At 36.1% G+C, this 72089-nt stretch overlaps 2 protein-coding genes, 1 non-coding gene and 1 pseudogene across 4 annotated transcripts; 1 reads left to right on the top strand and 3 right to left on the bottom strand.

Annotated features, from left to right (window-relative positions):
- Positions 1-33969: 33969 nt before the first annotated feature.
- On the bottom strand, positions 33970-34072 carry LOC145071847 (U6 spliceosomal RNA). Its single transcript, XR_013690812.1, has one exon. It is a non-coding gene; the product is annotated as a U6 spliceosomal RNA (small nuclear RNA).
- A 12796-nt stretch (positions 34073-46868) lies between these two features.
- LOC145065655 (protein EARLY FLOWERING 4-like) lies at positions 46869-47572 on the top strand. Its single transcript, XM_079012687.1, has one exon. It carries the CDS (start codon positions 46902-46904, stop codon positions 47304-47306), a length of 405 nt encoding a protein of 134 aa, XP_078868813.1. The 5' UTR covers positions 46869-46901; the 3' UTR covers positions 47307-47572.
- A 169-nt stretch (positions 47573-47741) lies between these two features.
- Positions 47742-49666, bottom strand: LOC145065654 (peptidyl-prolyl cis-trans isomerase CYP19-4-like). The gene is made up of 8 exons (XM_079012686.1): positions 49474-49666; positions 49304-49369; positions 48989-49067; positions 48780-48827; positions 48646-48669; positions 48271-48453; positions 48129-48204; positions 47742-48024 (listed from the first exon to the last, which is right to left on the bottom strand). The coding sequence occupies exons 1-8, from the start codon at positions 49549-49551 to the stop codon at positions 47886-47888; spliced, it is 693 nt and encodes a 230-aa protein (XP_078868812.1). The 5' UTR covers positions 49552-49666; the 3' UTR covers positions 47742-47885.
- A 15104-nt stretch (positions 49667-64770) lies between these two features.
- On the bottom strand, positions 64771-67853 carry LOC145068879 (cationic amino acid transporter 1 pseudogene; annotated as a pseudogene). The gene is made up of 2 exons (XR_013689169.1): positions 67640-67853; positions 64771-66867 (listed from the first exon to the last, which is right to left on the bottom strand). The product of XR_013689169.1 is annotated as a cationic amino acid transporter 1 pseudogene (transcript).
- Positions 67854-72089: the final 4236 nt, after the last annotated feature.

Genomic DNA, 72089 nt, shown 5'->3' with positions numbered 1-72089 from the left:
TTTACGAACGAGCATTGGCAGATATAGACTTAGTGCCAGTCCTATAACCCTGGAAGAAAAGGACTTCAGAATGAACGAAGGTAGGATAGATGACTCTTAGGGTAGACTCTTGAGAGTAAGGAAGATAATGGGGATGGGTAATTGGGTTGATTGTTTGATTGTTTAAACATAATAATTATATTATTGTGGGTTTAAAACCCTATGTACTCACCAGGTTTCCCAACCTGACCCACTCAGATTATTTATATCACAGGTGTTGATATGAAGTCACATTACACAGAGAGATTAAGGAGATATAAATCACTAGTGATAATGAATGTAACTTCTGTTTATGTTTATGTTTCTGTATTGACGATGACATCCCAAATGTTTTAAAATGAATAAAAACACTTTTCTTCGGAAATGCTTTGATAACGTATTTATCATGTTTTACTGGGAACAAATTCCGCAACATTTTTATTAAAAGAGGTACTCTGATTTTTATAAAGCATAAAAGAATCGGTCTTTTCTGGCTGTGAAAGTGGGGATGTCACACATTGGCAATATTATAGTGAAGCAAATGAAGCGCAAATATTGAAGAATCGTTTATGATTAAAAGCTTCGATTGACACAGTTCGTTGATTGACATTCTAAGCTTGTGCTTTACGAGGAAATCATGAAAATCCTAATTCCAAAAATTATGGTAATTTTCTCCAACTACTAAAACTTCTAGCATCTTATAATGATGAAGTTGCAATTGTTATATTAGAGAAATCTCCTTATAATTCAAAGTATACTTATGGAGAAATTCAAAAAGAAATTCTTAGTATTATTGCAAATAAAGTTCGAAAACATATTTGTAGTGAAGTGGGAGATTCATACTTTTGTGTCATGGTTGATGAGTCATGGGATGAGTCTAAAAAGGAGCAAATGGTCATAGTTTTGAGATTTGTTGATGCAAAAGGGATCATACGGGAAAGATTCTTGGATTTGGTTCATGTCAAGGATACCTTATCATTAACCTTGAAAACAAATATGTGGAGACAACTTTTACACTATCAGTTTGATGTTAGTAAAATCTGTGGCCAAGGGTATGATGGTGCTACTAATATGAGAGGGGAATGGAACAGATTACAGGCACTTGTTCTTAAGGATTGTCCTTATGCGTATTATGTTCACTGCTTTTCTCATAGATTACAACTAGCACTGGTGGCTACTTCAAGAGAAAATATTCTTTTGTACCAACTTTTTTCAAACTTAATTTTTACAATTAATGTGGTTTGTGCTTCTAGTAAGTGTCATGATGAGTTACAAAAGGAAAAGGCAACTGAGATTGAGCATTTATTAGAACTTGGTGAAATTGAATCAGGAAAATGATTGAATCAAGTTGGGACATTAACAAGAGCTGGTGATACACGTTGGGGTTCTCATCTTCGTTTCGTTTGTAGTTTGCTTAACATGTTTGATTGTACTTGTGTTGTGCTCCAAGGAATAATTGATGACGTATCTGCTACTTATTCTCAATGTGGAGATGCTGATGCAACTTATTGTTACCTGAAATCTTATGACTTTGTGTTTATTCTTCACTTGATGAAGGAACTAATGGGAAAAACTGATATACTTTCTCAAGTTCTACAAAAGAAATCCCAAGATATTCTTAAGGCCATGGAGTTACTTTCAGCAACACACGAAGGTCTAAATGATTTCAGAAACAACGGATGGGATTGTTAACTTGCACAGGTACAGTTTTTTTGTGAGAAACATCAAATAGATATGCCAGATATGAATTCTCCATATACTTCTACTCGATACCCGCCTCGAAAAACAGATAATCATGTTAATTTTGAGCATTTTTATAGAGTAGATTTGTTTACATCCACATTGGACAAACAGTTACATAAGTTAAATAGTAGATTCAATGATCAGGTGATGGAGTTGTTACGTCTTAGTTCTACTTTAGTTTTAAAAGACACCCTAAGGTGATTAACATTGATCAAATCTGTCTTCTTGTTGAGAAGTGTTATCCTGAAGACTTTATGGACCAAGAGAGAATTCAATTACGATATCAATTGGAGATTTTTAATATTGATATGACAAAGAATCCCAGGCTAAGTGGTGTATCAACTATTGTTAACCTATGCAAGGGACTTGTGGAAACTCAGAAACGTTAGACATATTATTTGCTTGATAGAGTGGTTTGGTTAATCTTGACACTTCCAGTTTCTACCGCTACAACAGAGAGGGGATTTTCTGTAATGAAAATATTCAAGAACCGTCTTTGCAATAAGATGTCAGATGACTTTCTCGCAAACAATTTGGTGGTTTACATAGAAAGGGAAATTGCTGAAAACATTGATTTAAATTCGGTAATTGGTGATTTTAAAGACCTTAAAGGTCGTCGGGCTGAGTTGGAATTCTTTTTTTTAGGTATTGTTTGTGTTTAATTGATAAAAAGTTGGTTTTTTTGTGTAAGAACGGTAACTTTAGGTATTTTGGTGTTTAAATGTGGAAAAAAATTATTTTTTTATGTGTAATAACGTTAATTTTAGATTTTTTTACTTTCGCCCCCCCCCCCCCCCCCCCCCCAAAAAAAAAAAATTATATGTTCAAGCTCCATCACTACACTAAGTTCATAGCTGCCAATATTCTATAGGATTGTCATTAATTAGTTTGGTAGTTGTCACCTATGTTTTGGCTAAGTGACTAAAGCGTTGGCGACACTAGTACCATTCCTAAAGTCATGGCATCCTATCTTTTCCTACATACTATGACATACTATCTTTCATCGTACTATGGCATCTTTCACTACCCTTCGTTATCCAATGTATAATGTTTTTAGAATACATATGTGGTATAAATCATATAAACTTATTTTTTTTATAACATTTCAAATAACACATAACATCCTTGCACATAAGTACATATAGTTATTAATTAATTAGATACTTCGTATCTATGTGCAAGATGAAAGTAACTATGCACTCATTTGATAAAGTGGATAACTAATGATTTCAACAACGCTTTGCTTCATACTTTGAAAAGATAGAGGTTCTTCCTAACAAAAGTTAGGAAATTGCACTGGTAGAGCTTCTACTCCTAGCTACTACTACTTCAGGGATCACACGTCCGTGTTTTCACCTTCTAGAAGCGTGCATCGTGCACCCGGCATGCACTGCGTTGTGTGTAAATCGCAGATTTCGTCAGTTTCATAACTTCTTCATATGGACTCCATTTTTGACGTTTTTTCCACGCATAGCTCTCAACGAGTACTACAACTTTCCTTTAGGATCCATCGGCTAATTCTGATTTTATTTTTAGCCATTATTTTTTATGTTTTAATGAATTTTCAAAAATCATAACTCTCTCATCCGGACTTCAATTTTGGTGTTCCTTTTAGCAAAAATTTTATCTTAAGGAGTACTACGACTTTCATTTTGGTGACTTTACCCAAAAACCAACCATTCTCCTTATACCTTTTGACGTTAATAATTTTTAATTATGTGGTAGATTTTTATATATGTTATAAAATTCATATCTCCTTCATATGAACTCGGAATTCTACGAAATTTATATTTTTAAGATCATGTTGATGTATACTTTTAATATTATATATATATATATATATATATATATATATATATATATATATATATATATATATTTGTGTGTGTGTCTTTTGGCGTACTTATTTTTACGATTTATGGATGATTAGGTTGTTTTTTTTCCTATTTTCTTAATACGAAACTTGTATTATATCTTAATTATCTAGCCCGGTTTTACATGCGTTACAGTTTGCTTGGATTTTAACATCAGGAAAAACATCAAAATATCAATAATACTAAGAAAAATGAGGTAGAACGGGAATAGGGTTCTGCAACCAACTATTATACATCTTTCTAAAGATCAAAAAAGCGATCCAAATCAAGAATGAATAGAGGGTTACTAATTGTTGATAGGTTGCAAAAATTGATCAATGATGGTGGCACAATGGGTTATGATATGATTGGTTCCAGACACTTGACAGGTTGATGGAAAGAATGGGTGATACGGTAAGTTATAGATGAATGTCATGTTTATAAACTCATGGGGGATAAGAAAAAGCAAGAAAAGGAAATGGATTAAAGATTTATGCTTCCAACATGGCGTTATTTTCCTTCGTGTCCAAGAAACAATTATGACAAGGTTAAATATTTTTAAAATCAAATCAATGTGGGGAAATTTTAAATTTTATTATGCATGTAGTTTAGTTAACGGTCGTTCTGCAGGTATTGTGTCAGTATGGGATCTGACAGTTTTTATTAAAGAACATGTTGTAAGTTACAATGATTTTCTGATTGTTGAAGGGAGATAGGCTAGTATAGATGTTAAACGTTTTATGGTGAATATATATGCTCCCTGAGATCAGGTGGAAAAAATAGATAGTGGAATGAGATCTCAGAATTTATGTTATCTCATCACATTGCTTATCCATTGTTTGTGGATTTTAACGAAGTTAGAGATGAGGGGGATAGATTTAGTTTGGGTTTTGTTCCATATGGGCTGCCATATTTAATCAATTTCTTGAAGATTTGGGGTTGGTTAAAATAGAATTGGGTTCTCGTATATTTACTTGGATGAATAAGTTTGGAACCATGATGTCTAAACTTGATAGATTTTTCTTATCTATTGAGTATATGGACTTGTTTTCTCAATTGGAAGTTGTGGTTTTTGGAACGAAGATGGTATGATCATAATCCTGTTTTGTTACATTTGACGAAGTTAGATTATGGTCCTATACCTTTCTATGTTTTTAATTCTTGGTGTTTGGTGGAAGGTTTTTCTGAAGTGGTAAATATAGCTAGGGATGTTGGTGTCACGGTTGATCGAGTATCAAATTATATCTTGTTCAAAAACAAACTGAAAGAATTAAAGATTGTTTTGAAATTACGAAATAAAGAATTGCGGACTAATGATTTTAGTTTGAAAGTAAGTATGATCAAATCCAATGTCACGCCCTGTTCAAGATCATTCTGTGATTCAGGGTCGTGAGCTGGAAGTCGATTTTGTAAAGCCTTTGGGCCATAAGGAGGTGATGTTTACACCTTTTAGAAAGGTGAAAAGGGAAAGGTCATAAGTCGGGTTCTTGCATGAAATATGGATTTTTGTTTGAGAAGTTTTTAGTCCAAGATATTTAGATAATATTGTAGATCCCTTCAATACATTTTCGTGGATATAAAGATCGTCAAAAACAGATTTGGAAAGAAGAAGTTATGACCATTTGAAGTTAGGGCGATTTTGGGCTGAGCCGCGTACGCTAGGCGTACACAACGTGTATGTTGGGCGTAATAGGGCATCCCTAGTATGCTGGGCATAAATTTAGTACGTTGGACATATGCGATCAGTTCCCAAACCCTATTTTAGTGGGTTGAGCCCTATTTAAGCTCCTTAACTCCCCCAAACCCGTTCCATTCTCAGCCTCCACATCTCCAACCCCTCTCTTGTAACCCTAACCCTAGATTGAGCCTTGTGAGCAAAAACAGGTGTTCTTAAGTGCTTTGGAGTGTTCTTGGTGAACCTTGTAGAAGAAGGAACTCATTAAAGAAGTGTTGGGTGCATTGGAACTTATAGATCCAGACTTTGTTCACCTTGATCTTTCTTCTAGTGGTATAAAGTGTGAATCTTGATGATGAAATTGTTAGATCTAGCAAGTTTTGGGTGTTATGAGCTTTTGGTCACTTTAAGTGCATTAAGTTTAGATCTTGAAAGTTTGTGACCTTGTTATGGATAAAGTTGGAAACTTTATCCATCTAAACATCATTTTGATTTAGATATGAAGGTTGGAGACTTGTACTTAATGGATTAAGTTGAAAAAGATGCACTTTTGGGTCCTTTTGAGACTTAAAGACTAGATCTTGTTTATTAGGAGCATTCTAATGGATAAAGTTGGAAATTTTGTCCATTATGAAGCTATTATGAACCATAAAAATGTGATATTGGCCCTTTTATCCTTTTCATACAAGAGTTGTGATGTCCTATTGGGTTAAGAACTTAGGGTTTTAGACATTAAGCACTTTATATCCATGCAAAGTCATAAAGTTGGAAGCTTTATGACTTGGGACATCATTTTGGGATTGGATATGATTTTTGGGCATAAGGACTAAATGGATTAACCTCTTGATGTAGTTTTGGGACTGGGATGCGTATGTTGGGCGTACCTAGTGGTACATTGCACAAACACGGTCAGCGCCCTGCTTTTGGTCAATATCAGAGTATGTTGGGTGTACTCCGCTGGGAAGAAATATTGACTTTTGGACCTTGATTGTTGACTTTGACTTTGACTAGGGTTGACCAAGCTTGACCTAAGGACATTTTAGGTAATTTGATTATAGTTTTGAGATTTGGGTTCCTGTTAATTGTATAGGAGACCGGTAGAGATAGCTTTTAGAGCAGTGATCGGTGCAGCTATTCTGTCAGACCGTATGGTGAGTTTTCTAACTATATCCATGGGTCGAAGGAACCAATTCTAGCCCATTACTTGTTATTTGGAATGCTAATTGTCTCTGTGATGCTTGCATGAAAGACCAGGATCTGGCCCTAGCAATCATATGATAGACCAGGATTTGGCCCCTGTCAATTGTATGAAAGACCAGGATCTAGCCCCTGGCAGTTGTATGAACGACCAGGATCTGGCCCCTGGCACTGGTATGTAAGACCGAGATTTGGCCCTAGTCATTGCAAAGAAAAGACCACAGGGGGTAGCCCATGACACTTGTATGTTTTGGTATGTGGTATTTTGGGGAACTCACCAAGCTTTGTGCTTACTGTTTCATATTTATAGTTTCAGGTAGTTTCGGTTCGAAAGGGAAGGGACTGGCGTGACTGCACAACACCCCCCCCCCCAGAGTATTCCGCATTGGCAATTAATAATATTACTCTGATGTTTAGATGATATATTCACTTTGGTCATTTTGGAACAACTCGTCTGTATGATTTATTGTTTTAGAAATGAAAAAAACTTGGTTTTTTTGGGACGTTACATTCACAGTGGAACTAGACGTGAAAATTGGTAGGGTTATAGTCATTCTAGAATAAGCAACTGAGCATAAAGATTTGTTAAAAAATGGATGATATTGAACGTCCCCGAGCTTTAGATATTACACAAAAATCGAGAAATGGGATGAAATTCAAAGTTTTTTTATGGGTTAATGAAACAATCCTCGAGAAAACAAGTTGTATAAGGTGTAATGGTGGATGGATTTTGGCATATAGGACCATGTATAGTCAAGGAAGTCTTTTTTAATTTCTTTAAATACAAGTTTGGTCTGATTGATGTTATGGTACCTATGGAGTATAACCCTTGGGTTGCTACTTTCTGAATGGAGGATAGTGGTATGCTCCAAGATGTCGTTTCTGGAGATGACGTTGAGATAAATCGCTAGGTCCAGGTAGTTTTTCATTTCAATTCATCAATTAATTTTGGGTTTCTATGAGAGGTGACATCAATGAGTATGTTCATGAGTTTTTTTTAATACGAGGATTATGCCTAATGGTTGTGATTCATCATTTATCACATTGATTCTTAAGGTATATACCCACTTTTGGTAAAAGATTTCAGACCCATTTCTCTTATTTGGGTGCAATACAAATATTCTAGCAACTCATCTAGCTAGAGTGGTGGATTCTCTTGTATCAATAGAGCATACAACATTTATTACGGTGGGGGGGAGGGGGGAGGGGAGGATATTTGATGGGACACATACTCATCCAAAGGTTGTCTTGTAATTTTCCCAAGTCACTATTTCCTAAAGATCACAAAAGCAATTTAACACATATAGATGTGCCCAAGTAATCATATACAAAAAATTTCCTAGACTCTACTACGATATCCTTCATGCATATCCGTAACCATAATTTTACTCTCCAACCATTAGTATAAATTCTTTCTTGTGTAGTGTCCTGCTTTACAAGGCACACTATACCAGAGTTTATTCTTAACCAACCCATTATGTTGAAATCAAAAATTTTTAATGCTACACATCGATGTAACATAACTAGAAATTTTATAACTTTTGAAATGATTACAACATTTATTCATACAATATGCCCCTTATATCATGATTTACATCCTATTACCATCTATATAGGACGACTACTTGATCTTCGGACTAGCAACTTCCTATTCTTGATTCCCTACCACGGTATCTACTTCTTCAAGCATCATTTGGTAGTTTCTACCCTTGGGCTTTGTTGGTAGGATCCTTGGCCTTTTAGTGTTCAGGCAGTCCACCTTCACGTGCCCTTCTTCTTTGCAAGTAAAGAAAGCTTTTCCTATTATTGATAGTTTGTAGAGATATGCCTTGGCTTCTTGCATTTGTAGTAGACGACACAGTCTCCAAAATGCTTCTTCTTGCACTGGTCGCACCACTTTCCTTCTTGGTTGCTCCATTAATCGTTGCTTGACTTGTTGTTGTTGTTGTTGTTACTTCTCTCAACCTTTCTCTTTTCACCGACCTCAATTTTGTCAGTAGCTCTTTTCTTCATCATTCCTTCGACAGACATTGTATCCCAGACGAACGCATTGACGGTAGATGCCTACTTTACGGGTACAATGTACTCCCACGGTAGCCCTTTGGCATACCGATCAATCTTGGTCAGTTCATCTTGGACGAGTCATAGGGTGAACTTCATTGTATCAGAGAAGGAGTTGGTGTACTCATCCACTGACATGCTTCCTTTTCTTAAAGCCGGGAATTGATTCTCCGATTCCAGCATCTTCTCAGCCAAAGAGAACTTCGTCTTGAAATGGGTCAAGAATTCAACCCAAGTCAGCTGTAACGGCTTATTGGGCTCAAAAATTTCCCCAACGTGTTCCACCAACGAAGTGTTGTGCCCTTGAGCTGCTTCACGACGTAGGCGGTTTGTAGCTTGCCCGTGTATCCATATGTTATGAAAGTTGTCTCCATCTTAGATATCCAATCCATGACTCCTACGGGATCTTCCTTCCTGTTAAATCATGATGGCTTGCAAGTCATGAAATCCTTATACTTGCAATAGCCCCTAGGCTCATCATTTATCTGTACCTCTGGTTGCTCTGGCCCCTAATAACTTTCCAAGTCATCATTATTTCCTTCTTGGACTATATGTGTGGGAACTAGTCTGTTGTTGACTTATTCAACAGCTACTGGCCTGTTGATCACTGGCACTCCTCCCCTAGCATTAGTTAGTTCTTGAGCTAAGAGCTCCATAAACTCACATCACTGTTTATCAATCATTTCTTGCATCATAGTCCGATCTTCATTTATCGGAATTTGAACAACTCCCGTTCCGACGTTCTGAGGTGTTTGACCTCCTTCGTTTGTGACAAATATATCGCTCCTTGTGATGGTCATGACGTTATATATTCCCGAGAAGGCTGTAACGCCCCGTTTATTTAAATAAATTAATAAATGTGAGTCCCAGACTAATGTGTGAAGAATTTTGATAGTTGGGGGTTGTTTAGTAAATTACAGAGTTTATTTGAGAAGAATTTTAGAAGTAAGGGCATGCTTGGTAATTATTAGGATTTAAATTGTAAAGATTTTGAAATAATGGGGGCTAATGGGTAAGTTTCGGATTTATTTGGAAATGAATTTGGTGGGGAGGGACTAATCTTGGATAAAGGAACGGAAGTTTGAATGGACATGGGATATACCCGTATCCCTTTTCCCTCACATCGCATCTTCAACCCTATCCTAAGAAACCATTTCCAGCCGCCATGCGTGAGTTGCCAGCCGCCGCTTCCCCTCCTCGTTCGTTTTTCGATCAGATGAAGCCACCTCGCCCCTGGAACGCAATCGCGACACTGCTGCTGGTCGGAGACGTCGTTCACAGCTCGGAGAGCCACCAAGATCGGTGGTAGTCGCCGTTTTCGCTACTGAGAGGGTCATGCGATACCTGAGGGTCCTCGGTAAGTATCGCCACCTGCTATTTCTTCCTTCCTCTCACCTGATCGACGATGTAACTGCCATCGGTGGCTGTTGGCCATTGATCTCGCCGTTTCCGGCGGCGTCAGCCACTTGGTTGGTGGCCGGATATTTATTGGTTCGAGTATATATGTTGCTGATCGTGTTTTTGGGGTTGGTTGAGCAATATTTTGGACGGAAAGCAACTGCCACCACCGTGAGGTGGTGGCTGCCATCTCTTTTGCCGCCACCAGCCACCGTGGGAGGGTGGTTGTGTGCGTGACTTAGTGTGTGTGCAGGCCTAGTTTGCGATTTAATATTGTATTGATATTCTTGGACAGGAAAAATGAAGAAAACTCATCACCACAACCTTCTACCGCCATTCCGCCACCGTTAGCCACCATCTCCGGTGGCTGTGGGATTTCGAGTGTGTTTAGATTGATGATTGAAGTACTTTTGGTGTTGTGTTGGCCCAAGATCATAACCACCACCACCGTAGGGTGGTGGCTGCCGCCAAGCACCGCCGCCGGCCACCATGGTGTGACTGTGTGTGTGTGTGTGTGTTTATGTTTGGATTAAACGTTGTAATTATACTTAGATTTGGTTAATAATAAAAATAATGATAACCACCACCGTAAGGTGGTGGCCACCGCCGTAAGCCGCCATAAACCACCACTACCCGAGGTAGTAGTGGGTGGTGCCCCGCTACCAAACCTTAATGGGCTTAGAGATTGGTTTTGGGCCTATTAGGCCATGTTTGGGTGGAAAACCCTAATTATGAGTATTGGGCCTTAGACTTATTGGACCCATTATTGGGCCATTGAGATTGGATTGTATATTAAGCCCAAATTCTCCATACCAATTATCTAGTAGAGTAAAGGACTTCATGGATTAAGTCCTTAATGGGCTAATTGAGAAAATACTAATATTTGAGAAATTATCAGGACACACACACGGGAATTATTTAATAAGTGAAATATTAAATAATAATCATTGGCAGAAATTAATCTAAGCAATAACGGAGTTAATGGATTAAGTCCTTAGTGGGTTAAGTCCTTAATGGGTTAAGTGAGAAACACTTAACCCTAATTATTATTTTATGAGAAACCCTAATTTTACTTGGGCTTTATGTTGGGCCATCCAAGAATAATCAAATAGACTAGAGTAATTAGTTGGGCTTTAGGGTAAGGACCATATGAAGGATTGGGCCCAATTTGGAAAGTTGGGCCATATGTTGGGCTTTGATCCCTAGTTGACTTTGGGCCTATGGATTGGGCCTTGGGCTTGGGTAAGCCAAGCTAGGGGTAATGTAGTAATTACCCAAAGTATGTATTTATAGTTATGTGTTAGAACCCAATTATTAATTGGGTGTTATTTTGGTGTTGACAGTTCGGGAATCTGTCATCCAGCAGCTAAGGTTGAGTCTGCGGGACTTCAGCAGTATGAGATTGTGTCTACGGGACGTCAGCGGTGTGAGGTGAGTTTCCTTCCAGTAGGAACGGGTCTACGGCAACAATGCCGGCCCATTTAGTTAGCAGTAGTTTCGGACTTCAGTCCGATGCAGTAGTTCAGTATGCTTGGTGTCTTTGTGATACAGACATGGTATGAGTTATGTGTTCCGGACTATGGTCCGATGCAGTATGCAGTATATGTGTTTATATTATATGCTATGATTATGTTATGCTATGTTAACTTAGTTCCAGACCTCGGTCTGATGCAGTAGTTAGAGTGCTTGATGTCTTTGTGATTCAAGCATGTTTTGTGTTATGTGTTTCGGACTCTGTTCAGATGCAGTATGTAGTATATGTATTCATGCTAGTTGACATGTTTATGCTATGTTATGTTCAGTTAGTTCTGGACTTCGGTCCGATGCAGGGGACAAGGTCCCAATCAATTCCGGACTTTGGTCTGATGCAGAGGGCAAGGCCCTGGTTAGTTCCGGACTCCAGTCCGATGCAGTTTCCGGACTTCGGTCCGATGAAGAGGGCAAGGCCCTGGTTAGTTCCGGACTCCGGTCCGATGCAGTTTCCGGACTTCGGTCCGATGCAGAGGGCAAGACCCTGGTTAGTTTCGGACTCCGGTCCGATGTAGTTTCCGGACTTCGGTCCGATGCAGAGGGCAAGGCCCTGGTTAGTTTCCGGACTTCGGTCTGATGTAGTGGGCAAGGCCCAGTAGATGCTTTATATGTTATTGTATGGTATGTGGTAGTTTGGGGGAGCTCACTAAGCTTCGTGCTTACGGTTTTCAGTTTTGGTTTCAGGTACTCAGTTTTCAAAAGAGGAGCTCGGGAAGATTGTAGTGCACACACCATTTGTTCAGCCTGGGATGTTTACTCTGATATATTTGACAGCTGTTAAGATATTTTGAGATACATTCTTTATGATTCTTATATGACGATTGATGAATATTGTTTTATTACTAATTTAAAACAAAATTTTCAGACTGTATTTTTGGGATGTTTCAAGTTGGTATCAGAGCCTTGGTTTGAGGGATTCGGGCGCACTCCCGAGTGTGTCTGAACTCAAACTAAGGAAGTGGTATAAAGTTTTCAAGAGAAAAACCTTGGTTACAAATGAATTTTGAGAAAAGAAAACAATTTTAGAAAAAGTATAAAGAAAAGAGTTTTAGAAAAAGCGAAAAGAGTTTTGAAAAGAGAAAAGGGTGTGGTGCATGCAATCAGCCGAGCTCAAGTAAGTACTCCCAAATTACCCATACAAGTTTATGTTATGAGTATCAGTTTCAGTTTCAGTAGAACAGAATGCTAGAATAGGACTAAGGATTTAGGAGGATGCCTTATGTGCCTGTTATATGTTTCTCAGCTTTATGAGAATTGCATGCTAGTATTCAGTAGACAGTAGTAGGATAGCCTATTTAGGTTATGCCTGGTAGTATGAGCTTCACATTGTATGTTAGTACAGATTAGTCAGTATGATAGCCAGAGTAGTAGATGTTTGATTATGTGTACTCGATGCTCGAATGCTGCTTGCTTTGTGCTTTTAGGAGTCTTAGTTATCTTTCACTAAGTAGTAAACGAATATGTTATGTTGCATATTGCAAGGACTAAATAATTTCAAAAGGTTAAGTCTAGCTCTATTTCGCAGCTCTTGTCTGAGTCCAACTGTTGTAGAGTAGGATCTCTCATTAGAAGAATTATCTGGTTTGAGTAATATGTAATAGTATTCGCGAGCTAGTTAGGGGAAGAAAGAAGGGACTTCTTATGCAGCTGATGGCGGAGAGTGGGTTAGAGATTTCCCTAGGTCAAGCCTAGGATGAGAGTAGCAGAGATCAGTAGTAGTAGAAGTGACTTGGTGGAGTCGAGGCAGTACTTGAGGAAAGTACGGATAGATGTGGAAGGTAGTATGGGCCAATACTACTAAAAGCAGAGGATCCGTACTCGAGTCAAGGAAGGCTGAGATAAGACCAGGGAACTTGTAGTGTGTGAGATCCCTCGATTTTGGATGAGTATTGTGATGTTAGTGATGGTATATTACCGAGTATAGTGACGTTACGTGGTAGAACAGATGGTAGTTCTGGTGTCGACAAGGGATCACGCTCGGACTCTAGAGTCGGGCAGATTGATGATCAGATAAGGGAGTTCATTCCATCTGAGAATTACGCGCAGTATCATTGACCAAACTCCTGTGATCCTCAGTGTGATCAAGGAGGGCATTATAGAGATTTGTGACGAGAGGCCGAGTGCATTATGCACTGAGATAATAGTCATGATAGAGACCCATACATTGATGTTTCGGGAAATTCAGAGTTTTTGAGGCTTCAGATTGTCATGGGGGTTAGGGACCCCATTGTTAGCAGCAGATGGTTGGCGGATGTCACCAACGCTTTTCGTACCAGACGTTGTCTTGAAAGGAGACAAGATCTGACTTACTTCCTATCTCCAGCAGGGTAGAGCACGAGATTGATAGGAAGAAGTTGGTGGTGAGTTGAGTGATGATGCGGTTAATGCTATGTCATGAGATGACTTTTAGACCAGATTACGGGCAGAGTGTGCCCAGGTGATAGAGGCGCAACAGTTGGCGCAAGAGTTGTTAGATCTCCACCAGACGACTGAGATTGTGGCAGAGATCACTGCCAAGTCTCGGGAAAGAGCTTATATAGTACCACAATATGAAGCAAATGAGGAATTTAAGAAGGTAAGTTATCAGAACATACTGTAGAATGATAGTAGGGAGATCGTGAGTATCTAGGGGTGCAAGACCCTGAATGATATGACTTCTAGAGCTTGAGTTCAGGATATGGACTTGGAGCACATTGGTAAGAGGGAACCAAATCAGTTGCTTATCGTGAGGGGTCTCGGGAGGAGACCGTAGATTTTAGATAAGCTTTCGAGAGACCAGCAGGACCAGATTCGGTGCAACACTTGCGGGAAACTGCACAAGGGAGCCTTTTGTTCCAGAGATTTGAGTAAGTGTAACCCTGAGTTATCCTCAGTTTGTGTCTGAATTGTATTTTTAAGAGATGTCATATGCCAATTGCATACCGAGAAGCATTAGCGATTAGTGATAGAGCAATCCCCCAGATTGTGGGATTGGGAAGTACAACGTTATCTTGGTTTATTCCAAGACTGTGGAGCAGCACGAGAAGCACCTAAGGGAGGTGCTAGAGACTTTTAGGTGGGAGAGAATTTTCATAAGGTTCTTCAATTGTGAGTTTTGGTTGCGCGGGGTGCAATTCCTTGGGCACCCTGTCAACCAAATGGGTGTACTAGTCGTTCCAGGCCAAGATAGAGGCCGTGAGGCAGTGGGAGATTCCGAGGTCTCCAATTGAGATTCGGAGCTTCCTGGGTTTAGCATGTTATTACCGGAGATTTATTCGGATTTTTAGAAGTTGTGTAATCTTTTGGATTAGCTAGTGTTGAAACACTAGCAATGGTAAGTGTGGTTTCTAGCAGATTGGTCATGGGTGGTGAGAAGGATTGGGAATTCTTCCAGTTTTGTGTGTTGTAGGGCATTAGCTGAATCAAAGTGGGGGAGAATCGCCCAAGGATTCAGAAGCAGGAGCAGTTTTGAGACTAGGATAAGTTTCGCATCTTTATTGGGAAGGAAGATAGCTCAAGCGGTTGTATGGTTTGAGGATAGTGTGAGATGGAAGTTCGGAAAAGCTTGCCAATAAGGAGATCGCGTTCCCGTGATGTTACTAGCAAGCCTTAGGGAATCAGGTTTGGGATTCCAGTCAGGACACGAGTTCAGCTGAGTGCCGGGCAAGTGCGTGTTCGATCCAGTATCAGAGTGTTGTAAGTCTGCGGGTGTAGCCGTAGCATTCACTAGCAGTCAGATAGTATCAGAGTGTTGTAAGTCTGCGGGTGTAGCCGTAGCTTTCACTAGCAGTCAGATAGTATCAGAGTGTTGTAAGTCTGCTGGTGTAGCGGTAGCATTCACTAGCAGTCAGATAGTATTAGAGTGTTGTAAGTCTGCGGGTGTAGCCGTAGCATTCACTAGCAGCCAGATAGTATTAGAGTGTTGTAAGTCTGCGGGTGTAGCCGTAGCATTCACTAGCAGTCAGATAGTATCAGAGTGTTGTAAGTCTGCGGGTGTAGCCGTAGCATTCACAAGATTAGCAGATAGTACTAGAGTGATGTGAGTTTGTGGGTGTAGCTGCAGCCTTCACTAGGTTGGTAGATAGCGTGAGTGTGTTGTTAGGACGCGGAAAGATCAGTAGTACCCACCAGTTCGGGTATAGCAGTGAGGAAATGGAAATCCACGGATTGGATTTCGGAATTTCCCAGACGGATGAGACCTGGTTAAGCCAGTGATAAGATTGTAGAAGCGCCGCTATAGAGATGAGAGCAAGGAAGCAGTGGACTGCTTAAGGTCATTTATGACATAAGGCTACAATTAGTGATGTAGCAATCGCGTTTAGCCTTGGGTTTGGTGACGTCAGGATTTGACGCATGGAACCAATCAGTTAGAGCAGAAGGATGTTAGGGCCACAGTGACGATATAACTAGTAACAGCTAGATCCATAGAAGGATTTCGTTCAAAAGTCGTGCGAGGCGGCTAAGTAGGGAGTCTTATGGCTTTGCAGTTGGGCTGGAACCCGATAGTTCAGATGATTGGCAGAAAATTGAGACCAGGTAGGTCTCGGTAGATGTTGGGAAGTAGCCATGTGGCAGCATATAGTTTCAGACAGTTCATTGTTTCAGGCAGTTCAGTGTTTCAGGCAGTTCAGTGTTCAGGCAGTTCAGTGTTCAGACAGTTCAGTGTTTCAGGCAGTTACAGCTCTTGGGCAATGTTAGTAATTGTGCCCTAAGTTGCAAGTACAGACAAGATAGCTGGTTTATTGGGAAGTGACAAGTCACTCACAGCGGAAACAGCTGAGCATTGGCCAAGTATAAGTGATCTACAGGGATAATTAGGTTTGTGAACCTGTTTTGTAGTGGGAATTTTCAAGCTAGCAGAAGTTGAGTAGTCAGTTGAGAGATAAGCAGACTGGTTTCATCGATAATAATTTTGGTATGAGTGGTTTGTCAGGGAATCAGACCATCTCAAGGCAGCAGATATCAGCCGGAATAGATGTGATCTTGTCGCGATGGTTGGTTATAGTTACCCTAGAAAGGCTAGGGTATGCCCAGGATGGTGACCAGGTTACTAGAGTGGTTTGAAGTGAAAGGAATGATTTTGAGGACGAAATCTAATTTAAGTGGGGGAGAGTTGTAACGCCCCGTTTATTTAAATAAATTAATAAATGTGAGTCCCAGACTAATGTGTGAAGAATTTAGATAGTTGGGGGTTGTTTAGTAAATTACAGAGTTTATTTGAGAAGAATTTTAGAAGTAAGGACATGCTTGGTAATTATTAGGATTTAAATTGTAAAGATTTTGAAATAATGGGGGCTAATGGGTAAGTTTCCGATTTATTTGGAAATGAATTTGGTGGGGAGGGACTAATCTTGGATAAAGGAACGGAAGTTTGAATGGACACGGGATATACCCGTATCCCTCGCCCCCCTCACATCTCATCTTCAACCCTAACCTAAGAAACCATTTCCAGCCGCCATGCATTAGTTTCCAGCCGCCGCTTCCCCTCCTCGTTCGTTTTTCGATCAGACGAAGCCACCTCGCCCCTGGAACGCCATCGCGACACTGCTGCTGGTCGGAGACGTCGTTGAAAGCTCGAAGAGCCACCAAGATTGGTGACAGTCGCCGTTTTCGCTGCTGAGAGGGTCATGCGTGACCTGAGGGTCCTCGGTAAGTATCGCCCCCTGCTATTTCTTCCTTCCTCTCACCTGATCGACGATGTTACTGCCATCGGTGGCTGTTGGCCATTGATCTCGCCGTTTCCGGCGGCGTCAGCCACTTGGTTGGTGGCCGGATATTTATTGGTTCGAGTATATATGTTGCTGATCGTGTTTTTGGGGTTGGTTAAGCAATATTTTGGACGGAAAGCAACCGCCACCACCGTGAGGTGGTGGCTGCCATCTCTTTTGCCGCCACCAGCCACCGTGGGAGGGTGGTTGTGTGCGTGACTTAGTGTGTGTGCAGGCCTAGTTTGCGATTTAATATTGTATTGATATTCTTGGACAGGAAAAATGAAGAAAACTCATCACCACAACCTTCTACCGCCATTCCGCCACCGTTAGCCACCATCTCCGGTGGTTGTGGGATTTCGAGTGTGTTTAGATTGATGATTGAAGTACTTTTGGTGTTGTGTTGGCCCAAGATCATAACCACCACCACCGTAGGGTGGGGGCTGCCGCCAAGCACCGCCGCCGGCCACCATGGTGTGACTATGTGTGTGTGTTAGTTAGTGTGTGTGTGTGTGTGTGTTGATGTTTGGATTAAACGTTGTAATTGTACTTAGCTTTGGTTAATAATAAAAATAATGATAACCACCACCGTAAGGTGGTGGCCACCGCCGTAAGCCGCCATAAACCACCACTACCCGAGGTAGTAGTGGGTGGTGCCCCGCTACCAAACCCTGATGGGCTTAGAGATTGGTTTTGGGCCTATTAGGCCATGTTTGGGTGGAAAACCCTAATTATGAGTATTGGGCCTTAGACTTATTGGGCCTTAGACTTATTGGACCCATTATTGGGCCATTGAGATTGGATTGTATATTAAGCCCAAATTCTCCATACCAATTATCTAGTAGAGTAAAGGACTTAATGGATTAAGTCCTTAATGGGCTAATTGAGAATATACTAATATTTGAGAAATTATCAGGACACACACACGAGAATTATTTAATAAGTGAAATATTAAATAATAATCATTGATAGAAATTAATCTAAGCAATAACGGACTTGATGGATTAAGTCCTTAGTGGGTTAAGCCCTTAATGGGTTAAGTGAGAAACACTTAACCCCATTTATTATTTTATGAGAAACCCTAATTTCACTTGGGCTTTGTGTTGGGCCATCCAAGAATAATCAAATGGACTAGAGTAATTAGTTGGGCTTTAGGGTAAGGACCATATGAAGGATTGGGCCCAATTTGGAAAGTTGGGCCATATGTTGGGCTTTGATCCCTAGTTGACTTTGGGCCTATGGATTAGGCCTTGGGCTTGGGTAAGCCAAGCTAGGGGTAATGTAGTAATTACAAAAAGTATGTATTTATAGTTATGTGTTAGAACCCAATTATTAATTGGGTGTTATTTTGGTGATGACAGTTCGAGAATCTGTCATCCAGCAGCTAAGGTTGAGTCTGCGGGACTTCAGCAGTATGAGATTGTATCTACGGGACGACAGCAGTGTGAGGTGAGTTTCCTTCCAGTAGGAACGGGTCTACGGCCACAATGTCGGCCCGTTTAGTTAGCAGTAGTTCTGGACTTCAGTCCGATGCAGTAGTTCCAGACTTCAGTCTGATGCAGTAGTTCAGTATGTTTGGTGTCTTTGTGATACAGACATGGTATGGGTTATGTGTTCCAGACTATGGTCCGATGCAGTATGCAGTATATGTTTTTATATTATATGCTATGATTATGTTATGCTATGTTCAGTTAGTTCTGGACCTCGGTCCGATGCAGTAGTTAGAGTGCTTGATGCCTTTGTGATTCAAGCATGTTTTGTGTTATGTGTTCCGGACTGTGTTCCGATGCAGTATGCAGTATATGTATTCATGCTAGTTGACATGTTTATGCTATGTTATGTTCAGTTAGTTCCGGACTTCGGTCTGATGCAGGGGACAATGTCCCAATCAGCTCCGGACTTTGGTCCGATGCAGTTTCCGGACTTCGGTCCGATGCAGAGGGCAAGGCCCTGGTTAGTTCCAGACTATGGTCCGATGCATTTTCCGGACTTCAGTCCGATGCAGAGGGCAAGGCCCTGGTTAGTTTCCGGACTTCGGTCTGACGCAGTGGGCAAGGCCCAGTAGATGCTTTATATGTTATTGTATGGTATATGGTAGTTTGGGGGAGCTCACTAAGGTTCGTGCTTACGGTTTTCAGTTTTGCTTTCAAGTACTCAGTTTTCAAAAGAGGAATTTGGGAAGATTGAAGTGCACACACCATTTGTTCAGCCTGGGATGTTTATACTCTGATATATTTGACAGTTGTTAAGATATTTTGAGATACATTCTTTATGATTCTTATATGACGATTGATGAATATGGTTTTATTACTAATTTAAAACAAAATTTTCAGACTGTATTTTTGGGATGTTTCAGGTGTTTAATGTACCAAGACGAGAATATAGATAGAGAAGATTTAGACGTGAAATCCTCCTTATTACTCTCAAAAGTTATGTGTCAGTTCTAATACCGTAATTAAACGTTTAGAAATTTAAACACATAAAATTTCCTAATACTAGGTCGGCAACATACCTTAAATCTAATAATATCAACCTAGAAGGCAATCTAAGGCATGCTATACTACAATTCATTTGGCACATAAAACCAATTTAGGCATCTTATCCTGAAGTAAGATACTGCATGTTATAGCAAATAAGGTATTTAACCTACGTTATGCAATATATATATATATATATATATATATATATATATATATATATATATATATTTCTTATTTAGCACTTAATTTTATTTAAGGCCTATACCCTAAAATATCCTAGTGTTTGTATCTATTCAGGTATACAACCTAAACTATCCTAGACACACTCCTCACCACCTTTACTTAACTTCTAAGTTTAAGTCTAGAAATCCTACAAATTCTTAGATCACTTAAATTAATGCTCTAATACCAATGTGACATCCTCTAATTTTCAGAACCAATTAAACTTTTATTTACGCTTTAAAAATCATTTATTTATATTTGTGAAAAATCCTAGTATAAAAGATCATTTTGATTACAAATTTTTGTTTCCAAAATGTTAAAACCCTAAGGATGTTGTTAGGTCAAAATATGGTTTATACTTTGCTTTTCTGGGCAATTATATTTTTGTGTAATATTTATGAATTTATGGCCTAGTTTACGGCTGAGTTTACGGCCGTAAACTCATTTACGACCCATTTGTTTCTGGCCCATATTCCAAGTATAAATAGAGGTGTTAGGGTGAGGAGTAAAGATTGATGAACACGAACTAGTTTACGGCCAGAGAGAAAGAAACATGTGTGTGTGAATCTTTTGTATCCGGATCATAATTCTAATCAATTCATACATAGATTCATCATATTCTTCTTCTTCTTCTCTTCTATTTTTGATCTTACATCATCCGTTTGATTGGGATTCCGCACCATCAAACGGATCTGATTGATACACGGGCAGATTAGTGACTTACAATTGGTATCAGAGCCAAGTTGTATCAGTCAAAAGGATTTATTGTTTCATCCAAAAATCAAATATTTTGTGTTTACGGTCCAAGCTTACGGCCGTAAACACCGAGTTCTTGGGCCGTAAACCTATTTTGGGGCATTATTTGATCTTATTTTCGAAATATATTTGCGTTTTTGGATAGATCTCGCAAAAATAAGGGGGGTTTGTTCTTTGTGTTTTTCATAAAAAGGGGTTTTTGATTGAGTTTTGGAGCTTCAAAGTCGAAAAATCGTTGTTTTTCACGTAATTGTTGAAGGGTTTTCGGCCGGAGCTTACTGCCGGAAACAGTTCACGGCCGGAAACTGTTCACGGCCAGCGGCGGCGTTTGCGTTTACGGCTAGGGTTTCCGGTGTTTGCGGCTCGGCTCGGCAGATTGGCTCGGTGGAAGACGGCTCGGCTCGAACGTGGCGGCTCGCGACTTGTGGCTCGGCTTGGTGATTCGCGGCTTGGAGATCGGCTCGGCTCAGCAGCAGTTGGCTGCAAGCGCTTCAATAAAAAGGAGGGGAGTGTCGGGTTTTGAACCCATGACCTCCGGATCAGCAACACACGCGCTTAACCAACTCAACCATCCAACACCTTGTTTCTTACCTTCGAATTTTTAAACTTAACATCTCTTTCTTGCTTCCAAGTTTCGAAATTTGACAAAAACAGCCCAAAAATCAATTTCCTTTTATTTTAAAATTCCTTTTTCATCCAAAATTAAAATAATAATAATAATAAAAATTTCAACATGTTCGATTATATCCCTGGAGAAACCCTCGAAGCTCAGTTGCAGCGATTTACCACACTCACTACTGAGAAGAATATTGCTGGGATCTTTTTGACCAAATCTGAGATAAACAAAAAGCTATTGAATTCACTTCCAAATTCGTGGGATATGAACGTAGCTGTCATCAAGAAGACAAAAGATCTCAATTGTCTTAGTATTGCTGAAGTAATTGAAGAGCTTGACGCTTTAAAGAGTTCTGTAAACCTTCCGGTCAATGAAGTGTCATGTTCTCATTCATGTGAAGTTTCATGTTCTCAATCATGTGAAGATACGATTAAATTTCTTAGGGATCAAATTGATTTATTTAAAAGAGAAGTTGAGGACCTGAGATATGAAGGATATCAACTCAGGAAAGGACATAAATACCTGAAGGCTGAATTAGAAGCTAAAACCAAGGACTTTAGGAAACTTCAGGAAGACTACAGTAACAAATGTGAAAACTATGATTATGTAGTCAAACAAAATGTTGAGCTAGTGGCTGAAGTTGAATCTTTGAAAGGAAAGTTTGAAACCGCCAAACTTGATGTTAGAAAATATGATTTCTCAAGTGAGGTGGTTGCAAATATGATAGACCAAAGCATGCAGTTTAAAAGGAATCAAAACAAGGGTCTAGGGTATGATAGTGTACCTCCTCCTTTCAATCATAACTACACATCCATCCCCATGACAAAGAAAGAAATTGACAGGGAGGCACATCTTCAATATGGCAAACGAGCTGGATTTGTGTCAGGAGGAGTTATTAATGTTGAAAATACTGATGCTTCTGTTACATGTGCAGGTAAAGTAGCAGAGGATGAGAACAAGGGGAGTTCTTCTGAACAAACAAATGACCCCTTTGAACTCTAAATCTGTTGCTTCTAATCAACCTCCCGTTGGTAAATACAGGCCACCATTTCAAGCTAAACAGAGTGCCTGTTGCAACTGTGCGTGTAGGAAAAGCAAGAGACAAGGCAAGGATATGCAACCAGGGGCAGGAAGAGACAACTCCCCAGTGAAGAAAAAGACATGTTTTCACTGTGGAACACCTGGACACATTGCCATAAATTGTCCTAATCACGCGTATGTTCCCTACTACGCACAAGGATGGAAAAACGCGCCAAGTGGGAGAGACTTCAAAAGAAACCCTTCCAGGTCACGTTCAGAAAATGATGATTGGAACGCACAGAAGGCCAAGAATCAAACCCACAAGACCAAGAATCAAAATCCCAAGGGCAAGAAGGGAATGTCAGCCAAGAAGTCCAATCCAAGAGATGCTCCTGTGAAGCCAAAATCAAAGTCATCTCAACGGCCGACATCAAGTTCCAAAGCAAGTGCCGAGGCACCCATCAAATCCAACAAGAAATGGGTTAAACCCGAATATAGATGGGTACCAAAGGTGAAAACTCCCAAATATTCTAATGACTCTAATATTTCATCATCTTCTGTTTGTGATAAGCAGGACATGTCATGGGAGAAAGTACCTTGCGTTGATGACAAAGGTCGACCCAGTTTCAAAATGGACTGGGTTCCAAAGACCAATTGATCCCGCTCTGTGTTGGAGCAGCTATGGAGGCATATCATTAGACTTCGGTTTGTTGGTAATGGCTACTCCAGGCACATAATAGGGGACATCTCTCAATTGTGTAACATTTTCACTTTTGCTTGAGAGTATGTGTCCTTTTGCGGGAAGGGAAGAAAGGAAGGATCACTCATGGGGTTAGTGCTTAACGATGTGAAGAATTTTTGGATCTGTTCTGAGATTACGCGTGTTGTTCTCAGACCTTCTGGATGCAAATTCAATCGGTGACTTACGGTTTGAGTTTTCTTCTCTATACTCCTGAGTTTTTCTTAAGTTGATTTACTTTAAAGACTAATTTTTGTTTTAGGATAGTTTAAATTTGCGCATTTACTTTCGTTTCTCTCCTATGCACAAATTTAGGGGGAGAAATAAAAACAAAACAAAAATTTTAAAATTTTAAAAAAATCCAAAAACATTAGAAAATTAGAAAATAAAAAAAAATATGGTGTAAATGAAATGTGCTTGAGGGAGATGTTTTGGGAAGTGATATTATCAAGTGATAACAGGCAACCTGAGTCTACGTAACGTACCCGAAGTTGAAGGGTCTAAGCTCTGGTTTGATGCGTCGGTAGGCACGAAATTTTTTAAAATGGACAGGACTAGGGAGAGTTGAACTTAGGAAATTTATAGACTTGACAAATCTTGACCTAGTTAGATACGTTCAGCCTGAAAATATGACGCTCGGATAGGTTGAGCAGGGAGATATATATGGGAATCTACTCGTCACATTAAATGAACCCATACTTGGAACCGTGGTTTAACTTTTCCTCGATGTGCGGATCCTGTCCTTAATTCCAGTTGGATGGGGCGACTGGTAAATTCCAATAAATTAGGTTTGTAGAATATCATTTTCTGTCTTTCCGTCTGTTATCCATATGTTGTCTCCTTTGCGCGACTTCTAAGCCGACCTGGTACACAACATATGCAACTCTATTTCTCTGCAGGATATATATATGTGTGAAATACTTCTCATCTGTTAGCCATATGCTGTCTCCTTTGCGCGACTTCTGATCCGACCTGGTACACAGCATATGCAACCTTCTTCTTCTCAACCCCTCTGAAGTAGTTAGCAATAGAATTCTGAATCTCTTCTCTCTCTGAATGGTTGTCTGCTCACCCGGTGTAAGGAGTACTCTGGAAGTTCTTGATGGCTGGGGCATATCAGGAAGCGGGAAACACGTTCCAGTACACTTAAAATTGAACTCATACAAATTGTCTGTAGATCTCGCTACTCAATTTAGGTGGACAACAATATCCCTGGTCGTCGTCAAATGAATGGTCCTTAAGATATAGTATCTAAGGAATTAGGATCAGATATGATTTTTAGGAACTTAAGTTCACCTTGTCTTGTAACAAATAGTATGTCCTAAATAAGTCACAATTTTTCGTGTTTAAGTGGACAACAATACCGACGATCGACCAGACAAAGATGTGAATCTGAAAGGTACCGACAAGTGGATAAAGGCTGTCTAAAAACTTTGATCCCAAATCTCTCTTAAAGTTAGATATCATTTTTATTTTTGTTAAATTTGTCATAGTTTCTTCTAATTTAAATATTAGGGGAGAATTAAAAATTAAAAACAATAAAAAAAAATTAAAAATCCAAAAATAGTGTTATTTCTTTTTTATTTCTTGTTCAGAAAAATCAAAAATTCAAAAATATTTTTGTTTCTATTTTAATTTGTGTGCTAAGTTTTCTTTTAGTTTTCTTTTTGTCTTGAATAGTGATTTCAGGTATAGATAAGACTCATGGAGTTTGTGTTGAAGATTTCTGAGCCAAAGCCTCGTCCGTGAGCATCGAAGAATTCGCATTCGAAGGAGCAAGAAATGAAGATTATTCTTTCAACATTCAATCCTTCAACCCCATAAACAAGGTGGAGCTGCAACTGAAGATTATGTGACAGATTGCATTGAAGCCTCCTCAATCAGTCTGCTGCTATTGTTGTACCTGCTGAAGTGATCCAGAAGATTTGTTCTCTCTGATGTTCTCTCTGAAGATTCTCAAGCTGAAAGCGCTATCTTTCAAGAATCAGTACGTCAAGCCTCCTCACCAAACGTGCATTCAATGTCAAATTCTGAAGAAAAACCCAACCGCTCAAGATGAAGTCAATTATTGAAGATTCATATGTTCATCCTGATGCTGTGAAGAAATCGAAGGTTAAAGCTGAAGCCAAGTTCTCATTGAAGATTGACAAGAAGAGCCAGCTACTTTTTAGGGGGAGCTTGTTGGGTCATTAAGAAAAGAAAGCTATAAACCAAGGGGGGATTGTTAGGTCAAAATATGGTTTATACTTTGCTTTTCTGGGCAATTATATTTTTCTGTAATATTTATGAATTTATGGCCTAGTTTACGGCTGAGTTTACGGCCGTAAACACCTTACGGCCGTAAACTCATTTACGGCCCATTTGTTTCTGGCCCATATTCCAAGTATAAATAGAGGTGTTAGGGTGAGGAGTAGAGATTGATGAACACGAAGTAGTTTACGGCCAAAGAGAAAGAAACATGTTTGTGTGAATCTTTTGTATCCGGATCATAATTCTAATCAATTCATACATAGATTCATCATATTCTTCTTCTTCTTCTCTTCTATTTTTGATCTTACATCATCCGTTTGATTGGGATTCCACACCATCAAACGGATCTGATTGATACACGGGCAGATTAGGGACTTACAGATGTCATAATCAATATAGATACATAAGTTACAGCGTAAAGACCTGATGGTCCTGAATACTATTGCAGGTTGTCTCATAATCATTCAGCATCCTAATCAAGTTTCATTGGCTTAAGTCTTGATACATGTGATTCATATGAACTGAGTGGGCCAGGTTGTGGAAACATGGTGAGATACATAAGGATTCAATCCCATGCATGATATTGATATGATAATATTACATAATTATCATACCTGCAAACCAACCGTTACCATAAAATAACCATTCCTACATATTCATTCCTATTGATCCTCATAGATCCTAGACTATCCATTTCTATCGATCCTCACAGATCCTAGACTATCCATTCTATCGATCCTCACAGATCCTGAATAGTGATTATCAGAGAGAATTTCATCTCGTCTGATGAATCATTGACTACACATCTAGGGGTTTCCTTGTCGTTGTAAGTCATAAAGGCTTATGGGCTGTCAGAGTATTTAATGAACATGGTTTTCCAATTCATCTAATGCTATGAGTAATGAGCTCACATTAGTAACGTAATTCACAAGACCGTCTAGAATGATAAAGTGTTGTCACCTACTCTGTGGGGTGACCAGACACACCGATAACAATTACCTGATTAGGACCCACCATTTATGGTCATCCCATACGGAGCAACCATACATCAATACCTAATAGTGTCATGGAATAAAACTTTACTCTCTATTCCTATGTTATGCGCATTCTCCTAATGAGACTACCTAATATCAAAACTTAATTGAGCTAGGTATCTTCCATTAGTCTAAGTTTATCCCTAGACTAGATCAAAGTGCCTATAACCAACTTTTAATACCAAGATTATTCTTGGGTGGCATTAACCTATCTCTATTGTATTTATATTCCCTACAGAGCATTAGGTATTATTATTCCTTTATCTTATCAACAAAGCTTACCTTTAATACTATTATATGATGTCATATATTTAATCCTAACATCAAATAGAACCATATCTGGTTTGCACATAGCACAATATATATATATATATATATATATATATATATATATATATCCTAACATATAATCTAGGCAATAAGCACATAAGCACGTAATTCACATACGACTTCCATTAGATATCTAATATTTTAATTACTACTTATATTAAATCATGTTCATGAAAGGGACAATCAATTCACTTGATAAAATAGGTGACTGGTGATCTGGCCAGAGCTTTGTCTAACACCTCAGATATTCCTTGACGTGACCTAAGTATAATTACTACAGAGTTTTAGTCTAATGATCCCAGAGACTAAGAATAGTCCAGATCCTCACTAATCTCAATGTCTATATCAAGATCTATCAAGTAAGGATTAGTCTGGCAGGACAGTAGGGAGGCAGGATCATTTCGACATAATAGCTTTTCTGAAATCCAACAACCAAGCCAACATAACCATTCTAGACACCTCTCACATAAGTCGACCAATCAGTATAAAGACATAGAATTACTAATAAATCTTATTTATAGGTTCATAATAACGACTTATGACTATAAATATAAGTTACACAGACAAGACTAGAGTGTAGCTTAACTTATAGAGGTTCTTCCTGACAAAAGTTAGGAAATTGAACTGGCAGAGCTTCTACTCGCTAGCTACTACTTCTTCAGGGATCGCAGGTCTTCACCGAAGGCTAAACTAAGGAAATTGGCTAAAATAGAGAGAATTGAGAGAGAGAGAGAGAGGGGGGGGGAGAGAGAGAGAGAGAGAGAAAGGGGGAGGAGGATGGGGAGTGAAGAAGCAAATGATCAGCCGAAATCTATTTATAGCATAATTGTACACCGTGTACACATAAGATGTATCTCCTCCCATTTTATGTCACGCGTCGCAAATATGGTGCTACACGCCCCACCTTCTAGAAGGTGTGTGTCGTGCAACCCATCTGCACATGGCGCTTCTTGGAAAACTTTAGAAAATCGTATCTTCTTTATACGAGCTGCGTTTTCGACATTCTTTATATCTCCGGAAAGCCCTCGATAAGATCTACAACTTTCGTTTAGACTCCGTTGGCTATTTTTGACTTTATTTTTAAAGTTATATTTTTTAATAGGCTTAGACCGGTAAAGTTCATTAAAAATTCATAACTTCTTCATATGATATTCGTTCTTGATTGTCTTTATATCGATAGAATTAACCATATGGATAAGATCTTAAACCCTTGTTTAGATTGTTTTTCCTAACAATCAATCGATTTCTACTTCGAATTCTGAGTCGTATACTGCTACACTGAAACTTCTAAAAATCTTAATTTCCTCTTATGAAGTCATATTGGGGCGTTCTCTATATATACGATCTCGTTTTAACAACTCCTACGACTTTCATTTAGATTATTTACCCTAAATAATACTTTTTGGATAATATCTAATTATAGTTGCGACTAATAATTATTTCATTTATTCTTTAATCATCTAGCCCTATCTTATGGGCGGTACAGGTAAATTGGCAGCAATGTTTAGCTAGTTTCAAAAAAGGAGATCTTGGGTTGAGAGGGTTATCAACATGGGATAAATGGTTGATTTAATATAGCCACGAATGGTGGAAGTGGAGCTGGAGTTTTGGATAATATTGTTGTTGTTATTCATAAAATGAATGATGGTAATATTGTCTTGTTATCTTCCTTAGAAAAAAAGACTTGGAAGAGGTAATATGATATTTTTGGTGTGATGTTTGGATTGGTGATCAACTGTTTGCTACAAGAAAAAAATAGGTTGTACAATCTTGAAGTCGTCAAGTATATGTGGTTAGTGATAGATGGGCTAATGATCATTGGGAGTGCAACTGGAGGAGACATGTTCGGGGTGGTCGAGAAGAAGAGCAATATAGATTGATATTGGAAGTGCTTCATGGTGTGGGGTGACAGAGTCGTCGGATCGATTGTGGTAGCATCTAGATTCGAATCATGACGTTTCAATAAAGGTGACGTGATGGGATGTCAAGTCCACCGAGTTTTGGTGCCGTTGTTTGCGAATAAAACGTAATATAATTGTAAAAAGGGGTATCGATCCTCGGGGAAATGGTTGTATTCAATCACCAATGCAATCCAAAAGAACTAGTGTAATTAAACTAATTAACTACAGTTAGACCAAAAAAAGGGGGTGTTTGATTCCTTGAAAACTAAAAAAAAAAACTTGAATAATTAAAAATCTTGCAATTAAGCAAGTTGATGAGATGCTCAAAGGTTGGGAATAATTAGTTAACTATGGCAATTCAACACAATGAACATTTATGTGTTTATTATTAGGATCTAATACAAAGCTGATCATTCATCCCAAATTGGTTATAGCAATCATGAAGCATGAGATGCCAAGATTCTTCATAGGTAGTATGGAGGTTGGGGAAGCCCACAACACACCTTCTTAATTAAGATCAAGGGTCAATTGAAGCAATTGATCCCAAGAAATCAATTAGCCTTAAGAATGAAGGAATCCCCAATTCCTAGAGGATGGAAAATGCTTACACATCCATAAAGGAGTTATGATTCATAAGCTAGAGATGATTTCTACATCATAAAGCTTTTGTTCTAGATAAATTCAATGATCCAATGCAAAATCAAAGAAATAAATCAACAATTGCTCATTCAATTACTAAGCTCATGATCAAAGCAACAAATAAGCATAAGAATTTCAAACTAGAATCATAAACATGGAATAAATTGATAATCAACATAAATCCTTCAAAACCCACAAACATTCATTGGTTTTCATCCAAAGTCAACCAAATAAGAGTATTAGCCACTCATGGCAACAAAGTAACAAGAACAATAATCTAATTGCATAAAGAAACTAGCTAAGATTTGGAAAGATGAAAGGAAATGGTTTCTAGCCCCCAAAATCGCCTCTTGCAGGTCTCCAATGGTGAAAAATCGTCAATGTGCCTCTAGATCTGATCCCCCAAGGTTATGGTGTGCCAAATGACCAAAATGCCCAAACTGGGCAGTTGCGCGGGTACCTGCGCGACGAAAATTCCACCCGCGCAAACACTGCTGTGTTGCCATTGGTCCACCATTCCACTACTACACCCTTCCACTACCAAAGATTCCTTTGGTCCCCCCCCCCCCTTGTCCATGTTATTTGAATCCACCAATCATCATTTAGCTACCAAATGGATGCTCCAAACCCAAAATTAGAAATTTATGATCCATCTTCACAAGACCAAATAATCCAAGCCATCAACTTTAAAAGCCCAATTCTTCTTCTTTGATTCCGCCAAGCCCAACAATGCCTCGGGAGCCCACTAAGCTATCTTCACTCTAATCCACAATCACAAAAAGCTCCAAAACCCTGCAAAATTCCTCATGCAACATAACAAGTCCCCGATACGATCCATGATAAAGAAATTAAAGAATATACAATGCAATACTAATAAAACGAGCTAAAAATCTAAAATAAACAAATAAAAATAAGGAAATAAAATAAGCTATCAAATCACCCCAAGCTTAAACCTAACTTGTCCCCAAGTTAGAGCAAGACTAAAATGAGCTCGGGATGAGCTAAACTAAAAAGAGAAAAAGAAAGATACCATAGAACTTGTTCAACATCAGTCAACATGGTCAGAATTAGTCCTTCAATGGACCCTACGCATCTTCAAAATGTTCCCCACTTTAGAACCATAAACCACATTCTTAACCACTTGATGGGCGGATAGATCACGACTGGATGCGGTCGCGGTGTGCAAGACAAAGGAAATAGAGATGCGCCTAGTGGGGGCACTTTAAATCACCAATGTAGACCATAGTGCATGAAGGAAAGGCGCTTCTTCACACACTATAATTCCTACATTTGTCAGGCTAAAGTGTATAATATGAAATAGGGTTTTTGCAGCACGGCCTCCGGACAACCATCCGGTTTCAGAGGCTTCTCCCTTGTACTATCCTTTACAGTCTACCGTCTCATCGTCGGGGCCTTTTCTCACCAAAAATCAAAAATAAAATAAAATAATAAAAATTCTACTTAACCTAAATCTAAACCTAACAACCTAAATCTTCAATCCTGAACTTCTTTTATTTGGTCTTCAGTCTTCTTTGCTGCTTGATTTCCATTTTTTTTTTTGTTTTTTTTATATATAACATAAGTCTTGAACTTGGAACCTTGTTCTTCCTTTTGTGTTGCTCTTTTTCTACATTTTTCTTCTTTGTTTTTGTTGCTTTTCTTGAATCATCTTTTATAGGCTCTTCTTTTCTTCACTTTTTCAAATTTCTTCATTTTTTTTTTGTGTTTTCTTCTTGGAAGGTCTAAGGAATTTCACCATGTAAGATAGGATGGAGGCTAACATGAACACCTAATGATCATTAACAATGCGCCAAGATCAACTAAAAAGGGTGGGATATGACTCAAAAATGGGTGTTACTGAAAAAACTTGGTCCCAAAAGATGTGAATTGGGGGACTCATTTCAAAGTTCATCAAGCACCTCAATGCAAGGTGTGATAAACAAAATCTATCTAGCTATCTACTCTAGACCCCTAGAAAAAATGATAACATATCCTAAAAAGGTGGTGAGAATCTAACTAAGCAAGGCTCGGACAAGACTCGGGAGTACTAAGGGGTACTCCCTCCAAAACCAAGATGCGAGTCTTCAATATCTTCAATGTCTTCAAAATACCTTACCGGGCTAGTCTTTGCTCGTACACATTGGCATGACCAACCACATCCCTCCGCACCTAGACCCAATCAAGCTACCTGCATCTGGCCCCCACACAAGCGGTCTCAAAGTGGTCTGTGAGGCTCAAAATGTGTCCCATTCATCAAAGACAAGGAATTCCATATCAAGACTCGGGACCAATCTATGATTCAATACTTATGACTCGGCGCTATGGTATATGTAGGTATGAGAAGACAAGAGAAAACAAAAATGCATGAACTTAACCTAGAATGCATCTAAAAAGTATGACAATTAGAAAAGAAAGAACGAAAATATGCAATATTTTTGAATTTTTTATGCAATTTTTATGAGTGACCTAAATGACTTACTCTAAATGAAACTATATACAACCTAAATGCAATAAAAATAAAATATAAAGATTACCTCACCCCAAACTTAAAATTAAGCATTGTCCTCAATGCTTAGGGTGAGAGTAAGGAAGGATCATACCGGGATCAAGATGGAGGAGGCCCGCGAGGACGGTATGGAAGCGACACACGGGTCGTACAATGATGTGTTGGTGGAGTTCTTGGCCGCCTAAATACACATGGATGAAAGCTTGGTCGTGCAAAGGACGCATATGAAATGGCTCGAAATTTTCTTATGAAATGACATATTTGTGCGAGTACCCTCGCAAACTTTGCGCGGGTGATGGTTGGGTCGCACAAATAAAGAATTAGCATCATTGGTCTCGCAAAGAAGAGGAAGGATTTCGTCATGGCCGCACGAAAATCTGTGAGGGTGGAAGGCAGCTGCGCAAGTAGCTGCGGTGTTGCCATTGGTCCACCATTCCACTACTCCACCCTTCCACTACCAAAGATTCCTTTGGTCCCCCCTTGTCCATGTAATTTGAATCCACCAATCATCATTTAGCTACCAAATGGATGCTCCAAACCCAAAATTAGAAATTTATGATCCATCTTCACAAGACCAAATAATCCAAGCCATCAACTTTAAATGCCCAATTCTTCTTCTTTGATTCCGCCAAGCCCAACAATGCCTCGGGAGCCCACTAAGCTGTCTTCACTCTAATCCACAATCACAAAAAGCTCCAAAACCCTGCAAAATTCCTCATGCAACATAACAAGTCCCCGATACGATCCATGATAAAGAAATTAAAGAATATACAATGCAATACTAATAAAAAGAGCTAAAAATCTAAAATAAACAAATAAAAATAAGGAAATAAAATAAGCTATCAAATATATAGAAGATGTGTCTATGGTGTCTGTTGAGGTCCAAACAAGGTGGTGTAAAATACTTCCTAAGAAGGTAAATATTTTTGTTTGGAGATTCATGTTAGATAAATTACCGACACAATTGAATTTATCAAAAAAAAGTATGAAATCGCAGTCCATTTGGTGTCCTCTCCGTGGTATAGGATGTGAATTTGTCAATCACGTTTTTTGACAACTGTGAAGTGGCAGGGGCGATATGGTCATTTGTTGCTCGATGGTGTGGTTTTAGATTCCCTAATTCATCTTCAATTAAAGAATGGTTGTCATGGGTGGAGGATCAAAATATTTGTCGTGTTAAGAGGGATCGGTTAGAAGTGATAATAATTACGACGTGTTTGATCATTTGGGGATTCTACAATTCAATACTTTTTGATGGGGTTCAAATTAGAAAAAAAAATAATTTGTTTGATAGTACATAAGTCTTTTATAAGTTAAAATTTTGAGATTCTAAATCCGTTGTTGTTTGAAATGTTTGGCTTTTGAACTCTTTGTTCATTCTTGCAAATTGCTAGAATTGTGATTATAGGGATAATGACTTGGGAGGGTAATAAGGTTTCCAGCTTGTCCGTATTAGGTCACTAAGGTTTTTTTTGTGCGTATTAGACCAATATGGTTGTTATTACCGTTTAGAAATAGTCCTTTTACCGGTTTTAACGGGTAAAAAGGACTATTTCTAAACGGTAATAACAACCATATTGGTCTAATACGCACAAAAAAACCTTAGTGACCTAATACGGACAAACTGGAAACCTTATTACCCACCTAAGTCATTAACCCTAATTATTTAGAAAACATGCTTACTAATCAATGTGGCTGATTTGTTTGACTGAAAATAGTTGCTTCCATTTAAACTTATCTCACAACCATTCCAGAACTTCTAAGTCCAGAAACTCATATGATTGATGATCTTCATTACATAAATATGCAACATTTTATCAATAACTTCTTTTTTGTCATTTAAATGTTTACATGAACACATCCATATGTACAAAAACAAAATCTCACTTTGATACCTCCCATCAATGTCTACATTTGATAACGAATGGAAATGTAAAACCAACAGGGACTTGCAGATGATGCCTATTATCAATTATTTTATAAAAAGCAAAACCACAACATGAACTAAGAAATTGAAGTTGCAAAATTAATCAAAATCAACACATAAACAAACACATACAGACTATATACAACACATAAACGGAAGTTTATAAAGCATGAAACTTAATGACAGGAAAAGTAAAAAACTTAAAGGAGACTTTATAGAAAGAAAGATCACTCTTACTTGCCACAAATGGTTGAAGACATCAACAAGAAGATCAATCTGACCATAGAATCCACATGTTGTCTGATTATGACTTCAGTAGATGAACTACTGAAACGTAAGAATTGCAATTGAACTCTATTAGCATTTGAAAAGGGAATTAGTGTTAAAAAAAATTTGGACCATTTCTTGATTTGTGTGTGTCATCCTTGCCCAGGGGCCATGCTAATCTTCTCTGTATCGTTCCAATTTTATCGGATGTCCCCAAAGGGACAACTATAGATGAAGAGCTTCGCCATATAGAGGAGTAGCAGGTTATATGGGACGACGCGAGTTCTAAATGAAGTAGTTTACTGTTGATGGTCATATATTCTCAATGTCTTTAAAATTAGGGTTAATGACTTAGGAGGGTAATAAGGTTTCCATTTTGTCCGTATTAGGTCACTAAGGTTTTTTTGTGCGTATTAGACCAATATGGTTGTTATTACCGTTTAAAAATAGTCCTTTTTACCCGTTAAAACCGGTAAAATGACTATTTCTAAACGGTAATAACAACCATATTGGTCTAATACGCACAAAAAAAAACTTTAGTGACCTAATACGGACAAGCTGGAAACCTTATTACCCTCCCAAGTCATTATCCCGTGATTATATGATACGGTAGATGAAAAAATGATGATACGCAAGTAAGATGGACATATCAAAAACTTGTTAAGATGGTTGTTGTCTTGTTGAGTTTATCCCTTGTATGCCTTTAAATTAATACAAGTTATTTCATCTCTTAATTGAATCCATTTGCATTTTGAATCCATTATAATCCATATTCTATATACACATTTATTATTCGGTCATAAATCGGTTTTGGCACCGAGGTTAGAAAACCAACACCAAACCGTACCATATACATAAATTTGGTTCGTTTTCAATTTGTACAACATTCTAAAGTCTGATTTAGATCAGTTCTAATAAATTATATTTTTCATTTATTATTGTATTCAAGCACTCCTTTAACATCCTTGCTACAACTTATATTAAGTTATTAAGCACTTCTTTAACTGTATCCTAGATTATATTTTTCATTTATTATCGTATTCCAACAACACTCCTTTAACATTCTCACTACAACTTATATTAAGTTATTAACCACTTCTTTAACTATATCCTAGATTAAGTTTATTATTAAAACTTATAACAATATTAAAAAACGGGAAAAAATACAATAAGGACCAACTTATAAATTTGATGTTTATTTAATATTTATCAAATAAAAAACTCATACCGATCTCACCATGTATGCATTAACTTCCAACCATCAGGAAAAGGTTTATTATCATCTCTAGAAAAATAAAAACCATCCTTCCTTACTAACCAATAACATCTGTTTATAGAGTATTCATCCCCACATAAAATTGACACTTCTATGTCAAAAGCATTAAAAGTTGCATTTTTTAATTCTTTACTATCGGGTGTCATCCAACGAAAAATACAATAGAAAATTGTTGTTAACATGAAATTTTGACGAAACATCCAATGAAAATATTGATTGGGTGTAAGCTTCTTATCACCAAGGTCGTCATCTTTCGACTTGCAATGAACCATTAAGTTATCAACTTCTGAATCTGTGATGTATACAGCGTAGAGATCCAAGTAGTTGCTTCTATTGCGATTCTCTACCTTAGGAAAAGCATATGCACCTCCTATCAAGATCAAGAGATTGAACATAACAATAATAAGAAAACGTTGTTTAATTGTGAAATTCATGATAGGTAATGTAAACTATGATTTTTTTATGGTTCTTTTTAAATATATGAAAGTCTCATTTCATTATTGTATTCATGTAATATGATTTCAAACTGTAATCTTATTTAATATTTAACTAGCTAGAGGACAAATTCAATTATTTGAATTAATAGCAAACTTTTTAGGATATGTTTGTAAAAAAATAGTTGGTAATTAATAATTGGTAACCGATAGTTAATAGCCGATAATTGGAAGTGTTATTTTTGTTTCTATAGAAGTGTTACACGAATGTTGATAGCTTTTGTATAGACTATAGATTTGAGTGCATAACCAAGCTCTAGTATTGCCCTTCGTAAGGGCACAAACCATGCTACCTAGTAGTTTGGTCCGACCCACTTCCTTCAAAGCCTATTAAACTTTCAAGATATGTTTTAGGTTAAATTGGTAATATCCTTTGGTCATTTAATTAAAACATTTAATATATTAAACCCATAATAATTCTTCATTTACCACACATTCAACAAAGTTTGCATCTACACAGTGACTCAGAAATATTAACAAAGATGTTTTAATCATAGTTGCTTCATTAAAATTACTATTCCCAGTTGTACATAAATTGCCAACCATCTGGAAAAGGTCTATCATCCTTAGCAAAATAAAAACCATCCTCTCTAACCAACCAATAACAATTGTTTACATCAAACCTTTCACCACACATAAATGATATTCTCATATCAAAAACATCAAATGTTTTATTTTTCAAAACATTGTCATTACTTGTCATCCAACGAAAATCACAAACGTATAGTGTTGTGCCCACAAAGTTCATACGGAAAGTCCAATGAAAATACTGAGGGACAGTGAGCTTTTTATCACCGATGTCATCTTCTCCTGATTTGCAATGAACCTTCAAGTTATTGATTTGTCCATCTACAATAAACACTGTATATAACTCCAGAAAATTGGGTTTATTATGATTTCCAAACTCAGAAAGAGAATCGAAACTGTATATTGTGATGAATAGGTAGAATATATAAATAAAGAGAGAAAGATGTTTCATTGTGAAACACATTATAGAGTTTGTATGCTTTGGTTTTATTTTTTAGTGTCTTTTTATACAAAGATAATATTAGCTCACATTGAGATTCAAGAAATATGACTTCAATTTGAACAGAAAAATGTCTTATCATTGAGTTATTGAGTGACTTTGTTTTTTTTTTTTTCTTTCTCATGAAAAGTTTTTTTCATGTGCTAAAATATCTTGGGACTTTACCATTATTTTACAAAAAATTCATTTAATGGGCATCTTCTATCCTAATAAATAAAGATCATTTTGCCAAATGGCATCTTCTAATTCAAATTGGTGCATGTAATTTTGTGATTTTTTTGAATAAATTTAAATTCACATGTAATTTTGTGGTTTTTTTGAATTAAATTCAATTAATATACCACATTATACCAATATTTATATATATGATGTATTAAATACATTAAATATGATAATAAATGCAAATAATCTTAGAAAAAATAAGATGAAAAAATTCGTACCATAATTATTGTTGTATTCTCGATGTTATACGTAAATTCATATTATATATATATATATATATATATATATATATATATATATATATATATAGGCTTAGGCTATTCTATTCAAACTAAGTATTGTGTTATTGTATGCATAATTGTGAGCCACTCATTTTACTTAATTTTGGAAAGTGAATAATACATATTATTAAATTAAATATAATTAAAAAATACCAACTAATTTCATTTTAAGGGTATTTTAGTCAATTAACATAAATTTAAAAAAGGAAAATTACATATTTTAAGGAAAATAGATTCTGTTAATTTTAAAAATCTGATTGTATGGATGATAATTCTCCTAATTCGAAAATTCTGACGGAAGATGTTTATCAATATATTAAAAAATAACAAATATAATTGAACCATACAATAATTACACATTCTGACATAATATATATTTTGATTTAATGAACTTCTTGAAGAATAACAAAATTTTGGATACAAGTTAAAAAAAATTTCATTACATTCTAAGAAAAGAAAAAAATATATATACTATTCTATGTGAATGTTACACTTATTAATAACACAAAAAACACAATATATAAATCATTCTACCAGAATATACTATTAGATATATATTTTTTCATTATATTGTATATTATTCTGGTAGAATAATACATTCTTTTTGGAAGATTGGTGGTCATTGTTCATCTTCATCCCATACATTGTTCATCTTCAAAATTCTATTCTCACATAATCAGAATTCAAGATTCCATTCCAGTAGAATGTAGTAAGTTTCATATGTACCATGTTTTGCTTTGATATCTCTCGTTTCGTACCTACAAAAATAATGGTATTCAACACTTGATCATTATAAACCAACAATATAAGATAAAATTCAAGCATAAAGAAGCAAACCAAAATAAAGACATGCAAAACCCATTAAAGAGAAATGGATTCGTGATTCCATTCCAACAGAATTATAATTCATGATTCCATTCCAGCAGAATTGGATTCGTGATTTCATACAATTCGTGCCCTTATGTACCCAGCAAACCAACCAAAAAAAGAGGGAATTTCCCTCATTCGTTCAAAATATATATATATTTTTATACCAAAGAAAGATAAAATTGGATTTTAATTTTAAAACATATACTTCGTAGTTCATAGTTCACAGTTCATACCCAAAGGAAAATTAAGCATACCCTGAATAACGGTCTTGAATAAAAATTGAAAATGTTGGTTCAAGCATTTTATCAACCAGTTGGTGTGCATCCTAAGAGCTACAATCTAAGATACTCGCTGATTGTCAAACCCTTGAGCCAAAATTCCGGAAACACCCACCTGCAACCTATAGGTTGAAACAATCGCATTCAACTTCAATTTTGATGGAATCATTTACTGTTGATATGAACATGGTAATTTTTTTGATAGAAATATTATTTACCAGCGGCGACGATCGATGTTGATATGAAAACACCAGTGACTCCCAACAACATAATCGGCAAAAAGTTTTGGAAAAACTTTTTCTTCTTGACCTGAAATATGTGGAAAGTAGAAAACTTAGCTCCCAAAGTAAATGAAGAAACACAAGGGAGGATGGATGTAAATTAATCCAACAAGCTACTGGGGCTTACCCGGCATTGAAAATAATGGGTAGGAGTAGATAAATGAAGAAGAGTTGTTCGTCGAGCCTCAGAAAATGAGTGCTTTTCCAGTTGCTTGTGATTAAGATGATTATCCCAACAACACACCCATGTTTATGAAGAAGACGATGAAGGGCAACCCCACAAAGGGTCGTTGGTGCCGCTGCGCTGGAGGATTTCGAGCTCGACGAGACCACAAGACCTGTACTGCGTTTAAATCCCGTTTCCATCGATTGCTCAATTTAGGGTTTTCAGAATCGAATTTTAGATAAAGAGGGGAACATGATTTAATAAAAGTCAATACCATGATTATAAGGATTATTTTTGGAAGTTATTAAACAAATTACTAAAGTACCCTTATTTATTTATTTGATTATTTAATTTTTATTTAATTTTGATTGGCCCACATTTATGCATACAATAACACAATACTTACTTTAAACACGTGAACCTAGTTCTCTCTCTCTCTCTCTATATATATATATATATATATATACATATATATATATATATATATATATATATATATATATATATATATATATAGGGAAAGGATCGAATGAGAACACCTAAAAGGTTGAGAATGCGAGAACAAGTATATTCATTTGTGATTCCATGTATTCATTTGTAGAGAAATGATAAATTTTTACGCACAATCAACATGAATATGCTTTTTCTCTTCGATTGAAATTAAAGGCGTAAAAATTTATCATTTATCCACAAATGAATACATGGAATCGCAAATGAATATACTTTGTTCTCGCGTTCTCAACCTTTTTGATGTTCTCATTTGATCCTACTATATATATATATATATATATATATATATATATATATATATATAGTTATATACACACACATACATATATTAGGTTATAACCAATATAATACACGGTTGATAAATTAAAATAATATAGATAATAATTGTAACAAAATAAGTGAAACAGGAGATTATTTATTATTGATTACCAAACATTTCGAATTTCAAAATCTTTATTAATAATGTTAATTTTAAAGGATTTAGAAAAAAAATTAATATAAAATCATAGAAAAAGACATGTGTCATTTTTAGTGAGTATGAAAAAATAAATTAAAATTTATAAAAAGAAAATGACAAGCGACAAATGTAGAATTCTTTATTAAAAGAGAGAGAGATTTGTATTTTCTAATGTTACATGTTAAAAGACTAGTTAATAGATAAATATAGAAAACACATATTTTGATGTATTTTTTGATTTATAATTCATATTTACAAGATCACTATTTTAAGGTTTATATTTTAGAAAACAGTTATGAAGTTTCAGTTTAAAAGTAAAAAGTCGTTTCTTTGGCACATTTATAAATTAAAAGATCTCATTATTTAAAAATTATTCATCATTTCTTGAAAGTTACTATATTTACTAATCACATGTAATTTTAGCCATCAAATCAAAAGTCCAAAATTTTGGATTGTATTATTGTAGTAGACATTACACATGTATTTTTATATTTGTAGATCATTTACCAAATAATACATAATTAATGTTGGCTATATCATTTACATTAATTTTGTAGCCAAAAAATAAATTTTCGGGCTTTTTGACTGTTTATTTAAAGGGTTTAGGTCATTTTTGATCATTTAACTTTTGGTTTTGTTATCATTTGGTCACTTAACTAATTTTAAATTTTAAAAGGTCATCAAACTTTTGACTTTGTGCTCCTTTAGTCACTTAACTTTTGGTTTGGTCACAATTAGTCACCTAACTTTTAGATTTGTGATCTTTTAGTCACTTAACTTTTAAAATTGTGCTCATTTAGTCACTAAACTTTTAAAAAAATTTAAAAGTTTAGTGACAAAATGAGCACAATTTTAAAAGTTTAGTGACTAAATGTGACCAAAACAAAAGTTAAGTGACTAAATGAGCACAAAACCAAAAGTTTGATGATCTTTTAAAACTTAAAAAGAGTTAAGTGACCAAATGAGCACACAACCAAAAGTTAAGTGACCAAAAATGACCTAAACCCTTATTTAAATGACAAGGATTATATCAACAAGTTTATGGATCTTTTTAATCCTAAACATGTTGTCTCACTTCTTAATGATTGTGTAATGGTTTTAACATCCCAAAATATTATAATTTGCTTCATAATAACAAATAAGGATCATTACATTTTTTTTCATAATTAGTGTCAATTTCATTTATAAAGTAAAAAGTTGCATATTTATGTGAATTTGATAATGCAAATAGAACATTTCAAAGTTGATCTAAATACGTGAGATGATAAGGGAAGAAATGACCACTTGGAATTTCACAAATAATAGAGTGATTTATTTTAAATTATAACAAACTATGGTTGATGTTTCACTGATTTGTTTTTATTAAATGTATTTATTAATTCCTCATTTCATGATTACTAGAGTGATTTGGTTGTCAATGTGGGACTAACCCATTTAGTAGAGGTTTTGTATTTTAAATTGGAGATCCCGAATTTTAATCTAGGTGTTGGTGAATTCTACTAACTTAGTGATACTAATTTCTCACCATTAAGCAGCCGTTAAAAAAATAGAGTGATTTGGTTGAAGTTATTGCAAACTATGTTTAATGCTTCAATATTTTTTTAATACCTAATAATTCCTTATTTCAGTTAAATCCTACTGAAATATATCATTTTAAATTTTGTTAATTTTAAATCCTTAGTTTTCCATATTTTTTTTAATCAACGTGTATAATACATGGGTTTTTAACGGAAGTAGACAAGATTTCACACCCCAAAACCTGAACGGTGGAAACGTCCCGGGGCGGAGGACGTCATGTACAGTATCACAACAAAGCATAATAGTAAACAAGCAACAACGTCATCCATTGCATTAATAATATAATTTAATACAAGTGTGTTTTATATAGTTATAAGACACCAAAATATGAATGATCAAAATAAGAGACAAGTCTTGAAAGCTCCATCTTCTCAAAGCCTGACATCGGTACCTGTCTACTGATGACTTAAGAATACAAGTTATTTTGAAAGAGTTTATCAGCTTTAAAGCGGGTGAGTTCATAAGCATTTTAGTTTCATTGTTTGTATGGAAATGTTTGTAAGTGTTTGATGTATAAGTTTGTAAAAGTTTGTAGTAAATGTTTGTATATCCTAGAAAATCTTATATTTTCTACTAAAAGTAGCCTTCTACCAAGCCATCAACTGTTTTGTATGTTTGTTTCTTGTAAAAGTGTGTATTTCTCCCAAGTGTGACTATCATTAACAAAATATAGTTTTTACATTACCGTTTATGTGAGAAGATTATAATGTGAATGCAATGGGAAATTAATGATGTATTGTAGTGTTGTATATAGTAACTACTGTTGTACTAACTACCTTAAACCGATTGTTAATTAAGGTATAATGTGATATAATTGTAACCATACTTGATTGACTAGTAAAACACGACGCTCGAAGACGTCGAAATGGTATGACATTCGTCACCCATAGACGTGCAGGTCCTACTGTAGCTAGCAACAAGGTGTGGGACGGTCAGTCCCGTATAGATCTATACACAAATTCACGCTCTCCCTCCAGGAGAATCTGATTACAAAACGAGCCACAGCAGTGATGTCATGCCCCGAAGTAGTGACTCACATTTATGTTATAGTATTCTTGTATATGTATTGTATGTACTAGTGTAGTGTATGTTCTCTATGTCTAGTATGTAGTATGTTCTCTTTGTTTCTCATCATAGTATGTTCTCTTGTATAGTGTATAGTATGTATTGTTTCTCGTTATAGTATGTATTGAATCATGTATGAACTGACTCTTTGTATGTTTCATTGTACTATAAATAGTGAGTAGTGACTTCCTAAACTATACCTATTATAGTTTACTAGTAGAGTTGTTTGTATGACTTAGTGTGTTGAACTGAGATAAAAGCTTTTATGTATATACATATATACAAAATATATAACTAATGATCAAAAGACACTCGGACAAACAACAGGGTACTCTAAGTCCACAACCAAACAAGGAATAGGAAATAAAGTGAGTTATCAGTCCTAAGTCCTTTCAACCTTACTTATATAACTATATAAGCATTAGACATGGTTTTGACAATATATATGTATAAAAGAGTTAAAAAGAAAAGGTTTCGCATTTAATAACAAGTTTGATAAAGAGTTTTTTATGTAAAATTGTTTGATAAACATTTTGAAGTATTTGAAATCCATATGTTTGATAACAGTTTGAATGTAATAGAAAAATCTATTTGTTTGTTCTAGTTATTAATCACATGTGATTGATATAATAACTAGAATGTTTCAACTTGTATTCCCCCCTCCCCCCCCCCCCCTTATAAAAGCATTTAAAATCATTTAAAAAGTAGATTAAGGGGTATGAACTCACCTGTAGTGAGTAACTCGAATGAAAGATCGATATAGGATCGTTGGGTGTCAATTGGAGTCTTGAGCACAAACAAATCCTATTTAACATATAATTACACATATATGAATAAATTTAATGTATATAACCACTAATAGTGATAGGGACACGCCTTAGGGACATAAAAACACTTAGAATTAAGTGTTACCAACACATATGGTTGCACATAAGGAGTGTATGGCCCTATATTGGAGTATAAGGCCACAAAATCATGGGTTTTGTGTGTGTGCAGCTAGAGTGTGCGGCCAAGTGTGTGTGCGGTGCACACTCACTATGAAGTGTGCCAAAAATGTGTTTCCAAGCCTTAGGAAAGTTCTAAGGAAGGTGTTTTGACCATTGCTTAGCCGGAATGGAAGTTTGATGCTATTTTGGGCCTTTAAAAGGGTGTGTACGGCCACACAAGGAGTGTACAGCTGTACATGCTTGATATCCATGAAAAAATAGTCAAAAGTGTATTCCAAGTCTCTATTTTGCATCCCATAAGTGTTCTTGATCATGTGCTAACTTATAACTTTTGTTTGAAGCCAAATAACACTAAACAAAGGGGTGTACGGCCACAAGGGGTGCGTACGGCCGTACACTCCTTGATGATCATGTCTTGGATGGTTTCTAAGGAGTATAACTAGTAAATAATAAGTACAAGGAGTGGTACTTACAATATAGAAGCCTTTAGGGGTGTTTGTGGTCCAAAAACTTAGTAGGTGTTGTTGGTGTTCTTGGAGAACACTTGAAGATCTAAACAAAAGGTGTAATTTTATGGATGAAATGATAGATCCTTACTAGATAGTGTAATGAATCAACAAATCATATAAAGAAACACTTACACTTGAAGATCTAGAAGGAAAATCGGATGATACTTGAGAGAGAAGTTGATTTCTTGGCTTAAGAGTGTGTAAAGTGATGAAAGATGGAAGAATACACCATGTATACACATGAGTGTACGGCTAGGATGGGTGTACGGCCGTACACCGATGTGTGCAGCCGCACACACCTCATGAAGGGGTGTTTGGCTCAATTGAAAGGTGTTGAACTCAATTACCCTCATTCTTTGATTATACTAGGTTTAAAACACTCAAATTGACTCTAAATAATGCCAGAAGATAGCAAAACGTAGTCTGACCTTGATTGATTTGAATAAGTGTACAAGATAGAAATTTCGGGTTGTCACACAAGACATTACGAATGCTTCATTAAGTTATTCCTACATCTAGTCAAAATGCAAAGCTCTAAAATTAACTAAAAATATGAGATTAAGTGTTCAAACATCTAATATTGAAGAAATAACAACATTTGCAAACTAGCTATCAGATATATGAGCATGAAAGGCTGATAGTTTAAATGATGGCAAGACAATTTTTAATACTCTGGATAATCTTCTTATTAGTGATTCTTTTGATCCTATTGGTTCATTAGTTGAATATGTCTATTTATTTTGAAACTAGGTGTAAGACCTATGTATTAAATGGATTAATTATATATATATATATATATATATATATATATATATATAGAGAGAGAGAGAGAGAGAGAGAGTTAGGTTCAAATGTTTTCACTATCTATTGTGTGCATGTATGATTGATTCTGGACCAATCATTTTAGTTATTTTAAGAAAGTAATTAATGCATATTAAATGCTAAAGATATAATTAATATCCATTATATCTTCAACATGTAATATGCATTAATTATTTTCTTAAAATAACTAAAATGATTGGTCCATAATCAATCATACATGCACACAATAGATAGTGAAAACAAAATAACCCAACCCTATATATATATATATATATATATATATATATATATATATATCTATATATATATATATATATATATATATATCTATATATATATATATATATATATATATATATATATATATATATGTAGAGAGAGAGAGAGAGATCTAAATATTTAAGAACTTTGGATTTACAAGAAAATAAGAAAAATAATAAATTATTAAAATTGATTATTTTATCTTTTAAATTTAAATAAATAAACAAAATAAACTAATAAGTTTTAATTTGAAATTTTTGAAATAAGAATGTAAGTTCATTAAGGTATTATGTGGAATTTAATAAAATAGAAAAACTTGGCATGTGGAAAAAAAATTCAAAATAACCACAAAATGACATTTGACAAATTAAATAAAAGTGTGACAAGTGGCAAAAAAACATTCATTTATTAGAGATTCCACTTTGAAAAATACTTATTATTTTCACCTTGATATTTAAACTTTTTCTAATCAACATGTGTAATACATTGGTTTCACACCTAGTTTATTAATAAAAAATCTTATAATTAATAGTTTGGTAAATGTAAATGCGTCAAACCATTTAATTTTGAAGTTGTATGTTTTTCACATTTAATGTCGGGTCTTCTCACCTTTTAAATAATGTAAATTATACTTTCCGTCCCTATATTTATACTAAATTTATGCGTGGATTCCTGAAAGATTTTTATATGATGAGAAATTGAATATGTTCCTACCTTTTGTTCTTATTTTTCTTTCTACCTATCTAAGATAATGACAAATGTACATATTTAACATCTCAATCAAATTTAAATTAATTTAATAATACTTGTCACCATCTAAAATATGTAGGAAGATAGTATGAACAAAAAGTAGGAGGATATTTAATTTCTCATTAAAATGATTGGTTTGTTATCTGTTTTGAGTCAAGAGCTCAAGGCCTTCGTATTGACTCTGTTTTTCTCCAGTGAAGTTCAAACGCCAAACACATGCTTGGCACTTGAGGCCATTATTGTCATTTCACAGATCTAAAATATTGAATAACATTTTTTTAGGGTCTAATTATTGTTTTCAACTTCTTTTAAGGGAACTAAGTCTGACAATTCTCAACACGACCCGTGACACGGCACGAAATAAACGGGTTTGGGTTGAGTTTTTCAACCCGTCAACCCGTTTATTAAATGAGTCATATATGAGTTTCTTAAAAAATATACGGGTTGACATGCCAACCCGTTTAGAATTTTAATAAAAAAAATTATATGTTTTTTAAATGTATAAGTATTATACACTATAAACTTTATATTTATACTAGGATAGGATACCTAATACCATTGATCATTTGACCCGCAGGTAACCATCTGCTAATTTGCATTGTAACGTTTTAGCGTTTGCCTTAAATAATCTCAGTATCTCACAAAGATGGCGACATAAGCGATTGAATCATTATCGAATGACGTCGACATCTGCGATTGAATTTATCTATGTTTGTATTAATGTTTTAGTTTAAACATGTTTCGATAAATGTTTTTAATTTTCATTTGAATGTTTAAGACTTAATTTTCAAAAACTCGGATATGTTTGCATCAAGAATTTATTCATGTTTAATTATCAGTTTTATTTATGGAATCTAACCCACAAATATACGAACCCAAATCTGACCCACGAACGCGCCAACCTGTGAACCTGTATAAATAAATGGGTTGACGGATCATATATGAGTTTATATTCTAAACCAGCCAACCCGTGACCTATATAATTAAATAAATTATGTTGGGACTGATATATTTTGACCTGTCAACCTGAATACGTCACGATTGTCCGACCTAAAGAGAACTCTCAAAAAAGTTAACTTTGGTTGCTAATTTTCTGAGGTTTTAATTGAAAAAAATGGATTTCTCTTACTGAACCCGCATAATGGACCCGGATTCTTTTTCTTTTATCCGTCTGATCCGACCCGAACCATTGCGTTAACGTGGACTAAAACGAACAAAAGAAGAAGCTTTCATCAAATCGGATAAATGATTTGGTTGAATGACAACCCTCGATTCTTCCTCCGCAGCTGAATCGAGCATGGACGAATCATCCAACCTTCAACAACCCCCTTCCGCCACCAACGACGGTCGCGGCTACGCCGGTGGTGTATCCGACGAAGAACAGAACAGCAAAGAATCTGAGGTGGTGTGGAGTAACTTCACCGACAGCTTCCGTGAAGTCCAATCCGTATTGGACAGAAACCGAGCTTTGATTCAACAGGTCAACGAGAATCACCGCTCCAAAATTCACGAGAACATGGTCAAAAACGTTGCCCTAATTCAAGAGATCAACAACAACGTTTCCAAAATCGTTTCCCTCTACTCCGATCTATCTACCAACTTCTCCAGCGCCTTTCATCAACGGATTTCAGAGACTGATGCAGACAACCTGAAGGAGAGTTGATACTTGATCGATTGGCGTTATGCAATTTTCAGTAATTCCGAAGTCTCCTCTCTTTTTTTTCGTCGTAATTTCTGGTCGATTATGATGTGAAATTTGAATTTTCGGAAGTTGACTGGTGTTTGATTTTGTATTTCTTGATTACGGAATATCGTAGGGATTTGTTGTTGAGTAATATGTATATACGTAATTTGTTCTGTTCTTGATCCGATGAGTCGCTGCTAATCTATACGAGTTTATCGACCTGTTGTTTTTTGATTGAAAGCAAATTTGGAGTAAATTCATACAATTCTGGAGATATTGTCACTTGGAAACTTGAAACACAATGACAGTGGTGTCCGATTGAAGAGGCCAATTTGGTCTAAAGAGTTGAAATGCGAATTGGATTTGTTACTACAATTGGTTTACGAAATAAACCACACAAAAGCAAAATCACAATAACTACAATTTGACTTGTCATCTTTTTATCTAACCTCTTCAAATTTTACAATCAACATGTTAAAAGGTGCGAATTAAGGTATATGTTCAAAAGGTTTTTCAATTGAATAAAACTGGTAAAAATGTAAAATAGAACATTAGGAATCACAAGTGTAGTTCACCACTGTCTACCACAACAACATTGCTTTTAGGGGTACCATTTTGTTTCCCTTCCGCTTCAATCTTATGCACAACATCCATTCCCGACACCACCTTCCCAAACACCACATGTCGTCCATCCAACCTTCAAAAACATAACAACCAAATTAAACTTCACAAAATTGAAATAAAACAGGTTTGACCTCAAAAGTCAAACTGTTGTGTAGAAACTAGAAAGTAACCTCTCACCAGTTAGTTATAACTGTTGTGATGAAAAACTGAGAGCCATTAGTATCCGGTCCAGCATTTGCCATAGACAGAACTCCTGTTTTCACCAAAATAAAAATTTTAACAATTTTTTTTTTAAATTAATAAGGTGATTTTTTTTTACCAGGATCTGTGTGTTTCAATTTGAAATTCTCATCAGCAAACTTTTCACCATAGATGGACTCCCCACCACGCCCGTCGCCACGTGTGAAGTCACCTCCTTGAATCATAAAGCTTGGTATGATTCTATGGAATGTGCTTCCTTTGTAATGGAGAGGCTTTCCACTTTTCCCAATTCCTTTCTCCCCTAAAATCCAAAAGGGAAAGAAAATTGGCTAAATTGTAATACTGGGGATTAGCTTAAAAGATTAGTCTATGTGATTGTAATCATTTCTCTTTGGATAGGCTCATCATGGTTTTTCTCTGCTTTTGGAGTTTTTTTACTATTTATATTAGGGAGGAGAAAACATAGTAAAAGAATTAAAAGTTGAGTAGTTACCTGTGCAAAGAGCTCGAAAATTTTCTGCAAATATAATAAGTATTAGTTAAGTTCTTTAATCTTTATACATTAAGAAATCTCGAAACATACAAAAATAAGAGTATTATCAATATGTTTGGCTGTTGTATTTGTACCTGCTGTCTTTGGCACTGCCTTCCCAAAAAGGCCCATGATTATGCGTCCTGAAAGCAAGAATGATCAACATTCTAAATTGTTGCCACGTTTATAAAAGAAAACTTGTTTGGTGAATCCATCAATGCATTTCAGATTATGAAACTGTTAACATTTATGTGTTGAGACTCAAGAAAGTATATATAGATGAGATGCAGATTATGAAACATACCCATGGGCTTTCCATCAATCTCAACATCAAAATAAACCCTGTGTGTAACTTCATCTAGATCCCCTTCTGGTCCATCTGCCTAATAAGCAATCATCAATGGACATGTATTTCAGATTATGGAGCTATAAGCCCTAATTAATTGCCGATAAATCCATAATCACATCAAATTTATCCTCTTAAATCCCAGTCGAGGTTGTAAATTAGGTCAAGCGTTAGGTCAATAACCAAAAACAGCAATTATTTGGAAATAAAAGATGAAACCTAAACTAAACACACTTATAGATCACATATAAGAAGAAGAAAGAAGAAGATTACCTTATGATTGTGCTGATTTTTAACAGCTTTTTGTTCTGAAGCAACATCAGTATCAGTAATCCGGTTCTGTAAACAGTAAAAACAGATTAGTGGATACAAACTAGAGAAAAGATTATGATTTTCCATATTATAGGTTGTTCGCGATGAATAAATGATGATGTTAAAAGTACCAGAACAAAAACGACTGTTCCAAAGAGAAGTAAACCCCATAGAATGGCGAGGGGAGGAATTTTGGTTCTGTTAGGCATCGTCTTCGTCCCTGGAGTGTGGATGGAGAGATCTGTTAGCTTGGGTTTCTGACTTTGTGTTGTGGGTAGATATAAGTTCCACCGTAACGCAACTCGATACTATTACATGAGATTGTTGATTCATACATGCATCTTGTTGTTTTATTATTTGTGTTGTAAGTTATTTAAATCGTATATAAATTATATATCAAGTTATATATTCTTTGCATTTTTCTAAATAATTTCACATTTATCCTGGTTTATTTGAAAATTTTATAAAGTATATCATATTTTATAGGGTTAATGTAACTAGGACCCTAGGAACTTTCATGTTTTCATTTAAATAGTCTCTTAACTTATTTTTTTTTTTTTGCTTCATAAGGGCTTAAACTCATATTTAACATGTTAGTTTGGTCCTTTTACCCACTAGAGTCGGTTTTAATGGCACGTAAGCGCACATTAGGACGCTTAAACATCTACTTCTTTACTTTCAATCCACAACTGTTCATGGAGTTGAAGAGATGTGCGACTGTTGGTGATGATGATGAAAAGAGTGAAGAAACATGTGTTTGAAACCAACATTAACATGCCATCTTCGAAACTTAAGCGGAATCGAAGCAAGAACAGGAGACACGTGAGTAGGAGCACAAGGTTGGCGTTTTGTGGTGGTGTCCTGGGATTACCTGAAATCGAAAATGAAACGTGATTTTTGAGTTTCTCAAATCAATTTCTAGGGTTTTCTGATATCATGTGTTTCTGAAATCGTGTTTTTTGCACTTTAGGATTTTTTTTTTTTTTTGAAATCGTATGTTTTTTGTTTTAGGATTTTCTTAAAATGTGTGTTCTTTAATTCAAGTTTTGTGTTCTAGGGTTTTTTGAAATCGAGTTCTAGGGCAGACCATGTTTTCCGAAATGGTGGATGGTAAACAAAAACATAGATGATGAATAAAAATTTCTCTGAAATTGAATATATGGGGAGAACACATATTCAGAAATCGTTGATGAACATGTTTTTCAGTTTCATCCGATTTTCCTAAAATCGTGGGGAACACAGCTGAGTTCTTGAGTTTTGGTATGAACAAACCTGGGAGACCAATTATCCAGCATACAACAACGTTTTTCATGAAATGGTGGATGATGAACAAATTCTTTTCTAAAATTGAAGACATAGGGAGAACACATTTTCAGAAAATCGTTGATGAGCTTTTTTCTCAGTTTCTTGTTTCTGGACGTGGTTCATCAGATTTTTCTAGAATCGTGGGGAACACAACTGAATTTTTGAGTTCTGGTGATGAACAAATCTAGGAGACTGATTATATTTCTGAATTTTGAAAATCCAACAGAACTACTACACAAGCATTGGTAATATGAGGGTTAATGTCATGTGGTTGTCTGACTAGACAATGGTAACCCGATTACCCCTTCACCTATTCAATGAAGGACCCTTTTAGCCCATAAAATATGAGTTTAAGCACTTAGAAAGCAAAAAAAAATAACTTAAGGGACCTTTTAAACCAAAACAAGAAAGTTTGTAGGGCCTCAGTGACATTAACCCTATTTTATATTGGTGTTATGACTAATAAATAAAAACATTATGAGTAATCTAGATATTTAACAAAGTGGAATAATTTAAATAATAAAAAAACTATAAATATCGGTTGATAACGTCGCATCAATGTTACTTGTTGAAAAACAGAACTCAATCCTTTACTTTCTCTCCCTTTCTTTAACCTAAGACTATCTCACCTTTTTTCTTAAAAAAGTAGTTGATCCCTTCATAAACCCCAAGTTGTCACCATCATCATTACGCTTCTTCACCGAAACGACCTCATACTACTCACCACCAAAGAATTGTAGCACTACTCCTATGTCGTTAAATCATCGCGTTACTATGAGCTTGATAAGACCAATAAAATATTGTCTCTGACCATCTTATTCCGATTTTTTATTTGAGTTTTTATTAATATCTTCAATACTCATATCTTGTCTTATTGTATATTGGTGTTGTAGGTTAACCTCTTTATGTATTTTCATTAGGAATAAGGTCTTGAGACTACTTAGTTTTAATTGTTGAACATATAATCGATTACTTTTTATATATAGTAGATAAAGCTATTACTTCATTTAAAAGTAAATTTGATCAATTTAATGAGTTCAAAAATAGTTTTGGTTTTTTTCTTTAGTATAAAAAAATTAAAATCATTTGATGAAAATACTTTAAAAGAACATTGTTTAAATCTTGAAAAAAATTTAAAGCACGATGATAACTTAGATATTGATGGTTTAGATTCATTTCATGAACTAAAACTTTTAAGACATATCGTACATTTAGAACGTGGTACAATTATTAATATACTTAATTACATTAAAAAATTTAGTTCTTTTCCAAATGTATATGTTGCCTATACGATTATGTTAACTATTCATGTAACTGTTACCTTTGCAGAAAAAAGTTTTTCTAAACTAAAATTGTTAAAAAAGTTATTTAAAATCTATGATGTCACAAGAAATATTAAATGGATTAGATATTTTGTCAATTGAAAAACATTTAGTAAAAGAAACAGATTATGAAAATTTTTATTAAAGAATATGCATCTAAAAAAGCTAGAAAATTTAACTTTATGTCTTAAATTTATTCACACAAAACATATACATAATAAAAGAAATTTAACTCCGTCATCTATAAACTTTTTAGTTTATTATTATTGGTCTCAAGCTCAGATAAAGGATGAGTGTTTATAACATTGAGTATAGTAAATGTCATAGGGCCCCAAATATTTGGTGATCGAATCCGGATTTCCTTTGCTCGATAGTTTTACCCTTGGGATGACATATTGGATGTTAGGAAGCTTCCATTTCATATGTGTTTCCATCAAGAGATCGTCCTTGTTGTTCCGCCCACAGGCTTATCGATGGTCAAGTACATGCTCCAAAACTAGTGTTTTTTTGGTTATGGTGACACATTGCTTAGTCTCTTGTTTCCAATCTCTACTCTTAACATAGAGAGAGAAAGAGAGAGAGTTATCTATGCACAACAACATGGGGCATGGTTGGATTCGTCTAGTATTTAACCAATGGCTAAAATGATAGCATGGATAAGATCATAAGATCATTTTGTATGTTATCTATGTTGTTTCTCTTCAAGTCTTCAGCTATACAAATTTGCAAGTAAATGACTATATACCTTTAAGCTTTTATATCATAATCTAGGATAACCTTTGAATCTCATATGAGTTTCCTTTCAAATACATTGATTTCTTTTTCACATATATCGTAACAATTTAAGGGTATGTTATGGTAAGTAGGTCATACTAAACATTGAAATATGGATCAATAGTAAATTGTGCTTCTGAATTAAAATAAAGGACAATCAACCAAAGAAGCAGACATCATATCACATTTTGATTTGAAATAACAACAAACATTCTATCTTTTAATAGTATCAACAGTATTTTGAATATATCTGAATGTGGAATCAAATATTCGGGTATGAGGTATAACAACTAATCAGAAATCACAAGTAATTACAATTTCAACATCCTAAATTTCTTGAAATCGGAAATCAAAGAGACAAGGACTCTATCCAATAGGGAGAATTTTCGAAGCTAAGAGCAATATATTCTTGATTTTGAATTGGAGGCGACGCAGTCGCACACCTCTTTCCTTATCTTCGGTTATGTTCAGATTTTAGGCCCAAAGAAATTATATACCCATAAGACTCAGACCAATTATATGCCCCATAAAAAGTTAATGACTTGGCCCATGGACCAGACCATCGTATGCCTGGGCCGATCCTGTTCATCCCTCCACCCTCTAAAAGTGATATTGAGAAGAATAAGCTTGGTGTTTAGTGCTCGATGTGAGTGCGTGAGTTTTGGTTACCATAGCCTTATGGATTTTTTGGATTGAATTTGAAATAAAAAGTAATTATTTGTGAAAATGCTTATTAGTTTATATGAACTGAAATGAAATTTTATAAAAGGTTAGCACTGTTTTTGGTACAAAGATCTATTAAGATTGTTTTCATGTTCTTAAACTCCATTTTTATAAGGAAGTAATTTGTACACGACAATTTTTCTCTATACATAATAATATGTGTTTTTATAGTGTTGAACAATACAAAATATTAAAGTATAATTGTTATGGATCGAAAAAAAACTTTTATATAAGAATCAACTCTCATTTTTATAACATATACTTTTCAACTTTATATTTTTGGTCCAGTTTTAAGTTTGTTACAAATTTTGTTTGTATTTTTTTATAAATTTCCTAAAAAAGAAAGTTTTTCATTTTTAAACTTTTTTAACCTTTTTAAGCTAACATTACACTTTTTTACATTTTTTGAAGGCTTTTTTTTTTAAATTTTATACAACTTTTACATATTCTTTTTATAATTTTCTATAACATTTTTACGGTTTTTAAACTTGTGTTACAAGTTTTGAAAACATGATTTTATACTTTTATACAATTTTTATGATTTTTATGATGTTTTTCACTTACGTATTTTCATATTCAACTTACAACATTTTCTAAAACTTTATTAATTTTTTTATTAAAAAAATAATGTTAAAAAATACATTAAACATGAAAAACAAAATAAGAAGTCGTAAATTGTTTTTATGACAACATAAAAGAATTGTAATGCATGTTTAAAAAAACAAAAAGTTTTAAATTGTTGTAAAGAATTTTATCAATTTTTTTTAGAAAAAACTTCAAAAATGGTCCCTGTGGTTTCACAAAATCTGAAGTTTGGTCCCTAATTTTAAAAAACCTCATGGATAGTCCTTATGGTTTCAAAACTTTTATTGTTCAGTCCTTCCGGCTCACTCCGTTACCATTTAGTCGTTAAATCATTTTTCAATATTATATTGCAGGGGTAATTTTGTCATTTCACTTGTAACCTTCACTCTTTAAAAGAAAGATTGCATGCCCGAGTTTTGGGCAAACCCTTTATCTGCGATCGTCATCTCTCTTCTCCCTTCCAGTGTTCGTTGACCGTTGAACCCTTTACAATATCCAATCGCTTCGCATTCAAAGATGGTGACTTGCAAATGTGGGAATGAAGCAATGAAGATCACTTCATGGACGGATCGTAACCCTGTAAGGTAATTTTGGAACTGTACAAGATGCGGGTTCCTTCGATGGTCTGATCCTCCTATGTGTGCTAGGGCATTGGTGGTGATTCCAGGTTTGATAAGATCAATGAATTGATTGGAAGAGAGGGTTGCTATTGCGAGTACTAAACTATGGAACTACCATTTGATGTTGTTTTGTTCATGGGTGTTCTTTTTTGGTTTTATTATAATCAGTAAGTATCTTGTGAAAGTTTGGATGGTAATGTAATTTGGGTTTTTGGGTTGTAACCGGTGTAGGGGTTTTTAGATTTTAATCGAATAGGGTTTTTTGCTTTCAGTTTATGTAGGGGGTTCTGGAATTGGTGTTGTTGTATTTTGGTTTATGTATCAGATCAATGTAATGGAATTGTAATGAACTTTAGTTTCTAGCAAATCAATATTATGGAATGGTAATGGAATGTACTTTGTTATAGTTGAATGTTGAATTTCTTGAATGTTTTTCATTTGCAATTGTTAAGTGTATTGTAAATGCAACTTTTGGATCGTTTGGATGTGCAATTGAAATGTACATTATTATAAATGAATCTTTGAAGGGTAGTACACAAAACAGATTAATTCATTGTCAAAATGTGCATACACACCATTACATGCCAAGTTGTAAAGTTCTTAACACAACCATCCTACTAAGTTTTAAAACAATTAAACATGATTTAAGTTCTTACATACATTACAGTTTCAAACAAACAAACATGACTTTAGTTTCAAAAGACCTACAACACAAACATCTTAATAACTACTAAACATAGTTTTCAGCCCCCTCCAACTTGACCACTGTCTCCCTTCCCTTTACATGTTATGGAATTGTTCCCTTTGTTATGACACTTTGAGCAAGTGACTGTCAGATATCTCCTTGTCAATTTACCTGCTTGGATGTTGGGCTCATCAACACCTCTCCTTCTCTTCTTCTTGGGCCTCCCAACCTAGACATATTGATATATTATAGTTAAAAATGAATAAATTGCATGTTCACATTCAAACTACACATTAGGCCTAATTAAAATACAAACATGTGTTTTATATTTTGGTGGATTTAAAGTGAATGGGTAATCACTTTTACGACACATTGAACATCCATTCAGTGGATCAATTTTGTTGAAATAAATGGCTTCCCATGTCGATAACCTATAGCAAGGATGGATCCATTCATCAACATGTGGGTCATTTTCTCCATTTTCAATTTTGTCCCATATAGCACAAACAACATGTCTATATGGAAAACCAGTAATATCCCAAAACCTACAACTGCAACTTTGCTCATTCAAGTTTACCACATACTGATCTTGTCATGTGCTTGACACTTGGTACTTTCCTACCCCATTATATTTAGCCACATACTTAGCTGCATCAGTCTTAATCTTGTCAAACATTGTAGTTGTTGTAGGGGTTAGTGGTCCTTCACACTTATCTATTTCCTTTTGCACCACACACAATCTCTTCATGAGATACTGTCTAATATACTCTAAGCAAGTGATAATAGGTTTATCCCTACCCTCATCTACCTTAGACTTGAATACCTAACAAATATTATTCAACAAACAATCAGTGTGTGCCCTACCTATATAATACATATTAAGAGAAGACAATTACACATATAGTAAAAACACAACAAGCAAGATTAAGATTTATCATTAATTTTCTAGAAACATACCACTGAAGTGAAATTTAGACTAAGTGTTTGTTGGAATATTAAAAACCCAAGCATGAGCCTCCTCATTGAACTTCTTCAACTTATACATTGCTCTGTTAAAGTGATTGACTGTTGTTTCTCTACCACACTCCCAAAGATGGTCACTTAAGTCTTTTCCTTTCCACTATTTCTTTATATTTTCCTGGATATGCCTCAAACAAAACATGTCTTCTGCATTGGGGAAACCTCCTCGATGCTGGTATTATTCCCTAAACAAAAGTAAATGTAAGCAACATCAATTACCCAAATCCATATAGCAATAGTAATAAGAAAAATAGTTAGGTGATACATACCTTTTGTCTATCATAAATGAATGTAAAATTTGAATTTGCTCCCAGATCCAAATCTTCTCCTAACAGTTCCAAGAACCAGGTCCAACTACTTGTTGATTTTGGCTCTACCATTGCATATGCTACAGGGTATATGCCGTTGTTTGAGTCCAACCCCACAATGGTTAACACTTGCCCATGATAAGGGCCCTTCAAGAATGTACCATCCACTCCTATAAAATCTCTTAACCCAATTTTAAATCCCAACTTCAATGCACCCAGACAGACATATATTCTAATAATAGTTCTTGTAGTAATAGATAGGGGGTTTCTGGATACATGTTGATCCTAACTATTGTACCAAGATTAGTGTTTAGTATCTCCAACACATAATCCCTCAAAAATCCATAATGTATTTCATAGTCCCCACTAATGATACATTCAACCATTGTCTTTACCCTAGCAACCTTTTGCAATGACATTCCTAGCACTAGTTTCTTGCACAAGTCTTCATGTAAGGCTTTGACTTGAATTTTAGGGTTACTCTAAATTTGTTGAACAATTAAGTTTGCTACATATCTGGAAGTGCAAGCTTTAACTGCCCTTGTTTGCAAACATTTATGTTCATCTTGTACTGTTTTCACCAACCAATCCTGATTTTCATTAACCCTCGACATTTGTACTGCCCAAGGACATGTTCATTTATTGGCAATTACATCTTTACCCTTGCACTTTGCCTACTTCTAGTTGATGGCCCACCACCATCAACTGCTTTAAATGACTGACTTACAACACCTTTACATTTCACCATAATCCTGATTTTGTCATTTTTTGCTAGGTATAGAGACCTCCTTGTTTCTACAACATGTTAATTCATGAAGTTTTTAACATCAAGCTTGTTTTGAAGATCTGGCCCACCTTAAATGGTTTTACATGAATCTCTCCATGTGATCATCTACATGACTTACTCAACTCCTTAAGCATTATCTTCCTATCATCTTCATGAAATCCTACAAACTGATAATCATCAGTAGCAATAACTTCCAACTCATTATCAATCATGTCATTCCCTTCATATGTTGAATGATTGTTTAAGATTCCATGTTCATCTACATCAACAACATTATGGAATTCATCCATGTCTAAATCAACATCAAATTGTATGTTAGACTCATCCACATTGTAGTCACTATCATCAGAATCATATCCACTACCCTCGGAACCATATCTACTCTCATAATAGAAAGCCTCTCATCACTCACCATACCCTCTAGATAATCCACTTATGGTTTATGTTCACATGAAGTTTGGACATTATAATCAACATCATAATCAACATAAATTGAATAATCCTCTACAAAATGGTTTAAATTCATCAACTATTGCAGTATGGACTCCATCACCAGCTTACCTACTTGGTTCTTCTACATGGGAAGTTCCCACTGGTTGTAACACCGTAAATTTTCAAACATTTTTTTTCGTTTTTAGAATCACATAATTCTCATAAAACACAGTTCATAAATCTCCAAATGACAATTTATCAAAAACACATGTTCATAAATTGTTAAACACAATCCAGGATCCTCAAAATGTAAACTCTAACTAGTGTGTACAATCAAGTTGATGCCTTCCCGTGATCCTGAGAAGTACCTGAAACACATAACACTTAACACGATAAGCACGAAACTTAGTGAGTTCCCTAAAATACGACACATAACTCATTAGCCTCCCGTGGCTAAATAAGACCCTCTGGTTGATGTGTCTCAGTGGAACCCTTCGGTCCCACAACTCGGGTGGACCCTCCGGTCCTAAATCAGTAAAGCTCAATATAATACACAACATAAATCACAAAGACATAATGCATGATATCACAATACTCAATATAAGCACACAAGACCCTTCGGTCACACGAAATTACCATTTAAGGTAAGTATAGTGAGAAGACTCACCTCGTAAGCAAGAAAATAAACCTCGTACACGAATCACTGATCTAGCCTCCGCCTAACACATATGACAACTATCTCTAATTAACACTCCAATCACAACTCTAGATAAACCAAAGGTTATTCTCTCTCTCTCTCTCTCTCTAACTCTTGGAATGGGTAAAAGACCATTCTACCCCTCCATGGTCTCCATAATCCCTGTCTTGACCAAACCCTAAAGTCAACTAAAGTCAACACTTGAGTCAACAGTCCATGTTGACCCGACTCATCGAGTGCATCTATGTGACTCGTCGAGTCCCCTCGTTCCTTCAGAAAAGTCACGAAAACTCAATTTAACTCCTCAAGTTGTTTCATCAACTCGCCGAGTTACTCATGTCCAGACTTATCGGGGAAAACGCTAGCCGACTCGTCGAGTTGGCTCATCAACTCGACGAGTCCCTTAAGCCTCTTTTCTCATTCAGACATTTTAAGGCAAATTCACAACCCCAAACTCTAGATCTAGCATCCCAAGGCTGAGATACCATGTAAAGCTACAATCTTTACGTCCATGCATGGCACTTAGGGCTTGAAATGCCAAAACAAGCTCCATTTAGGGTCTTAAGCATAAAAGCTCCTCTCTAGCTGGATAAAGCTAGGACCTTTGGACTCTAGGGACCTTACAAGGTCCAGATTTGAAGTCTCGGTCTCTTGTTGAGTTCAACACACTCAAAGTATTAAGGAAAGATGGAAAAATCCCTAAAACTCCATGAAAACGAGATCTAATCACAATAATGAGCAAGGTGACGACTTTTTACCTTCAACAGAAGCTATAGATGAAATAACACTAGATCCAACAACCTTTTCTTGTTCCTTTCCTTGATACTCTTCTCTTCTCTTCAAAAGGTGCACTAAAATGCCCAAAGATTAGTTCTCTTTCTCTCTTAGCTCAATATAGACGATTAGGGTTTCACACAGGGAAGTAAGGTGGCTGGTGAGGCAGAAATGAGGGCTTAAGGTCCTTTAAATAGGACCCAACCCCGGAGATTTAGGGTTTCCTCTCACAACGCCAACTCGGCGAGTTGGTCCCTTCGGTTCGTTGAGTTGGTCATAAAAACCCATGTGGCCAATCAACTCATAATTAAATATATAAATATTATACCTGGGAGTCAGGATGTTACACTAGTTCTTTAGTTTCAACTTCATGATTGATCACTTCTTCTTGAGTTTCAGTTTCATGATTGACCACTTCCTCTTGCGTTTCAGTTTCATGATTGACCACTTCCTCTTGAGTTTTAGTTTCATGCTTGACCACTTGTTCTTGGGTTTCAATTTCATGATTAACCACATAAATGACATTACTTTGTTGGCTAACCTGTTACCTTATATATGGTAGAATACTCTTTGAGTAATAATGCCCTTCATCAACATCTAATACTTGTGACTGCTTAAAAACAGGGTTTACAGACTGGTTTAAATCAAGATTTCTACTACATTATCCTGCTTCTCTACTACAAGGTTTCTTCCTATTCATTTCAGGTGATACATTATCAGGCTCCAACTCTTCAATAACAAATTTAGAAGGAGACTTATAATAACTAGGTACCCTAGTCTGACCATTTTCAATATACACCATTATAAGTCTGTGTTAGGGACAAACGATACCATTTTAAGTACATCTTGGTCATTACCTAAAGGCATTAAGCCATAGCCTAAAGGGTATTCAGGGATACATAAATGGTAGTAAAGGGTTTGCTCAGTTTTATAGACTAGTTCTCGAACCATGTCATCAAGCTCATGAACTGAAAATAAGTCAGTGTCAATATCATGTACATATGAAACAATACCATCAATGTATTTCCTTCCAGGTGCTTTGGCGAAGATACCACTGTAGTGTATCTACAACGTGAAATAGTTGTCATATCCTTCTGCAAACACAAAAAAAGAAACGGTAAAGTTAATGATTTCTCTATGTGACCACAATAAACGAAAAAAACAAGTTTTTTTTGTAGTATCGTACCGTATCTTTTTCACAAGTCCTGCACAATTGCGATTTTTCCTCGAAAACACCATATTGACAGCGCCATTGCGATTTCTTCTGTTTATACCCTAAATCCCAATTTCTATTCTTGCTTCTAAGATGGAAATGGTGTGATGATTACAACTGTAACTGGGTATGTTTTTGGGAGAGGGACGAGTTATGGAGTTGATGTGCAAACAATACGTAATCATTTCATATTAAAGAGTGAAGGTTACAAGTGAAATAACAAAATTACCCCTGCAGTATAATATTGAAAAATAAGTTAACGGCTAAGTGGTAACGGAGTGAGCCGTAAGGATTAAACATTAGAAGTTTTGAAACCACAAGGACCATCTGTGAGGTTTTTTAAAATTGGGGACCAAACTTCAGATTTTGTGAAACTATAGGGACCATTTTTAAAGTTTATCATTTTTTATTTTAAGATATAAAAACTTCATAAAATATTGTAAAAAAGTTGTAATACAAGTATAAAAATGTTGTGAAAAGTACATAATAGCTAAAAAAGTATATATTTTTTCAAAGAGAAACTTAAACTATTTAGAAAAAGAATATAAAATAAAGTTAATTTTAAACAAACAAAAAAAAATTAATCTCAGATCAAATTTGTAAATCTATATAGAGAAATTAAATATCCTCCTACAATTTCTTCCTATCACCCTCCTACCCATGTCAAATGATGACATGTGTCACATTTAATTTTTCTTAATAATGTTTTAATCTATTCGTCATCATTTAACATTGGTAGGAAGATAAGTAGGAAGAAATTTTAGGAGGATATTTAATTTCTCATCTATATATTGTCCCTTATTACTCATAACATCTACATGCCTTGCTCAACATTGAGTCTTACATACACTTTCAGGGCTATACAAAACCTAAAACATGTTAAATCCTAAAACCAAAAGGCTGCAAATAAATAAGTTATGTTTTAGGACCAAATTTCTTCACATGAGACATCATGCACATTAAGCCTTCATACGAGTCGAGTCATACCTTTTTGGCCGAGTCGAGTAAGACCTTTTTGGCTGACTCGGTCGGCTATAAGTGTTTGATAATCAAGTTTTGTGCATCTGACTCGCAAAGGAATATCTGAATGGGAAAGAAGTGAAAATTGGGCTGACTGAGAAAGGTTCCAATAATACCCTTCCCTAATGTATCTCTTCTAGCGCTTCCTGATGAATCCTCTTTCAATAACTCCTTTCTTCTCCCCAACCAGCAAGCATCGTCGACCCCATTTGTCCTCTTCCACCCACCGATCGAAGCTCCTTCCTCATCTCATAGGTACACTTGAATGCTCCGATTTCTGGGAATGCTCCGATTTTTGCTATTAAATGTTCCGATTTATGCTCTTGATTTTTGAAAATCTGAATAAGAAAGTTTTGATTTGTGCTGCTTGTTTGCTCTTGAATGTTTATTTTGCTATTGAATCGCCTGATTTAAGCCTTGGAGTTCTGATCTTGAAATCCAAAAGTCAAATAAAAAGTCAAAATTGACGTGCTGAATTAGATTATGTGATAATGAAATCAATTCATGTGCTTTGTATTGGATATGGTAAATGACGAAGTGATAATTGGTCCTATGTGCTTTGATTATTCCTCATAAATTTTAATCAAGAACTATTTCTTTATTCTTGATTTCAATATGCATGACTGGTTCACATTTAGTTGATTTATTACACATGGATTTCTTTTATATTTAATCATCTTAATGTATAGCATGTGTTTGATAGATTGCGCAATGAAAACCAATTGTATGTCTACATATCATGTAAATTTCTATTCCTTTAAAATTCATTTCTCATTTTGAAATACATATCATATAACTTTATAAAAACAATGATGTCTTTTATAATTTTTATTTGGAATTTTAAAGGATTTGTGTGTAATTTACATTTTATATGACAATTTGTATGTTTTTTAAATTTTTCAGCAACTTCATTCATCATTGTATATAGAAGAAGGGTTAAATGGTCATTTTTTTCAGTCAGATGTACAATCAAACAACATAGTTTCTTACTCGGTCGAAATTTCTTACCCAGACAGACATTTCCGAGTTAGCTATTTCTCAGTCAGCAACTATCAAACGGGACCTAAATCTATATAGCCTGAGTGTAACGACTGAAAAATTGTTACTTTTAAAGAAAATGATTAATGAAAAATGTATAAGTTATTAGCAAATGCTTATTAAAAGAAATTCGTAGTTCGACCCGTGACGGTTTCACGGATATAAAGACCGTTAAAATCTAAGTTCGTAGAAGAAAGTTATGGTCATCGAAAGTTGAGATAGGTTGTACATTATCATTAAAGAAAAGTTAACAAAAGTCAACAAATATTGCGACACTACATGGCTCGTAGGATGGACTTACACTATGCATAGGACTAGATGAGTCACTGGCAAGATGCCTGTATGTTTGGTTATTTGCTATATAGGCAAGAAGCTTATATGTGTATACATTTATTATGAGCTTTGCGGGGAAAGTTGTATGATAAATGTTTTGAGTGTGAATTTGTGCTAAAAGCTTAATGAAAAGCTACATGAAATAGATGTCGTCATATGCCTCTATATTGTAGAGAATGATAAAAAGAACAAACTATATAAAGAAAGTTTGAAGCTTTATAGAGAGCGTTCGTGAAAGGATTAGATTGCCTTACAAGTTTATAGTGTCAGAATTTCATGTAGCGGCATGGATCGGGCGAGGTTCATTGTTGCAGGCTTTCATGTAGCGGCATAGATCTGATGAGATTCACAGTTCCAGGATTTCACGTAACAACATGGGTCTGATGAGATTCACAGTTGCATGTTTCCATGTAGCGGCATGAATTTGATGAGATTTATGGTGGCAGGCTTGCGTGAAGCAACATGGGCTTAATGAGGAAGTAGGGTATCAGGCAACAGTGATTCAACATCGGGATGGACATGGTTCCTACTAGCCTCCGATTGATTTGTTTTTCCATGGCCCTATGTGCTAGGATCATTTTTGTTAGGACTTTATGTGATAAAGTCTCTACAAAACAAAGTAAAATTCCTTAATAATAAATCAAAGTTGAGTTAAAAACTCATGTAACTCATGAGTCTTCAGACTTACATAGTTTGTGCTATGTACTTAGGTGTGGAAGCGGAAGAGAAGAGCGAAGATAGTGAAAATGACTAAAGGAAACAAAGAAGGTTTAGTAATCCTTTCAACTTACACTATATTTGTTGATATTGATTGTAACATTGAAAAGTTATAAACTCTGATAATTGTTGAAAAACTTTTGTAGAAACACATTTTTATCAATATAAAATGGTGTTTAAAAAGTATAGTGTTAAACCGAGTAACTACCAACATACATGAAATAAAATCAAACTTTGGATGTTGAGTCCAATTTAAGCATTCTACTCTACAAAGACTACCAATCAACCCACACTTGTATTACATCATTTTTAATTAATTGTAATGTTCATAAATCTAACATGAACTACATATTATTACGTATTAGCGTTTCTTGATTAGTTCCACAACGATCAATAACTCATGTTCTAAACACATAATGAAGCTAAATTCTTTGATAACAATGTTTATTATCTATTTATTTCAACTTACATTAGGGTCGAGCAAAACCAAAAACGAAAAATCGAAATCAAACACAAACCACCACTTTTGGGTTCTGATTTTTTGAATCCGAAAAATTCAGTTTGGGTTTGGTTTGTGTATTAGAAACCGGCCCACTAAAACTAAACCGAACCAATTTGAATAAAGTTTTAAAAAATATATTTTATGTATCTATTAAATTTATCTAATTTCATCATAAGTTGTCTCTGATTAAAACGTTAAGTCTTTATGAGTAATGTCTATAGTTTGAGTCTTATTCTTGACGTAACCATCCTACATTGGTGCCCAAATGAAAGCTCTGCCATATTCCTCATCTATACAACAAGTTACACGTTTCCTTTTCCTCTTAGCTTTTAGGAGTCCTGCATCGGCTAATACAACAAACATGTACCCCTCATCTTATATAATGATTTCTCAAGTGGTTGTGAGCAAGTTCAAGGTTAAGATTTGGGTTTGGATTCGGTTTAAAACAGGAAAAGAATGTGAAAACTAAGAAACCAAAGCGATATGTTTCGATATGGGTTTAGGTTCGGTTTAAGATCAAAATTGGTCCATATTGATCTCCTTATATGACACATGCAACTTGCTACTGAAACATGTTTAAACGATAAAATTTTGAAAAAGAAAGAAAATGTTTGTTCCAAAGTTTCAGTTCATTCAAACAAAGGGCCACATCACGGTGGTCGACACTAGCAATTCAAGTTAAAGGTAGTGACAACGGTGGCGTGTCATGACCATGGCCGATGATGGCCACCATGGTGGACGGTGGTGGGCTACATTTACGATTCCAAAAGTCAATAAAGTTAACCAAAACTGTAAAAAGTAAAAACACATCACGCAAGAATTCATTTACTGCTAGTAGTTATCGTGCTCATTTCAGCTTCAGAAGTAGCCGACACTCCTCCGCCTTCTACATCCGTCTTGCTACCATCACCATCACCATCACCACCACCACCCTTTGATGCATCATACGAAGCATGCAATCCAACAAGAAAGTAGTACACCAGCAACAAACCAGTCCACGCCAAAAACCTCAAAAACGATGCTCCATCAATCGATCCCATGATGAACAAATTAACACCAATACTAGCCGCCGGTAACCATGGAACCATCGGAACTCCCCACAGCTTCGGCTTCCTCGCCTGCTTCACCGTCACCTGCAGCCCCGCCGTTGCCAAAAACCAAACCCCACCCACAATCACATATCCAACCCAACTATTCACATTCAAGAACCACAGAGTCCCGCCACCCACAGCCGAAACGATAATCAAACTCAAAAACACAATCAGCTTGTTTCTATCGGAATCTGACGTCACTCCGGTGGAATAGTATCTTCTCACAATCAACGCGATAGCCACCAAAGAGAAGATAAACAGAGTCGCGATCGAAAGAAGGTTTGCGAGAATGTCAAGGCTTGTGAAGAACGCTACTAAACAATTCGCCGCTGTCATGATGATGGTGGCGTTCATCGGCGTTCCACGTTTCTTATGAATCACTGCCAGAATAGGTGGCGCTAGGTGGGTCCGAGCAATATGTGTGAAATACCGAGCTTGCCCTATAAGATTCGACAAAAGAACAGTCGTCATCCCTTTTAAAGCGCCTAACGCGACTATATATTTCGCCCAATTCATTCCCACCGCCTGAAACGCCACCGTGAAAGGAGCGTCCCTGTCAATTTGGTTGTACGGTTGCGCCAGGCATAAAACGGTGGCGAGAAGTGAGTAAATCGTGATGACTATCGTCATAGATCCGACCAACCCGATCGGAATATCCGTACCCGGATTCTTCGTTTCTTCTCCGAGCGTTGCGACTCCATCAAACCCGACGTATGCGAAGAAAAGCACCGATGAAGCTTTTAAAATCCCCCGGACACCGAACGGAGTGAAAGGTTGGAAGTTTGATGTGTTGACTTTTGTGCTCAACGCTATTAACATGAACAACATTAGAGACATGTAGATTATGGTTGCAATGGAGTTGAATCTCGATGAGCCTTTGATGCTGAATGATGCGAGGAGACAAATGAGAATTGAAACGCCGACTGCTATTGGATCTAAGTGGTTGAAACCCTCTGTTAATGTTGTGACGTTCAGTCGGAAATCATTAGGATGATGATTGCATAAAGTTGCAAAATATGAAGTCCAGGAACGTGCCACACTGGCGCCGGAAACTACGTATTCGAATAAGATGTTTCCGGCAGCAATGTAGGCGATGAAGTCACCGAGTTCAACTCTTAGGTAAGCGAATGAGCCACCGGCTACCGGAAGTTCGACTGCGAATTCGGTGTAGCAGAGAACAGAGAGTAAAGCGGCAAAACCGGAAATGAGATAAGATAAGAGAAGAGCAGGTCCGGCGAGATCTCTGGCGGCTTCACCACTGAGAACGAAAACTCCGGCGCCCATGACTGCTCCGATTCCGAACCAAATTAGGTCAAACCAGTTTAATGTCTTTCTCATTTCGTTCTGGCTTCGAGCTCGCATGTCATGGAGCTCAAGCTGGTCTGATGATCGGGAGAGAATACGATCTTTGAGACGTGTTTTGGTTTCCAGTAAAGCTTTCCCGTAGTTTGACCAGCTTTGGAATGATTCTTCCGGGAGGAAATCATCTTTCACGCATCCACATGATCGTTTTTTCATGTTATTGGTGTTGTTTCGTTGTCCACCATTGCTATCGTCGTTTGCGCTCACCATGTTTGTCCTGAAAAACGAAAATTACATCTTCATCAAATCAAACGGTTTTCAAATCAGATATACATTACAAACGGAGCAACTTTCACATCTACAACTGACAAATACCAAATTGATACAAAAAGTAAATCGAACATATATTCAACCTAACAACGAAGAGATTGTGCTAAACTGTGTAAGATACCTATTGTTGCAGATTTAACTTCTTAATTTTTTTTTTGAATAAAACTGTTCTTACTAACTGATAATCCAATTATCGTAGAATCAAAGCGAGAAATTGCATCAAACATTTATGCATTAACAAGTTGTACCAGAGAAATCTACACATATCGAATCTCGAAACAGGGTGCAACTTAATTGGTAATCAAAAGTAGAGTTGGACATTAATTATTCTGCTATAGCAGTTCTTACTTTACTGATATAAGACAATATCAAGGAATTAATTACAGAAAAAAGTGCATCAAATATGCATGCATTAATACGCCAAGGAATTAATTACAGAAAAAAGCGCATCAAATATGCATGCATTATACACCTAGGGTTTAAGAACACACTACGAACGAACTCCCTGATTTACCATAAACCCTTACCCATTGTCTCCCTATATGCCTTTAAACTGAATAAATCGATCATATAACTGATATATGTACGTTTTCATGATTAATTAATCTGCTTGAAACCAATCGGTTTTCTGCCCATGTCGTTCATATGCATGAAACAAAATTGAAACGATGGATTTATAATTTAGATCTGTGTTAAATTACTCAAAATCGAACTTGTACCTGTTTACTGAATCGAGGAGGCTTTAGTCGGTGACGAATTTGAATGACTGAAAAATATATGAAGTAGAAACTACAAATATAATCATGAAAAGCGTGAAACAAAGTCACCGGAGATGAATCTTTGAGAAAGAATGCGTATTAAATAAGAGGCGCATATTGTAGTGCGGCGGAGTAATAAAAAGTAAAATAAAGTTTCGCAGTGTTATTTCATTCTTTTCCCCTTAATTCCTTTAATTTTTGAGAGAAGAGAATGTCGTAGACTTCTTTTACATTACTTTGGATTTTTCAATTTGAACTTTCAATAAAGTTAGGCCATAAAACAGGGGAATTTGTTAATACATAATAATAACGTTTATCACCTTAACAATTAAGATTGATTCGGTCAAGAGAATGTAAAATTGTAGATTAAGTACATTTTAAAAATTTATGATATTTATTGTTTCTAACTTGGTTTATCAAAATCTACCTTTAGATTTTTTTTGAACAACCAATTTTTTAAAAAGAGGCCCCCAATAGCTAGAAGGAAAACTAGAAGTAGTAAATCAGTTACAAAAGTTTAAAGCCTAAAGAAACAAAAACCAAAACAAAATGTAAACATAACTTAGGTCGGAGGGAGTGATGCCACATAAACTGTGCACTCCCTCATATTGCACGTAGACGCCAACTCATAATTTTTTCTCATTTTAACACTTTGAGACCGCATGGTGGGAGTGGGAAAAAGATAAGGAGAGATAAAAGAAAGAAGAAGAAAAAAGATTGGTTGAGAGAGAGAGAGAGAGAGAGAGAGAGAGAGCGAATTTCTACCACACTGCGGCCTAAACCGCAGCCAGGGGGTGGTGTTCCGCTGCCACGGTAGCGATACTGCACTCCCTTACCGCACCACTCCCCCAAGCCTTAGAAACAACTGAATGGGGAGATCAACCATTCGTTCCACCCACAACAACCACTTTTACCCATACTTCTAATCTATAAATGAACCACCGACTTAACATATTCGACAGACTTGAGGGGACATACGGATCTTTGGGAAAAGATGTGATCATTTCGAAACTTCCACAGGCACCATATTAGTCCATAACTGATTATTCTAAAACGTTTTTGTCGCCTAGAAGTACTGCTCCAGTTAGCCAAAAAAGTGAGCCACTCACCCACGTTACTGAACACCTGATCCGTTATTCCACACTAGTTTAACATCTTGTCTTTCACCAATCGAGCAAAACGGACAATGAGTAAGAATATGGTTAGCACACTCATATTCATTTATACAAGCCCCATAATATATTGTTTCTACTTCAACACCTCTTGATCTAAGGGCATGAAGTGATGAAATTTTTGTTTGCGTTGCCCTCCAAAGAAAACAATTTCTTTCAATGGTAGTTCTTTGCACCAAGGAATATACAGTTATCAGATTATTAGTTGTTTTATCAACTATTAGGCTACCAGGTGTGGTCTCGGCATTGAACTCGACAATCTCGATGAACATCTCGGCTAGTTCTTACCGACGAGAGAGATTGTTTGGTTTAAAAAATTGAGTCGTTGCCCACACTTTTCTTGCCGTTAATTTTAAATCTTCAAAAAATCTTACAGTTTTACCATATATAAACACAAATATTTCTCATATTTTAAACCACTTCATCATCTTCATTTTTTCACTCAAACATATCATTTTTGTCAAAAAAAAATGACTTCCCCTTCCAACACAAGACCTAAAAAAACCCCAAAACCTAAATATCTCATCTTCTTCTCCAAACTTTGTTCAAATCAACGAGATCGACCTATTTATTCTCCACCAAATTTACACTTTGGTAGAGTATACTACCCATTTCAAGGTCAAGCACAATACCAAAACCAACCTCAATTCCAAAACCAACCACAATTTCAAAGGCAACTCCAATTTCAAAACCAACCACAAATGAATTTATCATCTCAAATGGACAATGACTTCAATCCATTTGATGATATTCCTGGCTCACCAATGAATTCGAAAACCAAAACCAATTCCCAAGTCAAGCGGAATCCGAATTCGTCCCCGAAATGGAATCGGAGCTGGAAGAGAATCGCTCACAACCAAAAAAAAAAGTGGAAGGCCGGTTCCAAAGCAATGGACATCGTCCAAAGAAAAGGCGTTAGCTCGTGATTGGGTGGATGTTACCGAAGATTCGACGATCAGAAACAACTAAGATTGTCCAACTTTCTTCCGGAAAATCACGTGGCGTTTTCTCAATGAGAAGAATCTTGGTAATTACCGAAAAAAGACCAGTTATGCGGCTTAACCACTAATACTTGGTGTATGCAAGCCGTATATAATTGAGGTCGGCAGGATGTTCAGTTGTGCGACTCCACCCTAGACCCACAACCCAACGAGGAACAGGGAGTAAGGAGGAAGCACACATCTTAAATCTTTTTTATCTCAATTATATACCACTTTTATGCATATACTCAGTTAATAGAAGTCAATCCCATGAGTTCTTTCCTCTTGATTCACGAACCTGATTGTGAGTTGCGAAGGGTCTTTCTGTGGGATCTACGGAGTAGGTTTCGGGTGGTTATCGTCTTCCGGAATGCCTGCAGTGTCTTTCACTTCGGTTCCTATCTGTCTAAGAAGGGGTTGGTTAACAGCGCGCAATACCCTACTCAGGGGTATTTCGGAAAGTTTTTAGATAAGAGCGACGACCGACGGATCACATTAGGTTTTATTATTATTAGGTTTAGGAAAACCTTTATTTGCCGAAATGGCTATGGTGAAAGTTCCTTTTACACAACACTAGGGATTTACACATGGTTGTATCAAGTCGAACCATGATTGATAGGGACATCGAAGTTGGCATACATCGACATGATATAGAATGAGGGCCGATAGGGCCATGTGTTGAACGGGCACACAAGTTCTTGGCATCTCGGGTTTCGTCCCGTGTATCACTATCGCGGATACTTGGACCGATAGAGTCGACGCGGAACTATAGAGGGTCCTGAGTGTTTCTGAATAGTGTACCTTTCATGAATGGATTCTCACGAGGCCTTTCTATAATCGCCTAACATATGCTAGTCATGTATAATTAAGGTGGGGAGGACTGTTGACTGAGCGACTCCACCTTAAATCCATAACCAAACGAGGAACAGGAAATGAAGCGGCATCACTCACTCTAGGTCTATCCATCTTAATTATACATGGCTTTAATGTATATATCGAGCCATTATAGCTCTACCTGATGAAATTTTAAATTTTATAACAGTGTTGCGACTTTCGCCTTAACGGGGAAGTAATCACATTTAGAATTAGCCTTTTAATGTTTTTGGTTAGCTATCTAGGATTGAGAGACGTACCAAAATCTACCGGGTTCCTTGATGCTTCTCCCTAAGCATTAGAGTTAGACTCCTCCTGTGTCCTTATCTTTTCTTTCAGTTGGACAATCTCGCTTTAGGTGCCCAATCTCACCACATAGATGGCATACTGGATTGGTCGTTACATTGGTGGTTGATGTAATAAACTCAACCGGGGTTCTGCAGACGCGAGCGGTATGCCCCTTCATGTTGCACCTAGTACAATAGAGTTCCCGGCATACACTATGATGGTGGTAGCTACACTTGCTGCAGCGGGGAAGGCTTCCTAGGTATGGTCTTCTTGAAGTCGGGATGGAAGGATTGACAGGTGTATTGACTGTCTCAGCTTGCTGACCTTCGGAAGGTCCTTGAGCCGAGGTACTTCCTTTCTCGCTTTTGAACTTTCTCTTCGGTGGAGTTGGTTGAGGTTCTTGGGTGGTTGGGCATGCAGGTGTTGGTTGCTGCTGTCTATTGCTAGGATCAGGAATCCCGACAGGGCTCTTGCTAACATTGGCGTTGTTAGCATTTAGATGAGCCATGATAGCTGCTACGGCTACCGAGACCGCAGCTTGGAACGTAGCTTCATCGAATAGGAGAGTAGGTTTCTTGCCAGTGGATTGGTTATGCTTCTTCGGAGGCATGGTTTTCCTACACGGAAAGGAACACAAGCTGATGAGGGACGATGGTTAACCCTTAGACGTATCTATCCTTACTATATTAGGCATAAATTTTTCCCGCACCTCGGATATTGGTTGTCTGAGTGTCGACCTACATCCCTATGATGTAATCCGGGTATTCAAGGTAGGAGTAAAAGTATCGGAAAGCCATGAGATGGAAGTCGTTCCTACTAAGTTACCTTTATACTGGGAAAGGTTCACTCTCCAGCTTGGAAATATTTGAGGGAAGTTCGGAACGAATTCACAGAAGAAAAAGGCTCATGAAGGCTTATGGCTAAACATTCTCAATTAAGGTTTTGAGATCCGATCTAATCGTATTACTTACAACAGGAAAAGGCGATTTACCTAACACATAGTGTGAGTAGTGTAATCACTAACTCACTAAATTGTATTATTTTATGGGTGTATTAGCATGACGAATACGAGGAAAAGACACTTCTCGGGTTCCATGT

The sequence above is a fragment of the Lactuca serriola genome, chromosome 8 (genome assembly GCF_051521515.1).
Source record: "Lactuca serriola cultivar US96UC23 chromosome 8, Lser_US96UC23_V15, whole genome shotgun sequence".
Taxonomy (NCBI): domain Eukaryota; kingdom Viridiplantae; phylum Streptophyta; class Magnoliopsida; order Asterales; family Asteraceae; genus Lactuca; species Lactuca serriola.
Note: the sequence above shows the minus strand (reverse complement) of the source record. Positions and strands in the feature narration are given on the sequence as shown.

What these genes read in the sequence shown, in the direction of transcription:
- LOC145065654 (XM_079012686.1), bottom strand. Translation starts at nt 49,551, where the DNA reads ATGCCTAACAGAACCAAAATTCCTCCCCTCGCCATTCTATGGGGTTTA. An exon ending in GGCAGTGCCAAAGACAGCAG is followed by an intron (nt 48,670 to 48,779) that starts GTACAAATACAA and finishes TTATATTTGCAG; the next exon opens with AAAATTTTCGAGCTCTTTGC. An exon ending in ATTGAAACACACAGATCCTG is followed by an intron (nt 48,205 to 48,270) that starts GTAAAAAAAAAT and finishes TGGTGAAAACAG; the next exon opens with GAGTTCTGTCTATGGCAAAT.
- LOC145065655 (XM_079012687.1), top strand. Translation starts at nt 46,902, where the DNA reads ATGACAACCCTCGATTCTTCCTCCGCAGCTGAATCGAGCATGGACGAA.